The 72,089-nt window shown below is 41.9% G+C and overlaps 1 protein-coding gene across 4 annotated transcripts; it reads right to left on the reverse strand.

Moving 5' to 3' along the window:
- Positions 1 to 20,235: 20,235 nt before the first annotated feature.
- On the reverse strand, positions 20,236 to 24,404 carry LOC127308653 (serine/arginine-rich splicing factor RS41). 4 transcript variants are annotated; one of them, XM_051339533.2, is made up of 6 exons: positions 24,251 to 24,404; positions 22,601 to 22,735; positions 21,444 to 21,556; positions 21,124 to 21,359; positions 20,652 to 21,002; positions 20,236 to 20,571 (listed from the first exon to the last, which is right to left on the reverse strand). In XM_051339533.2, exons 2-6 carry the CDS (start codon positions 22,704 to 22,706, stop codon positions 20,538 to 20,540), a joined length of 840 nt encoding a protein of 279 aa, XP_051195493.1. In that variant the 5' UTR covers positions 22,707 to 22,735; positions 24,251 to 24,404; the 3' UTR covers positions 20,236 to 20,537. The 4 variants fall into 4 exon arrangements, with proteins under 4 accessions (XP_051195493.1, XP_051195494.1, XP_051195496.1 ...); XM_051339534.2 differs by lacking the exon at positions 24,251 to 24,404 and adding an exon at positions 21,736 to 22,069 and having other exon boundaries at positions 22,601 to 22,736; XM_051339536.2 differs by lacking the exons at positions 22,601 to 22,735; positions 24,251 to 24,404 and adding exons at positions 21,736 to 22,069; positions 22,247 to 22,568.
- Between the last annotated feature and the right edge of the window lie 47,685 nt (positions 24,405 to 72,089).

Genomic DNA, 72,089 nt, shown 5'->3' on the forward strand with positions numbered 1-72,089 from the left:
CGTCCTCGCATCTCCCTGCGCGGCGGGAGTCCTTCGAGCATGAGGTCCTTCCCATGCCCACGCTTGTCTTCCCGGAGGGCACCCTCACGCAGACCCTAGCGCAGCTAGTGGGGAGGTTTGCGGGGTCGAGTGGCGAGCGCATGGACACCGCTGGGTAGGCCGGTCTCCATGACGTGCTCATGTTTCTCTAATCTTTTCCGGCAAGCGCAGCACCGTCGGCCTCGTTGCTGAGGATGGTGGCTGTGGCCCGTGGGGATCAGAAAAGTGGAGGCGAAGCACACTAGCAGTTACGGGGCGGGGTGTTTTTTAATCCTTTTTCACTTCGTGATCCAGATCCACATGCAGATATTAGTGAGATGGCAATCGGGATTTTCAGGATGTTTTGATGCTAATTTTCGTGTTACCATTTCTACTCATCTTCTCTTCTTTCAAAAAAAAAAAAATCTTGGTCCGGATTTGATTCACCTTGTTTTTTTTTTCGATTTGGACTAGCTGGTCTAGTTGATTTTATTTGTACATGTGTTCCCGGTCTAGATTCAATATACTTTTCTGTTTGGCAGTGAGGATCTAATGTGTAATTGTATTCGATTTTTCTGGCAGGGAGACTTTCCGTTCAAATTCTCACTCTGAAAAAACTTAAATGGAACTTATTTTCTTAAACTGTTATTTTAGGGAAAAAACTCGAATTGGAGTCTGTTGTATTACATTTTCTTTCTGACCTTATTCTGTTAATTCGGGAGGTTTGCTGTGTACATGGATTTGAGGTTTCAGATCGATCAAACACATGCAAGTGGTGATGACCTACAGTTAGATGTGTGTTGTGTAGTGTATTGAACTTATCAGTTCCAGCTCTGTAGTTCTGGAGTGCTATTTTTCCTGCCCAGTTTCACTTTATGCTCCAGAGTGCTCAAAGGGACATGGTCAGTCGGTAATGCAAAGGGCAATGGTCTGCATTAGAATTACTAGTATTTGTTGCATGTATATATCTGAGGCTGTTCGCGTCCAGGGAGTGGAGGACGATCGCGGGAGAGATGGCGCGTTCAAGGATGGGAGGGCGACGTATGTGGCGACTCTGGCGGAGGCCGCAACAAAGCCACCCACGTGCCTACGACGCCGCCTCCAGCCTCAGAAGTCCTTCAGCAAGAAGCTGAGAAGGAGAGATTCCAAGGCCACAGGGATTGTCTCACAAAAGAAACAACAGCTAAAGCAGAGCATCACACAGGCCGCAAAACAACTACTCTGTAGGTATTTCTCTACTATCCTAACAAAGGAAGCAAGGTTCTTTGTTCAGCTATTTTTAGAGCACTGGATTCGTCTGTGAGGGAGATCAGTTGTTGTTAGATCTCTTCTAATTTTTCTCCAGGGATTTAGTTTTGATCTTGTCCAAATATACCGCTGAAACTTTTTGTTTGTTGACTGTGGATGGCCTCTATGGATCATCATGGTCTGATGTCATTGTGGACGGGGTTTATTTGTTGACTTTCATGTCAATCCCCCGAATGGTATGTACTAAGTGTGTTTGCCAATTTTGCATCCCCCTTCCTTTGTTTTTCTGTGCATTTTTACATTTTTATTTTGACCTTTCTCCATTAAACTGTGGGGTTTGCTGCATACATGGATTTGAGGTTGGATTTAATGTTTCAGGTCGATCAAACAGAATTGCAGAAAGCAAGGGGTGATGAGTTACAGTTAGATGTGGATTTTTGTAGTGTACTCAACTTATCAGTTTCAGTCATGTAGTTCTCGAGTGCTATTTTTCATGCCAGTTTCACTTTCTGCTCTAGAGTGCACATGGAAGTTGTAAAAAATTCATCTTGTCCGGGCGGATACATACGCCCTTCTCGACTTGTCAACTGAAAATTTCATCTTGAATGGCTTGGTTCAGAAGATTGCTAGAGCTCCAGTTACTGAAGAAATTGTTGCTTCAGACTTCAGTGGCCACATAAGCAGCACAATCATCCATACCATAACATGGTTGTACCAGAAAAGCTACTGTAGACACGGGCAAATTCTAAAACGACAACCATACTATGGTATGGACCATACCGAAATTTCAACTACACCGCGGAAAAAATTATACCAAAACAACAACAAGACACGGTCACGGACTGATTACGGCCACTTGCAAAAAAATATTTTTTTCACACTATGATTACGGCCACGGCCGGCCATCACCCTGCAACCCCGTACGGTCCATTGATTCCCCGAATTTTCAACTGGGGTGATGAGAATCTGTTGTTTTTATTCGGCCATGGTGACGACCAGCTAATGCCGCTCACCTTTGCTTGCATGTTCTCCATAGACAGCCAAAAAAAGGGCTGTTCATCTCACCCTTGTCTCTCCCCTAATTAAGGATAAAAGTAGTCAGACTTTTCGATTACACAAAAGGTAGCAGTGAGATAGCCGTTAAGGATGATAAACAACATAATAGTATAAGCTATTCTTCGGGAAAAAAATTGTCCTGCCGGTGAGCTGATAAGTGCAATAGTGGTATTAAGCAATGGAGATATAGTATGTAGAACAAAAAAAAATAGAATAATCACCCATCATTGTGAGCAGACATCATACAACACCTTTGATATGTTCGCAAATTTTTTAGAGTATATGGACTACATAAATATAAGCTATGTCAGATCAGTTCTTGCAAAAACGGGGCGGCGACAAGAAATGTAAATGGCTACTAAACCAACAACTTAACATAGTACAAGGCTGGCCCCGTGTGGTTGGAAAATCCTTAGTTCGGTTTATTGTTTTTTAGCTAATCACCGTACCGACGCAAAAGTGTGAAAAGAGGTAAAAATCGACAACTTGAACACGGTATGGCATGATGTACGGTATGGCATGATGTACCGTTACCGATGCAATGTGTTAAAAGAGGTAAAAAACGACAACTTGCACACGGTATGGTACCCTGTGGCCGTATGGCATGATGTACCGTTACCGATACAATGTGTCAAAAGAGGTAAAAAATGACAACTTGAACACGGTATGGTACCCTGTGGCCGTCACCGATACAAGTTTGTCAAAAGAGGTAAAAAAAGGTAAAATTAGGAGTGTTAATAGGGTTCATACGTTTGAAGTGCATTCACGGAGACACAAACGACCGTTACATGAAACTTGCTCCTGGGTGTTTGATCTGAACATCAAAAGAATAAAAGCTCTTACTATCCAACGGTTGCTACCCTATGCGCAGCTACCACCCTTGGTAGAAAATCCGCGTCGATATATATATATATATATATATATATATATATATATATATATATATATATATATATATAGGTCTGCTATTCTCGAACCGGTTCGAGAATAGCTATTCTCGAACCCTTTCTGAACTTCCGCTGCATTGTGGTGTGAACTTCCCGACGGAGCAGCAGAATTCCCTGTTTCGGCGGACAGTGTTTTGAGGTTGATTTTTGAAATATTTATCGGAATCATACATATGATATACCGTTTAAAAGATATGGAAATTTTGCAACTTTTTTGTGCTGAATGTTTTTCCAAATTCTAGATAGTTTGAAAGTAATTTCAAATATAAAAAAATACGTTTTCGCGGATTTCTGCATTTTCGGACAGTTCTTTGCGCTTAATTTTTACACCGCTTGTCGTATTAATACATATGATATACCATTGGAAAGATATAGAAATTGCGCACCATTTTTGTCTTGGTTGTTTTTCCAAATTTTGTAAGGTTTAAAATTAATTTTGAATATTCAAAAAAGTTTTCGCGGATTTCTATGTACTCATAAGGTTATTTGGATCCATTTTTTCAACCGCATGTCGGATTGATACGAATGATACCCCGTTGGAAAGCTGTTGACAAGGCACAAACTTTTGGTGTTGAACATTTTTCCAAATCATTTACGGTTTAAGAGCAGATTTCGATATACTTGATTTGGTTTCCGCTCAAAAAACAGAGTACCAAAACGTCCCCTGTATATGGAAGTGAACTTCCAGGTTTCTATTAGTGAACTTCGTGCCTTGGTATAAATGTTTTTAATGTTGGTTTTTTCATGTTGATTATTTTCCAAAATTTCTTACGATTTAGCACCAATTTCAAACAAACAAAACTTTGATATATTTTTCTTGATAGTGGACTTCCATGCTTTACATAGTAGCAACGTATGGATTTTTCACTATTTTTAAAACTAGACCGAGGATTTTATAATAAACTTCTAGAGTTCCATGAGTGAATTTCCTGGTATTTATAGTTTGGTTCTCCATACGGACAAGACAACATTCATGTACAGAAGTGAACTTCTATACAATAGAAATGTGAACTCTATGTATGGATCTTTTTCGCAACGACTACCCAATAAAGAAAAGTACAATTTTCTACACAGAACTTTTCTCAAAAAAATGAACTTATGTATTAATAAAAATGACATCCTGGTTAAAAAAAAAGGGCAAACTTTCTAGAGGCATTTAGCGAACTTCCCGCCAAAAAAAACTTCACCCATATTAGAAGCAAACTTCTCATGGTAGATGAAGTGAACTTCCAAACACACATTTTATATCTCAACATCTTTTTATGAGACATCATATATACCACAATTTCAAAGATGATCCGTAAAATAGGAGGTGGCACACAACGCATATAGAGATGCTAAACTCGGCCAGAGCCCAATGACTGAACTATGCATGGCCTTAAACCGAACTTGCACTGAAAAACTAACTAACTGAACTTCACAGCAACTCAGGGCAACAAACCGAGTCATGACAACGAAGCTTTTCCCGATGCCCTAGGAGACAAAGCCATTGATGGTCAGACCACCACCAGGGCTCATCGTAGTCCACCAGTACAGCCTTTTGTATGGAGCTAACATCCAACTGCTGCTACCTTTGTCTTGGAAGTCTAGCCCCCTGATTCATATAAATGGCAGAATTATAAGACATCAAATTTGTTAGGCCAAAATTAGACTACTTCAAACAAATAGAAAGGTGAACCGTAAAAAACTGAACTGATTATCATTTGTTTAAGACACGTCATTTTTTCATTTACACCAAAATACTAAACTTCATATTTCTTGCACTTTCTAATCCTGCTTTAGATGTCGATGCAAATATGTAGTGAATAAATTCGAAGGAGCTAACGCAAATTTAACAATTTTTGCCAAATCTGAACTCATTCACATATAGAATTATAGTTATTAACAAAGGTCATATGATTGAATCTATCTGTTATATGTCACAATCTTATGAATGAAATCAACTTGGAATGAACTTTGCAAACAATAAAACAGAAGTTCGAATAAAAATTGAATTTTAAGATGGAAATAAATAACAAGCGCACTGTCTAAACTGAAACGAATGAACTTCCTGAAACTAACAATTTTACCGAGGACATTTTTCTTCTATCTTAAGTTAAGAGGAATGTGACCTCCATATTTTTGGCCTAATCGAACTGCTCACAATTAAGAAGTGAACTGCTTAGTGATGTAAGACACACAAGCAAGTACGGCCAAGAATAAAATCACATGCATCAGGAGCATTTTGCATAGCCGCAACCAGCATAGCGACAATCGTGCGAGGAGCAGACTGACCTGGGCATGAAAGACCCTCTGTAGCCATGGACTCCCAGGACAGCACAGGGTGAACTCCCGTGTTGGTTTCATGGCTAGCTTACTCCGCCACCATGATGGACAGGTGGCCGCCCGCCATCGAGTCTAGCCTGTGTGACAACAACGAAACTGGACTTCACAGAAAAGGGTGCCGGAGTTCACTGGCACCCCACGTGGTGAACATCAACAATATGAAAAGTGAATTTCCTCTGTAAACAAATTGAGCTTCTACTTTTTTTTGCCAATATGTAGTAGTATTTAGGCAAGTAAAAAACATCCATCACATTCATTGCTATCTGAACTTCATGGCTGACACAAATTGAACTACACATTGCTATCGTCTAAATTCAGGTTGAGATAGTTCAACTACCTGGTCTCGGTGCCAACAGAAGGCTATACGATAGAGAGGTAGGTCCTCCTCCAGCCGCTGATGTATGTCGCAAAGTGCCGCCTGTGTGCTTTGAACTGTAATAGTCAGACAGACTAAACGAACTCCCCAAATATAGAAAGTGAACCGGCCCTGATAATAATGTAAATTACCATTTTTCATACTAGCCGGAAGCATCTCATAATAATTTGAAATACTATTTTTCATACTAGCCAGAAGCGGACTCCTCCCACTGACGCAGTGGATTCCCCCGAAAAGAAAAGTTAACTTCCAAGAAGTTGTAAATTCTTATGCAGGCGAATTGAACTTGCCTGATATATTGAACTTATCAGACATGATTAAATGGACTTCTATGTTTTGTATAGAGAAAAACATAATAATACCCAGCAAGCACAAAATAAGTAAAACTAATCAGACCCTGCATGCATGGTGTTGCCTAATTGATTTGTTGCTTACAGATAGCAAGCAATACGACCCCAAAGCACAGAGAGCTAAACAAATGGGAATTATGGGAATGGGATTGGGATTGGTGACTTATGGGCAGTCAATAAAATACCACTCTTCCAACTTGCAAGTGTACTCGGGGGTGGGGAAAGCAAAAAAGTTTATACTATGTTAAATCTGAATCAGGCAATTCGGCGCATGCACCGACCGAAATGCAGTGTGTCAAAGCATGGCGAAATTATATTCTATATGCTATATGTTTTTACTTACAGCAGCAACCTAATGTGCCAAAGGGCGCGGCCGCACGCTGGGCTCCCTCGAGAATACCGCTGGACGGTCGAGGATGTGCGAGTGAACTCCCAGCATAATTAGATTTCTGCACCTGGAGCTATACATTGTCAAAAGGAAATAAAATAATAGTCCATCTAGCAGGAATATTTTAACTAAAGTAGAAGAGATGTGAACTTCACGAATTCTGAGAATGAACTCCACGGAATATAAAAAGGTGAGCTCTTCATCTTTGCATCTTTTATTTTTTGTTGTGCACTTGTGATCAGCTGCTTCATCCAAAAAAATGAAGAGCATGGCTTGCAGCGACAACCGCGAGAGGACCTGCAACCGCAACAACTCCCAGCTCATGGCAATGCTTCTTGTGGGCACTTTTATGATAGTTAAGTATTATGTAAAAAAATGTAAACTTCACACGTGAAAAAAGGTGTACTACACTAATGAAGTAATGTGAACTTCAGAGAAATTCTACAGATCTTATCGGCACAAAAATCACAAAAGATACATCATCCAGAAGCAACCATGCATTTTCTAGATTAACATGTATGATTTGTTACTACCCATACAGATCACGTGGAGCAAGCCTATTAGTTGCTTCTAAATTTGTAATACTGAGCATCTCCAGAACCTGAACCACAAGGATCTGAATATTTCACAAAAATACTATTTAGATCATGAACTGCAACAAACATACAAGAAGAGCTATCACTTCATTTGTGAACAAGGAAATCAAGCCAATGAAAGAACAAGCCCGTGATTACTCCGCCCCTAATTTGGCTCCATGAATCAATATGCTTTTGGCTCTCGTGTGTAGAGAAGAAAAGGGTAGCCAATTCAGTAGCAGCGGATGAAAGAAATAAACCAACAGCATACACACTTATAGGGTACCATCAAGGATGCGAAAAAGGCAGAGCAAAAGACCAGTACTGCATGGATACTAGTTTACCTGGCTCACAAAGGCTTCGATTGAGAAGATTGGCAATGGCGAGTGAACTGTTTGTGCTGCACGACATGAACTTCTACTGCTGCATGTCTCTTCACACTTTAACGAACTACTGTAGCTTAACTAGTTAACTTTCTATTTTCACTTTCTTACAGTAAATTAAACTTATATTGCGGGTCAAATCAAAGTGGGTGTACACTGCACTGTTCTCACATTCAGTATCCATCATCGTTTCATACCATTATATACATCTGTATATGCACTTGGTTTTACTAGCAGACTTGTTTATACATACAGGGATTAAAGGGGTGTATGAAGAACCGGCATGCAAATTCTTCGGAGACAAACTAAGAAAGAAAATGGAAATGGAAAACATGAACTGTATGATCATGGGCTGCCATGAATGGTACTTATAAATTTGCAATTCTGAACTTTTTGCCCTGGCAATGATGAACTTTTAGGCACATATGGGGTGAACTTCCCGACCAAAGAAAAATTCGTGACAAAAATAAAAGGAGAATTCCCTAAGTTGGACAAGCAGACTTGCATTTTAAATAAAAGCGAACTTCACAGTCTTGTGCTTATGTGTTTTAACTGAAATCAATCTATGACGTGATTTTTTCCTAAATAAAAATGAGTAAACTTCACGTGTGAACTAGGTGAAATTGTTTTATATGTGCTGCAATCGTCCAACATTTTCTTAAATACAAAGCTAGCAACAATCTTTATGAATAAAATCACAAAAAGCAGCAGTTAAGCTAGCAACAATCTTTATGAATAAAATCACAAAAGGCGAACTTCTGTCCGACGAAGATGTGAACTTGCGAACAAAATTAAAAAGACGAAATTCCTGATAAAAAGAGGCAAACTTTAGGTATATGAAGTGAACTCCTTGATTTAAAAATACTTCAGTTCACAAATCGTGGTTAAAGTGAACTTATTGTAGTTCACTTATTGAACTTCTGTTTCCAACATTTTAAAAGTGAACTTCATGACACGGAATAGTGAACTGCTAGTTTAACTCTCAACAGAAAAGGTTAACTTCTCGCAAAATTTTGCTACCAAAAAAGTTAACATCCTCCTCAGATGATTCGAAATTCAAGATAAAAAAAGTGAACCTCTCTCGAACGAGTGAACAGCCTAAAATGAACATGTACTGCAGGTGGACATTTTCATATACTGCAAATGCATATATTTCATATACAGTGGTAAGCCATACCTTCTGTTTCGTTTCTTTTTCAATTCATCAATCCAAATACAGCTCCAAGTGTTGTCATCACTCCCTGGAATAAATCAAATGAGTAGGTTCAACAAGCAGCAGCATATGTTATGCAAGTAAGGCAAGTACCAGACTACGAAGCATTACAAAATTGACAATTGATAGAGAGAACTGTCACATGAGAGAGGAGCTAACTTCTTACCAGTAGCAGAAGAAGAATGGAACCTCGGCTGCACACGAATCCAGTACGAAAGAAGTGCCTTTTTAGTGTGATGAACAGACCGACAATGAAAATTGAACTTCTCATCTAGACAATGACGATTTCTACCCTATTTTGGTATTCGAAAATGCAAATTATCCAAGAATTTATCTGCGCACCAACCAGACCACAAAGCATTCCTGAACTTCACAGCGATAAACTGAAGAAGATATTCACGCAGATGAACTGAACCTCAGAAAATTCAGAGATTGCAATGAGGTTGTTTCTTTTCCTGGAGCCGTGATGAGGGCCAGTCCATGACAAGGGTTAGAGGCAGTGTTGTTCGTGTCGATGGGCGTCTGGTCAGAGTAGTGCGCCTGGGAAATATTTTTGAAAGTTTTTGAGAAGTTAACTCACTAACTTCAGAATACCCGATGCACTAACTTCAGAATACGTGATGCACTAACTTCAGAATACGCGATGCACTACAGTCTGCTCAAGATTTTCGGATTACACAACTGAAATAGCACAAAAGCAAGCATGAGCACTGTGATTTTTGCTAGTAATATGAATCTGACCACTACTCTAGAAGCAAAAATGGGAAAATTGCAAGAGCCCGCAAGGGGGGGAAACTGATGCGATCCAATCTTTTTGCAAAACGGAGGTGAACTCCCCGGCGGCCCATGGTGTACTTGGGTGTCCCGAATTGGACGTACGTCGCCTGAGCCGCTGGATGCAGGGGACAGGTTGGGGCGCTTCCGGAGGGGCTGGATGCAGAGACGGGAGGTGGACTGCCCAGGGGCGGCGTGGTGGACTCCGGTTGCGGGCTGCATCACCAGCCAGTCGATCCCGCGTCATGGAAGGGGGTGGGCGCGATTTACCAGGGTCGACGAGGTGAGCACCGGTGGACTCCCGACGCGGCGCATGTGGACCCTCGCGGCGGCGGATGCCATCGAACACCGATGCGAGGCAGGAAGGGGAGGGGTGGAAGAAGGCCTGAAGCTGTGCTATATTTGAGGGAGGCGGGTAGCAGGGGAGCCGCGATGGAGGTGGGGATCCTCCCGGCGGCGCGCGGCGGAGGTGAGGGGCCCTCCCGGCGGCGCGCGGTGGAGGTGGGGGCCTCGCACGGCGGCGCGGTGGAGGCGGGAGGGCCTCGCGGCGGCGCGCGGTGGAGGCGGGAGGCACTCGCGGCGGCGCGCGGTGGAGCGGGAGGCCCTCGCGGCGGCGCGCGGTAGAGGTGTAGGTGGGAGGCAGCGTGAGTTGTTTCCGATGGGGAAGGATGAAGAAGGTGGTTTCGATGGGTTCGTCCGTGGTAGGTGGGCGGTTCACTTGGATGGTTCGGTGGATCAGGTGATTCGGGATGGTTCGGTCTGTTTGTTCGGTGGGGGTTCGAGAATAGCTATTCTAGAACCCCTCTTAAGGGGGTATATATATATATATATATCCCCTTCCCCCTCTCCCTCTCGTTACCTAGGTAAAAATCCCAAATAGATTGGATGACAACGACACACGTAATATTTTTTTACGTTCGCTTTTGCGTCGGTCCATTAGAGATGCCTTAACTGCACATGCCTGCAACTTGTTTCCATCTAGGAAACAAATATTGCTGCAAGTGGTGGCCTGTTGTGATCCGTGGAGCAGTGAAAAGGTTGCTTTCAGCAGCAAAAATCCAAGGGAACCGTCGTCATGATTTAGTATTTAATTACCCCACTACTACAAGTTGATGTTGTAGCTCTTGTTTCTTCGTATAAGACTAGTCACAATGAGAAGTATCATACACTAGTATCATGCACATGATACTAGTTTATGATACCAACCCACAATGCATTGTATCATAAGATAGTATCATAGTATCATCATATTTAATGTTTTGTAGAATCTCAATGCAAATGTGTGTACATGATGTGTTTGTCATTAAGTTTTCTAGTTTTACGTGCTATGATACGGTATCATATTATGATACCACTCTCATCTCTCACCTCATTAATTGGTGTGCCACGTCAGATTTTTGCCAACATGGCATGCATGATACTACTTATGATACTCCCATTGTGGCTAGTCTAACACACGCACATACACTGGCGTAGTGACAAACACAGTAATGTAACAGTGACTGGAAAACGCTGTCCGGGGATGAGATGACAGCCGTAGCAGCTGCGTCGCCATCCATGTCATGTGATTTCCATCTCATTGGCAGTGATGGAAGGATCGGATCTGATCGCGCTTCAGCGTAGACAGAAACACGGACGGACGATCTGTTAGCATTATACTGCTCATGTGTTGTATGATTGATTGAGTGATCTCGTCACTGTCAGCGGACGATTGGATCCAATGGTTTCTTTATTTCCCCAGATCAACTAGATTAAACTTCGAAGGACTAGGCCATTTTGGATTGTGCTGATTCAGTCCCAGTAGTCAAGATCTACACTCATATAACTAATTTTAGATTTCGATATTTTTTTAACATGGGAACAAAAAAAAAAGAATGGGGGATTTTTTTCGAGAACCCGCATCACATCATTTCATTAAGCTTAAGGAGAGGGAATTGTATTGTCAAACATTGTTATCGATTGGGATGGTACTATTTAAGGAATGCAATGGCAAAAGGGTTATGCTCAGTTTAGCATCTAAGTTTTTCTAAAAGTGAAGTATTATAAAACTGCGGTATTTTCTATCTAGGCAACAAATACTTCAGTTTTTTAAAAAAAAGGTCAAGTCCTATTTTTTCTATACTGCAAAATTAGTGCAGTTTGTAAAAAAACGAAGTACAGAAAACTATGTTTTTTGCTGAAATCAAACACCTCAAAGTATTCAATACCATGGTATTTTCAGAAACCAAAGTATTCTTGGAATACTTTGAGAAAACGTTGCTGCCAAACGCAGCCTTATTCTGTTCATGTTTGTGTTTGTGTCTGGTGTGAGTGTTCCTGTTAATGTTTTCTTTTAAAGCGACACATGCCAGTGCCAAAATTACTCTCTACTTTGGATTTTAAAAATATTTTTTTAATGAAATTTTACATATCACAGTTTTTATTTCAATAATATTACTCCATCGATCGTCCCCAAGAGGAGAGAGAAGAATAGCTGTAAGATGTTATCGTTCAACACATGGACGATAAGTTGCTATTGTTCAGCCCTCGGACGATAAGATGTTATCATCCTTCGGAGTAATGCTACATGTATGCACATATTTTTACAGAAATCACTTTGAACTCATCACGTACACAGCAGGGAGGTTGTTTCTGATTTTTAAGCAAGGAAAGCAAACTGAACTAACCGGTTGCTTCCACGTCAGTCCATAATGGCTTCTGTAGACAAAGAATCCGTAGATCTAGGATTATTGCAACCTTCGGCCCAGGACAACGGAGTAATATTAATGCAAAGAATCAGGATAATATTTATGAAATTTTTAAGAAAATCTCTACTGTGTGGCAATTGGCAAGTGTTGTCAAGCGAAACTGAAATTCCGGGCTGTGAACTTATTTCCAGATTATTATTATGTTTTTTTTCGAAATGGAGGAAATATCGTCCCAGCTTCTGCATCCAAAGGATGCACACGGCTTTTTTTATTAGATTATTCACGAACCTTACAAGAAACAATACAAAAGACCAATCTCGAAGCAACCTTACTATACCTACAGTGGGATGAAGAGGGTGACAATACACCAACTCACATCAGCCAAAACTAAATGCCTTCCCAAACCGCCCAATAGCAGGTGAAAATCACATCCAGTCAAGCAGACTCTCAGCGCACGCCAACGCCCACGCCACAGGAGTTGCTCCCGCCGTCTTCCTCGACTCCATCTTCAAGAGAGATCATCGCATTAACCTTGCAAGACCTGCCGTCCATGCCACCATGACGCCAGACGGCTCCACCATCCCGCACCTATACATCATCCCGCATCTGTCGTTGATACCCTGCAGCACCATGCCGTTGAGACTCAGCGCCAACAATGTGGTAGATGAACACCACTCCACCGAGAACCACCAACATCCAGCAGCTGCTCCAAAAACGATGCCCCAAGAGGTAGAACGACGCAGGGTGCGCCGCCATCGTCCGATCCGGGAGACCCGGACCTAGGGTTTCCCCCGGAGTAACACAAGTGAGAGACCGCAGACTGCGACGACGATGCCTTCAAGAAGGTAGCGGCGTGACACATCGCCATCGTCCGCCAACCGAAGTCGGAGCACGGTTTTCACCGGCAGCCGCGCATCCCCAACTCGCCGAGTGTAGTGCCAAGATGGGCAAAGATGACGCCTTCGACAAGGTAACGACGTCGACCGACGCCACCATCATCCACCAAGACCGAGGTCGAGGCTCAGTTTTCACCGGCCGCCATGACACCCCGGACTAGATCACCATTGCCGGAAACCTGTGTGAGATCCCATGATCCCCCACACAGGGCTACCAGCCTGGCCGACCACCTCCGACGAAGAAGAAGGTTGCCTCCTCCGTCGAACCCGAGGCTGCTGCCCCGGGCGTCCTCGAGCCGCGGGAGAATCCCAAGGTCACCACCCCGCACCGGCGAGAAAGGGAGGAGATGGTGCAACCCATCCCCCCACCCGCCACCACCGGTGTGCCGTCGACGGGAGGCAGGGGAGGCCACGGCAGATCAGCCACCGTCCGACCGCCGCCCAGCCTCCTTCCTCCGACCGCCGCCGCCCAGCCATCACACGTGGGCAGGGGGTCTACCGCCGCAGCATCGAGGGGATCCCCCAGCCATCGTCCTCTCCGCGTCAAGAGGGAAGCCCGCTGCCGCCGCCACGCCCCGCGGCCTTTGCCCGGCGGCGCCACCGGCGGCGGCGGCGGGAGGCGGCTAGGGTTTTTTGGGTGAGGGAGGGAGGTGCGGGAGGTGCAGGTCCTCTCTGTACGTGCGCCCCAGATTATTATTATGTGCTCTAGTTTACCTATTTTTCTTTTGACTAAGAAGACTCCAGGTTTAGCTCAGGAGCAGCGGAAATGCTGAACATACATCTAGTTCTCCTGCCTTTCCAGATGAGCCCGACTGAAAGATCATAAAGCTTTGCACTTAGGAAGATCATGTGATCCCATTTCAACTAGCCATGTTAGAACCGAACAGAATCATGTGGAACTCCACCTACATGAACTGATTGTCAACCCTTGAAAAGTTGAGGGTTGGGTTGAAATGTTTCATTCAAAATTCGAAGGCAACATCACTTGCAAGAACAGGAACTGCAATGAGTTCTGCGGGGATTGGTTGAATAGAACCAGGATTTCTAATCATGCGAAAATGGCTGCTGAACTATTGATACATCATACATCCCCGAAAACCAAAAGGCACACTAATCCTATTTGTAGGGATTGCAATGAGTTTCCTACCTCAAAATGTTGTCAATGCATCGAAACTGCCAACATATGATTAAGGATCTCAAACCTCCTGATGCATATACAGATATGAACATCTAGCAAAGTCGGTAAGATTTGAACTACAAGTACATGATCTAATGCTCATGATTTTTTGTAAAAATTAGCTAACAATCTTCATGCCCGCCATTTTGACTATAGTTTCAAACGGGCATAAAAAATTAAAAAAACGATCAAAACAATGAAAAACCTCCGCGTGGTGTCATATTATGTGACATAGTTGAAAGAAAAAATAACAAACTTGGAATATTGTAAATATTTCAAAAAACTTTCTCAAAAATGAGCTATCAAGTTCGATGTTTCATGGCTTTCAAGCCGAACGATATATGGCTAGATTCGCGGCATAGTTTTTGATAATGTGCCCATATTGTACACATTGTGCATATTGGGACGGCGATGCTAGAGGAAGCTTTCATTTTCGTGGCACCAAAAAGCTATTTTCCATTTTTCGAATCCCAAAAAATGGGGTGTTCTGTGAAGCAACTACCAAATGAAAATTTCACAATGGTGCCACCCCATTTAAATAAAATACTAGACCACCTTAAATACATAATTTTCCAACCAGGATATCTAAAACATTTCCGTCCACCCCTCGTGAAAAAAAAACAAATTCCTGCCAAGTTAGCATGAAGTTGGTCAGATTTTAACTATAAGTATATGACCTAATGCTCATGATTTTCTGTAAAAATCATTTTTACATTCGCAATATGCTATTTTCTCAGGGATCCACTGCAAGTTTAGTGAGGCTCATCCTCGAGTTAAGAATCTTCATGTCGGCCCGCTGTTTTAACCATAGTTTGAAACGGGCATAACAAATTCAAAAACAATCAAAACAATGAAAAACCTTCGTGTGGTGTCATGTTATGTGACATAGTTGAAAGGAAAAATATCAAACTTGGAATATTGCAAATATCTCAAAAACCTTCTCAGAAATGAGCTATTATGTTCGATGTTTCATGACTTTCAGGCTGAACGGCCAATGTTATGGCTAGATTCGTAGCATAGTATGTGATACTATGCTCATATTATGCACACATGTGCCTATTGGGATGTTGAAAAATGTTGCTGGAGGAAGCTTTTATTTTCGTCACACCAAAAAACTATTTTCCATTTTCCGAGTCCCAAAAAAAGGGGGTATTTTGTAAAGCAATCATCAAATGAATGTTTCATAATGGTACCACCCTATTTTTCAAAAATACTAGACCACCTTACATACACAATTTCTCAACTGGGATATCTGAAATATTTCCGTCCATCCCTCGTGAAAAAGATAAATTCCAGCCAAGTCAGTAGGAAGTTGGTGAGATTTGAACTTAAGGTACATGATTTAATGCTCATGATTTTTTGGGAAAATCAATTTTAGGTTCAAAATATGATATAGATATATTTGGATAAATCTCATCTTTTTATCAATTTAGACATATTTGGATTTCTCTCATCTTTTTATCGATTTAGACATATTATTTGTCAAATTCCGATTTACAGATTTAAAGATATTAATTATTCCATATTAAATAGAAAATGACTAAAAATCATTTTATTATCATTTGAATTCAAGATTAATATTACTTATTCATTTTACATTAGTAATTGTTTGGAATTTAAAAAATAAAGAGGTGCGACATCAAGGAATAGGGGTTAATAGGATTGATATGGTAGTATTATCAACAAGGTGTCATTTTTTTAATGGAAGCTTGTCCAGAATGAATAGAGAATTTAAGCGTGCTAGGGCTGAACTAGTGTGAGGATGGGTAACTGACCGGGAAGTTTGACTACGAGTGAAACGTAACATGATATTAAGTGTAGTTAGAGTTAAAATTGCCAATGTAAGAGATTAAAAAATTAATTTTTTCTTTTGAAAAAATTCGAGCCAGAATTGTCAAATGGCCGTTATATCTATGCTGAGGGTAAATGGACCTGTGTCGAGGCCATATTGTGCCGACGGAAATTCTAGCTGTGCCGATGGCAAGGCGGGTGTCGGCACCTTGACTGGTTCTGTAGTGTTTGTTTTATAGGACTGGTTATGTAGTGTTTGTTTTATAGGACAAACGCCAGAAAAGGATGGAAATTTTGAATTGGAATGTTCGGTTTGGGTTAAAATTTTGCCATGTGGTAGGTTTTCTTAGGTGAAACCCATATTGCGAGCCATGAATTTGTCTTTTGGTTTTTTTATTGGGCGGCTACAAGTTAGTTGTATCAATTTTTTCAGAGGCAACCTATAGCTTAGCTTGGTAGCATCTGACATGCTTAATCTAACTAGACCATGAAAACGCAGTTGTTAGGCCTGTCCAACTTTAGAAAAGAATGAATGATTTTTTTGGGAAATAGTGTAATAATTCTCTAAAACTTGAACAATTTGAATTACAATGCGATGATACCTGTTATGTAGCATATTTCTATAAATTCAGGACAAATCCACTCACGTAACTGCTTGGTTTAGACATTTTTTCTAGAGCACATTCATGAAAACATAGTGAAGAAAAGAAACAGAGGAAGACAATAAAAATTATGTCTTGTTAAGGCTTGCGTCTTTGAGGGAGAGAGGCCTACAGTCCAGCGCGTGTGTGAGCAGTTTAGAGTAGAAGCGACGCTTTGGGCGAGAGCCGGTGCGGCTGGCCTTCGCGATATCCTACCCACAGATTGGGATGTACACTGAATTCTGAGCCGCCTAGGTGGCTACCATCTGTAACCAACTCTTCTTTGCAATGCAATGAAACGCAATGTCATTGCGTTTTCTCAAAAAAAAAAAAGGCTCGCATCTTATATCATTGCACAAAATTCAACTATGATATGGAGTTCATGTTCGAAGAATTCAGGTCATAAATTGTTCAACACTGATACACTTTACTTCAATGGCTAATGCCAATGTGAAGTAAAACGTTGGAACTAAAGATGTCCCTCACGGTAGAGCAATTATCTGAGAAATAGTAATATAGACAATATCTTGTTACTAGACTGATTTACACCATCCATGGATTCTATTATAAGTTGCTTTAGTTTGACATATCAACACAGCCAGATGAATAGGATCAACGAAAGCTTTTTAAACCACTCCGACACATCAAACCAATAAAACCTGAACTCTCCTTTCTGATCTTGGATTTATCTCTATCTTCAACATCAACGGGTTTGTTTTCCACTATCCCAGCATAGTGCGGCATTCAGAATCACATATGAAATAAAATAGCAGCTCCATTTACACCCAGATTACTCGCAAAATAATTGCACTCAGGTTATCCTGAAAAACACACGGACAAAGGTTTCCTAATCTAAGACTTATTACAAAAGCAAGTGGAGCCTCTGCATATTGCATACAAGTCAATTAAAAGTTGTAGCTGCAACTTAAGGATGGCTTACAGATGAAATGGCAGTGTCATGCTGCAACAAATGAATTACAGGCTTGGAAAATCAATTATGAGTATTAAACTTGAAAAAGGCTATCAATACTTGCTCTACAAGTGTGAAGGGGCAGCATCTGATTCAGGTGACATGCATGCCAGTCTGCTAGCTGAACTGTACTGATTCTTTTGTAGTATTACATCATCTAACATGATATGCTGGTGGAAAAAATTTAAGCCTAAACTGAAGCAAAGCTAATACAACCTCATAGAAATACACGGAAAAATGAAAATGCAATGAAGAAACATGGAACTGATGTCGCCATAAGCGTAAGCAAGATTTAATAATTCAGTGATATTCAAAGAAAAAAAACTTAACCTTTCACCGACCCATCCAAGCACTTACAAATAATGATCTAATGATAGTCGCATCTGGGACCATTGCGAAACTAGAAAAAGCTTGGATTCGATTATGGAAAATCGAACTAGAAGCAGATTAGTATAGAATGAATGGATACTCTGATATAGAACGAGAAAAGGCAAATTTCATTAATGCTACTTCTATTAGTTTGAAATAGTTATAAAATTCTAAAAATGAAACCCTTTATTTTGAAAAAACAAAGGCAAAATGTCTGCTCCAGACAATTAGCTGGAATAGAAAGATAATAAATGATTGTAAAATATGCCTACATTATCTTTGTTTGTATATGTTTTCTCATTAAACAGCGGTCAATAAACATTGCACCATGTACCCGTTCAAATGATGAACCAAACCAGCCAATGATAGTCCAATCCAAAACAACCAAATTGTTCTCTTCAGCAACCATGCATACGACAATGAGCTGGAATATAAACATACTTGTAAATATGTGTTAGAAGTGTATTGTCACCTGTATTTTATTAATTAATAAGCAGAGATTGAAGAACATTGCAAAGTGTAACTGTTTGTTGTTGTAGAAAAGTCAGATAATTGTCCTTTATTCATGTTAATTATTTCAATGCACCTACAAGAAAATGTGATAAGAGAGCTATTAAGCTGGCTGGCCATCATAAGAAAATAGAAACCAATCACACAAATAGCCCTTTTTGCGATTATAGAAAGCAATCGATTTTAAAGTTGAAGGTGTATACCGATAGTGCTCCATGATAGATAAGTGTCTCAGTCTGTTGTTATTCTCCTATCAAATAACTACTTTTACCGTTTTGAAAAACTCTGATAAAGTAAAAAAAGGAAACAGTCAGAGCACTTCATCATCCTCGTGAGTTCAGAGTGGGTGTGCAAGATGGAAGGACATGGGTGGCGCGAATGCGGCCATGGAAGCAGAGGCCGGTAAAATGGGAGGATTTAAGCTAGATGAAGTGAAATCGTTGTTGAGATATATCATATGATTTAAGTTAAAATAATACCAAATATAGCATGATCATACTAATAGTAACCAGACTAGTCATGCTATATCTGTTTGGATCTAATTCCAAACAGCAGAACAAGGAAGTCGAGCAAAATCTGAAAAGAAAGATGAGATCATCGCACGGTGTACCTTGAGCATCGGCAGTGACAGCATTCGCTCGATGTTGCCGCTCATGTTGAGGTTGCCGAAGAGGTTGTTGATGTCCAGAAAGAAGTCGCCGTTGGGAACTCGTCTTCAGACGAAGTCATGTTGCTGATAGTCGCGCGTAAGCGCTCCCAAAAAATCTAATCGCCCCAAGAGGGAGGGTTCCGAGAGCTTACTATCTCGTCCTTCGATGCACGCCGAAAGACAAGGTGGAAAAGACAATGGCAGCAACTCAGCGTTCTGGAAGGAGGTAGTCACATGTGTTGTTTGTGATAGCTTGGATTTACGGGTCAGGTAAGTCGTGGAATGCAACCCACGTCCAAATCAACACAACAGTCCACAATTAAGAGAAAGCGAAAACAGTTGAGTAACAGTCCGCTAGTGACTCGCAAAATTGATGCATTAACAATTTTGCCAAACCGCAAAAATATAAAAGAAATGCATCCCGGCTCAATCCCGCAACCCATAGGGCGTAGAACGAATCCACGAATCCCGCAACCCGTAGAACGGGCAGGGGAGGAGTGCCAGAGGGCCTCTTCTCTTCTTACATCCCAATAGAAATAGAAAGGCTCACTTTATAAACTAGTTCAACTCTCAAGCAATGTGGCCTAGCTAATTTAGTTTTAGCTTCCCAATTAGCAATGTGAGACTAAGTAAGCAATGTGGCCTAGCTAATTCAGTTTTGCTGTCCCTTAATATACTACGCTATTATTGGAATGAAGAACAGGACATATTCATGTTATCTACACGACTTGATCTCAATCATTCCAAAACTGGAAGTGGTACTGAATAGAAATATTTCCTGCTAAACTTCAAGACTTGCTTTCAACTGGCATAGTAGAACAGGGAGCTGCTAGCAAATCAATCTGTACATGCTGACCAGCAAAAACAGAAACAGCAGCAGGGAACGGAAATATATGGCAGAACCAGCGAAATTTCATTAGCAATGCGAAGGTACAAAGCCTACAACCATACTGCCAGTCAATACACGATAAGTTTCATCGCTCCCCAAGGTTTTTACTGGAAGAATCCCTTTGCATCGGAAGGGGAAAAGACTTACGCTAACATCACAGTTCAAATCAAATCGACAAGATGTTCAGGTCGAGAGCTAGCTAATAGAGATATTACAGAAGTTTCTGGCTGCCTAATGTAACCAACTTGAGCATCACTAGGACAGCTCAGCCACAGGTCCCAGCTTGGTGCAAGCATGGTGCACTTTCAGTCCCTATCTTCCCTCGCAACAGGTGAGCGGCTGCACAGAGGAAAACAAGCTCAGTGTGATGCTTCAATGCAGTTGTAGCAAGCATAAGGAAGCATTTTCAGCATGCTAACCTGCGGGCCCTTTCATAGGCAGGGCTAGCTGCGCGGCGTTCACGGTCATACTTGGGGCTACCCCTTGCGTCACCTTTGCCCACGAATGGGGGGCTTCCACCACGGACATAATCAGGACTATCTCTGGCACCACCCTTGCCATAGTCTGGGCTGCCCCTCTCCCTGCCCCTACCATAGTCTGGGCTGCCCCTTTCCCGCCCTCTGCCATAAGGACTTGCAGAACGACCACGATTGTCCCGCCTGTCTGGAGATCTATCACGCCCACCTCTCCTATCTGGACTGTATCCATTCCTTTTTTCATCATCATCACGGAGTGCATACTCAACAGAAATGACCCTGTCCATCACAGTGCTGCCAAAAGAAGGACGAGTTCAGTTATAGTCGAGTTTTAAATAAATGGGATAGAGCAAAAAGACTGTCAGAACAGTTCAAGTGCTCTCTATAAGCACGTGTCAACAAAAAGTGCTAGTACCTTCCATTAGTACCGTCCAGTGCTTTAGTAGCATCCTCCTGTGATTCATACTGGACAAAGGCAAAGTTCCTTCTGATTCTGATATTTGCAATCTTGCCATACTGATCAAAGTGCTTCTCCAGATCTCTTGTTCTTGTGTTGATTGGGTCAAAGTTGATCACAAACAAGGTTTTGGTTGGTTTCACACTGCTTGGAGATCTCTTCCCATTCCCTTTTCGACCACCACTGCGATCCTCCTTCACATATATAAGATGACAAGCATTAAGGAAACATTAAGGCCACTCAAAGTAATTGGTCATTATTTGTAGAGAACTGCACACCTTTGTCCACTCAACCCTAAGTCTCCTCCCTTTTCTGCCAAAGTCATATCTGTCAAGTTTATGGATAGCATCTTCAGCATCACGTTCATCTTCCATGTAGACAAACGCAAATCCTAAATGATTTAACATGAAAAATAGTGGTCAGTTATTTACAGGGAATGAAGGATGCTGCAAATCCTTAGGGTGGACAGAGAAATGTAAGTAGGATGAACAAAATCTGTGCAATGTAGCAAAACAGCAAGATCACCTGGCGAAGCTACAAAGTGATACGCCAGAACAAATAGGAACAGACCTTGTGTATGTTGCACTAAGTGATGTCACAGTACAATAATCCAAACGTTCATGGTTCAGAGGTGGTGGTGCTGGTGCAACCTCCACTCTTCTCCAGCCGGCCATGAGATTGGCATGGTTGGATTGACGTGGGAGATTGTAATCAGGCGGGGGAGGAAGGTGCAACGTTGATGTAAAGGTAAGACATCAGTCACGAGGTGGTCGTTTCCAAGTGAACAGATGCCATGGTGGACTGTGAACTCCTGGAAATGGACAGGGCATGAGGCGGGGGCTCAGGCAGGAAAGGAAGAGCCTAGTCCATCAACCAGGAGGAGCACAGATGCTGCATGATATTCCTGCGGCAAAGAAATAATTGAGTACTTGACCTAAACTTGTAAGAAATAACTTCTTTTTTCTTTCTAAATTTATCCTGGTTCAGACTTGTCTGATGACTTCACAATATAACATTAACATAATCCGAATCTACCGAGCCTTCTCTGCCTTCCAAGTATCAGGGAACAACTTTGGCACACCTTCTCATGGGCTGCAGCATCCTACACCAGGGATGGTTGAGGAGAAGATAGCAGTCTTTGCCGCAACAAGGACAGCTGATTCCACTTGACATCCACCCAATCTTGTTAAAATCAACTGAGCACTTACTTGGAAGATATAGAGAGAGATCATGTGTTGTGCACGTCATATACCTTTATTTAGTACATAGCAGTCTACTCTTTTGTAAAAAAAATAGCAGTGGCAAATTGTTTTCTTAGAAGAGTTTGGTGTGTTAATGAACTGAAAACTGAGACCGAGACCACCAAATACGTGCAGTGGCAAATTAAACTGCTAAACAGCCAACTTAAATGTGAAGAATGGACATTAAGTCTTACCTGTCTTCATGTCAACTCGCTCCACCCTCCCATATTTGCTGAAAAGGCGCTCAATTTCAGACTGGCGAGCATCATAGTCAAGGTTCCCACAGAAAATTGGCCTCATGTTATTGGACAAACAGCTCTTCTCCAAACCTATCCAAAGATTAAAAAAAAGTCAAAGAAAATGTTAATATTGCACAGTTTAAAATTATCATCAAGTGTTAGCACAATTACAATACAACCCATCAAGCGACAATAGCAGCTTTCCACAGTCAATGTTCCAGAAACTTTTAAAAGAAATTACAACAGAAACATCACTAGCAGATTTGAAAAACTTAGGCACATTTGAGGTACTTATGAAGAGTTGCACATTCACTAGCTAGGTTCAGATTTTGCCCAAATGGAGTGCGGACCACAGTGATGAACTGGTGGCTAGAGAGTTGAAGGACTGTAAGCGCAAAACAAATGGTGTTCATCAGAATTGCTCAGATGACCAGCCAACAGGTAGACGCAAATATGTATTATTGGTTTGTGGTCTAAGAAAATACATGGTATCCTTGCACTTAATTAGTCTCGAGTCTGGATGTCAATCAGTGCTCCCATTGAAAATCTATAGGGATATTCGATTACTTAAAATTTGAGTGCAGAAAAGTGGAGTAGCTTCAAGTTAGTATGGAGGTACAAGAATACGTATAACCAATACATGTACTTTAACAAACGCGCCAAAGATTCATAACACTCTTTACCCCTTTAAGTCAAACCGAAATTGCTTAAGCACGCCTAATAGTATTACTGGGGGAAATTAAGTAAACAGCAACCATGTGGAATTAGAGACTCACACCAACCAATCATCAAAGATTACAGTCTTCTTACAGAAGCATCAGCACAAATAAAGGGCTGCCCAGAACTAAACGAAAACCAGACACTAAGAGCAGCTACTGATGAGACAGTACACCAGCAAAAGGACGGTAAAAAATCTACCACTACCTTTCTTATTCATAATAATACAAGTAACAACAAAAGCACACTCCTCGAAATAGGCTTCGGCCCCGCTATATTAATATAGCAAACCACATGGTACAACCACAAAAGCACACTTCACTCGAGTATAATGTAAATACGCCAATGATTAAGTAGACTGAACTCCAAACACCAACAACCATTCTAACAAACTAGAGGAAACAACACCGAATCGGGTAACCGACCAAAACAACGGCAAGTGTGGTACTACCTTTACTTAGCCCCAACCAACCAACCACAACAAGCAAGCAATTTCGCAGTTCGAACACCACGCAGTTCTCGTGACGGGTGCCTGTCTAGCAGACTCGGCCCTACTTTATTCAGTTCCTAGGAAACTCGGATTTGAGGAGGCAAAATATATGGAAAAATATGGAAAATAATCGAGTTCAAATGCATAGCACAGCACGAGCTCCCGGGCAGACTCGTGCCGCACAGTATCCTCCCAGAGCTCCAGTTAGTTACTAGACGCGACGGAGTCCAAAGCTACAAAACCCAATCTCGGCTAGAACCCTAGGTCAAAAAAAATCGCCAGATCTGAGCTCTGGGAGCTTCGTCTAAACGAGCGCCAGATCCAGGGGGGAAACACAGACGAACACCGCGCGCGCCCTGGAGAGCTGTGGCAGGGGGGAGAGAGGTCGTGATTGGTACCTTGGGAGCGGAGAGGGAGGGCGAAACCCTAGTTTCGTCGGAGTGGCTGGCTCGGACCCGGCGGCGAAGGGAGCGGGAGACGGGGACTGGACGAGGGGGGCGGGTGAGGGTTTATACGGGGGGAGAAGTCACGTGGAAATAGCAGCCAGATAGGGGCCGGGCATGGCCGGTGGATTGTGAACTGGAGGCGACGGTGGCCGATATGCTGGTGATATTTTTAGTTATTTCTGGCACGGTTGATTTTTTTTTTAATAAACCACAATATATTAAGCAAATAAGCCGCCTCATTAAAACCTTTCAGTCCCCTTACGTACTCTGGTAAGAAAAAGAGTGCGTCAGAAACTTGCTGTAGCTAGTTCACAAAAAAGTTTACATCGGTTGCTAGCAAGGAAACTAAATAGTCTGGAGGGTCTTCAAGCCAAACAATCGACTTATCCCCAACAGCATTAGCAGCCAAACAATGCGCTACGAGATTACTTTCCCTAGGACTATGGCTGAAGGTAATATGGGCAAAACCCCGCGCTAAAAAAGCACACTCCTCATAGACTGCTGCAGCTGCTCCAATTGAATTGCCTGCCTCCTTCATAATCTCAATAACTTCCATACAATCACTATTCACCTCCACCTTCGTGCATCCGACTTGACCTGCTAGAAGAAGGCCATTACGGAGAGCTATTGCCTCCGCCATTGCCACATCCCCAACGTGTTGAATTTTACAGCAGCTTCCCGCAATGAATCCGCCGCTAACATCTCTAATGACCGCCCCCGATGAGCCAGAGAAAAAATCCCGAGAGAAAGCTGCATCAACATTCAGCTTCACATATCCTTCCTTAGGTTTTTCCCATCCGTGTCTGCGAATTCCGGAGTTTTTTTTCAAAGCTCTGTAATAGTTCAATGCGAGCGCAGCTATTGCTTGAGCACTTCTTGCCGGTTTCTGCACCTTCTCTTCATGCACAATTTTCCTCCTTTCCCACCATATATACCAACATGCTACAGCAACCAATTCTTTCATGTTTAGTTCAGGAATAAGCGGTACTTTCTTGTCATCTTGCCGAAGGATATATTCAGATACACCCGAACCTGCTCTATCAATTGTTCTTGATTCCTCAATTTCTACCATAATACCCAGATTCTCCCATATTTCAATTGCTCTTGGACAGGTGAAAAAAGCATGATGAGTGTCCTCATAGTGTGTTGAACACACAGGGCAAAGGCTACTGGTGATAATATACATATTAGCCAAAATAGCTCTGCAAGGAATTGTACCATGCATGTAAGAATCTCCAAGAGAAAAAATTTATTTTTGCTGGGACGCGAAGTGACCAGACATTAGCCCAAACTGGATTATGCTCAGCCGTACTCTGTTGATTGGTCCTTAACAGTTTCTGACCATGTTGATGATCCCATTCCAGAAAATATGCTGAGCGCACAGTAAAAATCCCAGTCTTTGTGAAATTCCAAGAGACAAAATCCTCCATCATTCCAACCGCAAGAGGAATTTTCAGAATTCTTTTCACGTCCACGTTATAAAAGAGAGAGTGGATAAGGTCCTCATCCCAACATCTAGTTTCTGGATCAATTAGATCAGACACCTTTGTATACACTGTATTACCCCTTGGCGTCAAATTTTTCCTCGATGGGCTACTCGAAATCTATGGATCATCCCAAATATTTATATCAGAACCATCCCCAACCCTACAGATGATTCCTTTCTTCGGAGTTTGTAGTCCTGCCCAAATACTCTGCCAAGTATAAGATGAGCCCTTCTTCAGTTCCGCATTCAAAATATCACCAGATGGAAAATACTTTGCCCTTAAAATTTGAGCACAAAGCGAGTCAGGCTCGCACAGAAGTCTCCAACTTTGCTTTGCCAACATTGCAAGATTAAAACAATGTAGATCTCGAAATCCCATGCCACCCTTCTTCTTCGGAACACACATCTTCCACCAAGCAAACCAGTGCATATGTTTTTGCTCATCATCATCTCCCCACCAGTAACGGGACATAGCATCTGTGATCCCTTTAATTACTAGCTTGGGAAGCTTGAAGACTGACATAGCATACGCGGGAATCACCTGGATCACCGCCTTCAGTAAAACCTCTTTACCTCTGATGATTGTTTTTATCAAACAAATCTAACTATGTTTTTATTAGAGTAATCTCTACCATGGGCTCCTTTGATTTAAAGGATAGGAAAAGCATAGGAATAGGAAAGGTATAGGATTTGAATGGCATGGCTACTTCAATCCTATAGGAAGATGAAGTTTGTTTGATTGTAGCAAAGGAATTTTTCCATGAGGTATGAGCTAATGCTTTTTTCCTATAGGAATTACACTACAAGATTCCTATAGGAATTTTTCCTATAGGATATGTTCCTATGAATCAAACAACATGTATAGGAAATTTTCCCATGGGAACCAAATCCTACACAATTCCTTTGCAAATCCTTTGAATCAAAGGAGCCCTAAAAAGGAGAACTTCCTCTGTTTCCTCCGGTCAGAGGTTTCGTCCTACATATTTTCTTGGACTGTTTTGCCCTCCCACCAAAACTCGACTTAGTCAAACCTCCCAATCAAATGTGGCGCCCCTACGGCCCTAATTTTTCTCGTCTCTCTCCTCGCCCAATCGTGCAGGATTCATCGAGTCCGCGGACGCCGCCGCCTCCCTCTAGCAGCCCAGCGCCACCCGCCCCCTGCCACCATGGATCCGGGCCGAGCTCCCCGCCTCCATGGATCCCATCTCTTCGCCGCCATGGATCACGTATCTTCGCCGCCATGGATCCCGGACCTGTACCCCACCGTCGAACTGGACTAGGCCGTGCACATCCTGTGCTCCACGAACAGCGGCATCCTCACGTGCCTCCGCAGTTTCCCGTTGATACGTCTCAAACGTATCTATAATTTCTTATGTTCCATGCTACTTTTATGATGATACTCACATGTTTTATGCACATTATATGTCATTATTATGCATTTTCTGGCACTAACCTATTGACGAGATGCCGAAGAGCCAGTTGTTGTTTTCTGTTGTTTTTGGTTTCAGAAATCCTACAAAGGAAATATTCTCGGAATTGGACGAAATCAACGCCCAGGGTCTTATTTTTCCACGAAGCTTCCAGAAGACCGAAAGGATCACGAAGTGGGGCGACGAGGCGCCGCCACGCCAGGGCCGCGCGGCCAAGGGTAGGGCCGCGCCGCCCTGTTGTGTGGGGCCCTCATGTCGCCCCTAAACCTACCCTTCCACCTACTTAAAGCCTTCGTTGCGAAACCCCCAGTACCGAGAGCCACGATACGGAAAACCTTCCAGAGACGCCGCCGCCGCCAATCCCATCTCGGGGGATTCAGGAGATCGCCTCCGGCACCCTGCCGGAGAGGGGAATCATCTCCCGGAGGGCTCTTCATCGCCATGATCGCCTCCGGATCGATGTATGAGTAGTTCACCCCTGGACTATGGGTCCATAGCAGTAGCTAGATGGTTGTCTTCTCCTTATTGTGCTATCATGTTAGATCTTGTGAGCTGCCTATCATGATCAAGATCATCTATTTGTAATGATACATGTTGTGTTTGTTGGGATCCGATGAATATTGAATACTATGTCAAGTTGATTATCAATCTATCATATATGTTGTTTATGTTCTTGCATGCTCTCCGTTGCTAGTAGAGGCTCTAGCCAAGTTGATACTTGTAACTCCAAGAGGGAGTATTTATGCTCGATAGTGGGTTCATGCCTCCATTGAATTTGGGACAGTGACAGAAAGTTCTAAGGTTGTGGATGTGCTGTTGCCACTAGGGATAAAACATCGATGTTTTGTCTAAGGATATTTGTGTTGATTACATTACGCACCATACTTAATGCAATTGTCTGTTGTTTGCAACTTAATACTGGAAGGGGTTCGGATGATAACCTGAAAGTGGACTTTTTAGGCATAGATGCATGCTGGATAGCGGTCTATGTACTTTGTCGTAATGCCCTGATTAAATCTCATAGTACTCATCGTGATATATGTATGTGCATTGTTATGCCTTCTTTATTTGTCAATTGCTCAACGGTAATTTGTTCACCCAACATGCTATTTATCTTATGGGAGAGACACCACTAGTGAACTGTGGATCCCGGTCCATTCTTTACATCTGAAATACAATCTACTGCAATACTTGTTCTTTACTGTTCTTCGCAAACAAACACCATCTTCCACACTATACAATTAATCCTTTGTTTACAGCAAGCCGGTGAGATTGACAACCTCACTGTTACGTTGGGGCAAAGTACTTTGATTGTGTTGTGCAGGTTCCACGTTGGCGTCGGAATCCCTGGTGTTGCGCCGCACTACACTCCGTCACCAACAACCTTCACGTGTCCCTTGACTCCTACTGGTTTGATAACCTTGGTTTCTTACTGAGGGAAAACTTGCTACTGTACGCATCACACCTTCCTTTTGGGGTTCCCAATGGACGTGTGTCTTGCACGCATTAAGCTCTTTTTCTGGCGTCGTTGCCGAGGAGATCAAGACACGCTGCAAGGGGAGTCTCCCACATCCAATCTCTTTACTTTGTTTGTGTCTTGCTTTACTTTATTTTATTTACTGCTTTGTTTGCTCTCTATATCAAAAATACAAAAAAATTAGTTGCTAGTTTTACTTTATTTACTATCTTATTTGCATTCTCTATATTAAAAAAACACAAAAAAAAATTAGTTACTTGCATTTACTTTATTTAGTTTGCTTTATTTACTACTGCTAAAATGGGTACTGTTGAGAATACTAAGTTGTGTGATTTCACTAGCACAAATAATAATGATTTCCTATGTACACCTATTGCTCCACCTGCTACTACAGCAGAATTCTTTGAAATTAAACCTGCTTTATTAAATCTTGTTATGAGAGAGCAATTTTCTGGTGTTAGTTCTGATGATGCTGCTGCCCACCTTAATAATTTTGTTGAACTTTGTGAAATGCAAAAGTATAAGGATGTAGATGGTGACATTATAAAATTAAAATTGTTTCCTTTCTCCTTAAGAGGAAGAGCTAAAGATTGGTTGCTGTCTTTGCCTAGAAATAGTATTGATTCATGGACTAAATGTAAGGATGCTTTTATTGGTAGATATTATCCTCCCGCTAAAATTATATCTTTGAGAAGTAGCATAATGAATTTTAAGCAATTAGATAATGAAAATGTTGCTCAAGCATGGGAGAGAATGAAATCTTTGGTGAAGAATTGCCCTACCCATGGACTAACTACTTGGATGATCATCCAAACCTTCTATGCAGGATTGAATTTTTCTTCGCGGAACCTATTGTATTCAGCTGCTGGAGGTACCTTTATGTCCATTACTTTGGGGGCGGCAACAAACCTTCTTGATGATATCATGATAAATTACTCTGAATGGCACACGGAAAGGGCTCCACAAGGTAAGAAGGTAAATTCTGTTGAAGAAACCTCCTCCTTGAGTGATAAGATTGATGCTATTATGTCTATGCTTGTGAATGGAAGATCTAATGTTGATCCTAATAATGTTCCTTTAGCTTCATTGGTTGCCCAAGAAGAACATGTTGATGTGAATTTCATTAAAAGTAATAATTTCAACAACAATGCTTATAGGAATAATTCTGGTAACAACTATAGGCCATATCCTTCTAATAATGGTAATGATTATGGTAATTCTTATGGGAATTCTTACAACAATAATAGGAGTGTACCCCCTGGTCTTGAAGCCATGCTTAAATAATTTATTAGTACACAAACTGCTTTTAACAAATCTGTTGAGGAAAAGCTTGATAAAATTGATATTCTTGCTTCTAAGGTTGATAGACTTGCCCCTGATGTTGATCTTTTAAAATTGAAAGTTATGCCTAATAAGGATAATGATAATAAAATTGTTACTACAGCAAACTCCATCCAAGTTCGAATTAATGAGAATATTAGATTGATGGCTGAATTGCATGCTAGGTGGGATAGAGAAGAAAACGAAAAACTTGCTAAAGAGAATAATGTAGCTAAAGTTTGGACTATTACCACCACTAGTAATGATAATGCTTCACATGTTGCTACACCTCCTACTATCAATGGTAAAATAATTGGTGTTGGCAATGTTTCTACTCCTAGTGCAAAGCGTGCAAAATTGCCTAAATCGCTAAAAGCTGAAACCGCTTTGTGATAAAACTGCTGAAATTTTTCAAAATATTGGGAACAATGATCACATTGCTGTAGATCATAATGGTTTAGATTTTTATGATTGTCACATCTCTGAAGTTATAAAGTTCTTACAAAAACTTGCTAAAAGTCCCAATGCTAGTGCTATAAATTTGGCCTTTACAAAACATATTACAAATGCTCTCATAAAAGCTAGAGAAGAGAAACTAAAACTTGAAACTTCTATTCCTAGGAAGTTAGAAGATGGTTGGGAGCCCATCATTAAGATGAGGGTCAATGATTTTGATTGTAATGCTTTATGTGATCTTGGTGCAAGTATTTCTGTTATGTCTAAGAAAATCTATGGTATGCTTGACTTGCCACCATTGAAAAATTGTTATTTGGATGTTAATCATGCTGATAATGCTATAAAGAAACCTTTGGGGAAGATTGATAATGTTCGTATTATGGTTAACAATAACATTACCCCCGTTGATTTTGTTGTCTTCGATATTGAATGCAATGCATTTTGTCCCATTATATTGGGAAGACCTTTTATTCGAACCGTTGGTGCTACTATTGATATGAAGGAAGGTAATATTAAAAATTTCCTCTCAAGAAAGGTATGGAACACTTCCCTAGAAAGAGAATGAAGTTACCTTATGATTCTATTATTAGAACAAATTATGATGCTAATGCTTCATCTCTTGATAATACTTGATTCACACTTTCTGCGCCTAGCTGAAAGGCGTTAAAGAAAAGCGCTTATGGGAGACAACCCATTATTTTACTACAGCACTTTTGTTTTATATTTAAGTCTTGGAAGTTGTTACTACTGTAGCAACCTCTCCTTATCTTTATTTTATTGCATTGTTGTGCCGAGTAAAGTCTTTGATAGTAATGTTGATACTAGATTTGGATTACTGCGCAGAAACAGTTTTCTTGCTGTCACGAAATTGAGCAGCCCCTGCTGTAGAAAATTTAGAAAAATCTGCCAATTTACGTGAGTTATCCTCAGATATGTACGCAACTTTCATTCAATTTGAGCATTTTCATCTGAGCAAGTTAAGTGCCCCAGAAAAATTCGTCTTTACGGACTGTTCTGTTTTGACAGATTCTGCATTTTATTTCGCATTGCCTGTTTTGCTATGTTTGATGGATTTCTTTGTTCCATTAACTTTCAGTAGCTTTGTGCAATGTCCAGAAGTGTTAAGAATGATTATGTCACCTCTGAATATATGAATTTTCGATTATGCACTAACCCTCTAATGAGTTTGTTTTGAGTCTGGTGTGGAGGAAGTTTTCAAGGGTCAAGAGACACTACAAGAAAAGTTCTGATAGATAACGTCTCAAAATCGTCCGCTAAGGGGTATTTTTCGTCGCCTATGGGCCTAACCCGACGATATGGGTTCTGTTGTCGAAACTGCGTCAGGCAAAGTCCTACGACGATTTTTTCGGTCCGTCGCGCTTGGGCGCCCTTCCGCCACGGAAAATCGGACCGTTGCCCAAGTGTTTCCGGGAGCCCGTTGACTGCTGACGTCATGCAACCGACACGTGGCGACGCAGTTAATCGCGATTAACGGCGTTAACCGGCCGAAACCCCGTGGTAGATGGTAGGCCCACACGTGGCTGCCACGTCTTAAGCGGGCGGCCCATTAAGTTTTGCGGGCGGGCCAGCTACTTAGTTTGACCGGTCAACTATATAGCTGGGCTGGTCCATTAGTTACGTGGGCCGGGCCTAACCTCTAAGGTTGACTGGTCAAAACTTTAATGGGCCGGCCCACTAAGCATGTGGGCCGGGCCGAATGCACTCGTTTGACCGGTCAACAGGCAAAAGGGCCGGCCCACAAGACATGTGGGACCCACTTTCCTGTTATCGGGCCGGCCCATTTAACTAGTGGGGTCCACCTTAAAGCAACTGGGCCGGCCCATGAAGTTATTGGGCCGGCCCAATTAGCATGTGGGTCCCACTTTCCTGCTATCGGGCCGGCCCATTTAGTACGTGGGGTCCACAATAGATCAAATGGGCTGGCCCAACAAGAAAGTGGGTCGGGCCAAAAACACAGGTGGGTCCCACTTTCCTGTTAAAGGGCCGGCCCATTTAGTATGTGGGGTCCACCATATAGCAAGTGGGCCGACCCAACAAGATAGTGGGCCGAGCCAAAAACACAGATGGGTCCCACTTTCCAGTTAAAGGGCCGGCCCATTTAGTATGTGGGGTCCACCATATAGCAATTGGGCTGGCCCAACAAGATAGTGGGCCGGGCCAAAAACACAGGTGGGTCCACTTTCCTGTTAAAGGGTCGGCCCATTTAGTATGTGGGGTCCACCATATAGCAAGTGGGTCGGGCCAACAAGATAGTGGGCCGGGCCAAAAACACATGTGGGTCCCACTTTCCTGTTAAAGGGCCGGCCCATTTAGTATGTGGGGTCCACCATATAGCAAGTGGGCTGGCCCAACAAGATAGTGGGTCGGCCCAATAAGCAGGTGGGGCCCACTTTCCTGTTAACGGTCCGGCCCAATAAGTAGGTGGCCGACCCAAAATGAAAGTGGGTCCCACACTACTGTAAGTGGGCTGGCCCAATCTGTTGTAGGGCCCTGGTTGTTTGACTAGTCAACTTGCATTAAATTTCATGAGCCTAAAATCTGGTAGCAATGATACACACAATTACATACACAAATAAAATAACTAGGAAAATTACAAGGCAATTAATTTGCCCAAATAAAAAAATTACATAGAATCATTGAGGACTTCTATTAGCATCATCAATAACACGTTGACATTTGGCAATCGCCTTGATTGAATCTTGTGTACTCTTGGTCAACATATCAGCTACAGATCTTAAAGCAGCAATACCATGTCTTTTATAAAGTACAGCCTTGAGATATTTACTGTTTGATGAAAGGAATGGTCTAGGTTGACGGCTATGAGAGGATGCATCAGAAGAAAGATCAGAACTTTTTGTGAGCCTCTCTTCTGATGAAGATTGCTTCATCACAACTGCATTCTGATAATAATGCAAAAAAGAGTTAAACGATGAACTATGCAAACATGTATTAAGCATTGTCGATATGAGATAGTCACAAGTACTAAGCACAGACTTACATTATATCGTTGCATAGGCTCACCCCGGAACCTTTTTTACGCTCTATCTTCTACTAAGGACTTCTTCATTACACCTGCATTCTAGTAATATGCAACATAGTTACAACAGTGAACTATTCAAACATTTATTATGCAATGTAGATATAAGATAATAACAAGTTCCATAAATAAGACAATGTATGGAACTTGTACTAAGCTAGAACTTACATCATAATGTTGCACAGGGTCGCTTTGGCGACTATCTTCTAATGACGACTGCTTCATTAAAACTGCATTCTGGTAATATTGCAAACATAGTTACAACAATTAACTGTTCAAACATGTATTACGCAATGTAGAGATCAGATAACAACATGTAGCAGAAATAAGCACAAGATAAGATAAGATGCATGTACTGAGCACATACTGGCTCGCTGCAGGTCCTTCTCTTGCGTGCACTAGTCGTGGTCGACATGCCTATCATTTTAGGTTCAGCCATCAAGTGAAATGCTAATCCTCCTGCTCCATTGTCCTTAATCTGTGTTTAGATATCACATTTAAGACCAAGTCAGTTGGTTTCAAATAACAAAAAACTTGAGCTGCCAAATGAATAAGCCAATATTTACCAGATATCAGATTAAAACCAACTAGATGTTGCTTTTCATGAGATACGAATTTCAGACATTCAGATTTAGAGTAGGGTAATGCCAAGGTTTTCCACATAAAGTAAACTGGCATTAAGAATGACCAAATGTCAGGTTCAAATCACCTTCGCAGTTGCTCCAAGACAAGCATATCAAATAGGCAGAAACATAGTAAAGCATGAATGGCATTGCTATGGCAGGGTTCCAAGTGTTAATCTCTTGCATAAGGAACAATGCATATAGGTTATAGATAATAACGGAAGTAAACTGCCAAAATTATCAACCAAGAACTCAGATTCCAACCTTCCCTAGCGTCCCCGCTGTTAATGTTGGATATTCTAATAAGTGGTTCGCATGATCAATCCCTAGGAAAAATAACATTGACAAGTTAGTCTACGATAATACAAAGACTAGACATGCACGCAGCAATAACTATACAAGCTGTGCGACAGGAGCATTCATGGAAAAAAATAGCTATAAGCTAAAGACGACGTATAAGAGCAAGCAGATTGGAAATGCACATAGCATGATTATAAAAGCAGTGTGAGAATAGCAGGCACGAGAAAACAGCTAGCGGCTAGCGGTGAGCTAATGACGTGGTATAAGAACAACCAGATTGGAAATGCCCATAGCATGACTATAAAAGGAATAGCATGCAGTACAAAAACTGTTGGCAGCAAATGAATGGGTATAAGGCTATAAGTATGTGGATGCACACAGGTGTTAGTAGAATGAACAGGATGGTAGCGACCGGATAATGCTTTTGCACTGTACAATATTTAAACGAACTTCATGCGAAGTAACACATCAAGAAAGTTAATGGCATATGAGATCTGCAAATAACAACACAAAACATGGCTAAAGAAACACCGCGATCTAACGGGCCAGCGTACTAACCAAGCTGCGGCGGGGTGGACGGGGGCGGCAACTTGCATTCCAGTGGCGGCGAACGCGGGAGACGATGAGTCGACCCTGTTTCAGTAGAAGCGGACGTTAGTGAAGCAGATCTGGTTGGCTGGCAAGGGATTCGGTGAAGTTGATACAGCCGGTGCGCCGAGCTAGTCGGTGGAATAGATCGGCTTCTGTGGAGGGGGGGGGCGGTGAAGTAGACCCGGTTCCGTTGGAGAGGATCCAGTGCGTCGACAGGAAAGGCGTTGATTGCTATGCTGTGGATGAGGTCGGCGGTGAAGCAGATCCGTCGGTGGCGAGGTCGGCGTTGAAGCAGATCCGTCGGTGGCGAGGTCGGCGGTGAAGCAGATCCGTCGGTGGCGAGGGCGGCGGGGGAGCGGATCAGGTGGGTGGACAGCCAACACGATAAGGCTACGCTGTGGAGGAGTATGCCGGCGGCGAAGCAGATCTAGTACTGTAGAGAGTCAGAGCTTTGGCGTGTGAGAGTATTTTTGAGCTAATGGGGCGAATGGTTGGTGGGTGGGTGTGGGCCTGTGGGGAGGGTTCGGGATCTAGGCAAGATATTTCATTGTTACCGAATGAGCCCTCCATGGTCGGTGGGTTGTAACTTCCGGACCAGGGTTAAAAGGGTAAAACTGGTCACGGGATTTTCGAATGGATTCGGCTGGATGATTTGGCGCGGGGCCGAAATTTTCAGTTTCAAGCTACGAGCTGAACGACAAAAATAATGTTCTTCCCCAGGGAGCTCTCCTCTTCTCTTTCTCTCTCGAGTCTCTCTCACTCTCCCGGCTCCTCTCCCCCTTCTCTCCGGCGGCCTCGCCGGCCGGAGACGAGGCCGACTTCTCTCTGTATATCGTACACCCTCCGAACTAAATTAATTGATTCAACTTTCCTTAGACGTGTATGTATCTAGAGTAAAAACATGTGTGGATACATCCATATTTAGATAAGCAAAGTTGAGTCAGCTAATTTGGATCCGAGGGAGTTAGTGTTGTTGTAAGCTTAGATCCAGTGTTTCCCATGAGCAGAATGGCGCAATGGAGTCGGGGATCTCGTCATCGGCTTCAGATCTGGCCTATGGTGAATCTGGCGGATCAGATCTGGCGGATCTTGCCGGCCAAACCCCGATCTGGTGCCATCAAGGTGATGGCGCTAACGGTGAGGCTTGCTTTGGTTAGTGCTTCAGATCTGGCCAACGGGGAAGTCAAGCTGCTAACGTTCACAAGCTCGGGGCATACGACGGCATCATCCGTCTTGCCCGTGAACATCTTGGCCTTTCAGCGGCCCTTCTCAGATCCAATATGCCATTGCTGAGGCCATTCTTCTCCTTCGTCCTGGCGACTACCGGCGACACCGTCCCAAGTGGTGCGTCCCCGGCGACGGAGTTGCTGGAAAGGATGCGGAGCAGAGATCTGATGTGCGGTCCAGAAGGACTCGATTGATGTTCTTCTATATGTTTTGGGGTCCTTTTTGTAAAGTTGCAGGTCCTATTAGTTATTGTCTAGTTCTTTTGGACCTCTATGTAATTTTTTGGACTAGTTTCCATTTGCAACGATAAACTTGAATTTTGACAAGTTCACGGGAAAAAAATTCTTTGCACATATGGCCTATCATGTATGAACATTCTTAAGATTTAAACTACTATATGTAATGGCCAGCACTTGCGCAAGGGGCTCGTCTAGTGCGCACTAGTTTCCATTAGCACCGATAAATTTGAATCTTGACAAGTTCTTGGAAGAAAAAATTGATTCACATATAGCCTATCATGTATGAACATTATTGGGATTCAAACTATACATATATGGCCAACACGTGTGCAAGGGGGTCCTCTAATGTGCACTAGTTTCCATTTGCATTGATAAATTTGAATCTTTACAAGTTCTCGGAAAAAAATTGCTTCACACATATGCCCTATCATGTATGAATATTATTGGGATTCATATTATATATAGATGGCCAACACTTGTGCAAGGGGGTCCTCTAATTCTTGGGGATTTCAATATCTCTCTCTCTCTCGATCTATCGTTGGTGGCCAGAACAACACACATATGCATGCACTTTATGCGCAAAGGCGCGGGTGCCTCTAATAATTCATGTGTGTGCGTATATTTGAACATATTCTTGGGGATTTCAATCTCTATCTCTCGATCTATATATCCTTTGTGGCCAACAAACACACTTATATATATACGCATGCACTTTATGCGCAAAGGCGCGGGTGCCTCTAATAATGTGTGTGTGCACTCGATCGATGATCCCTAAACCTTAAACCCTAAAACCCTAATCCCTAATCCCTAATTATACCCTAAACATACACCCTAAACACCCTAAACACTAAACCCTAAACCCTAGACCCTAAACCCTAAACACTACACCCTAAACCCTAAACCCTAAACCCTAAACCCTAACCCTAGACCCTAGACCCTAAACACTAAACCCCAAACCCCAAACCCTAAACCCTAGACCCTAAACCCTAATTAACCCTAACCCTAACCCTAACCCTAAACCCCTAGCTAGATAACCCTAAACCCTAAACCCTAATTAAACCCTACATATATATATATATATAGGCCAACGACACTTCATTGCGCATCAAGCAGGCGACCAACTAATTAGCGCTGATAATTTAATTAACTTGAATTTTGACAAGTTCTCTCGAATGAAAACACATTTGATTAAGTTGCCTCATAATATATATACAATTAGTGTGCATGCGCGCATGTCATACCTTGCACATATCATTCGTGCATATATTTCAATATATATATGAACATATTCTTGGGGATATATATATTTCAATCTCTCTCTCGATCTATATATCGTTGGTGGCCAAAAAACACACTTATATACGCATGCACTTTATGCGCAAAGGTGCGGGTGCCTCTAATTAATATGTGTGCACTCGATCGATATATGATCCCTATAAACCCTAACCCTAGACCCTAAACCCTAAATCCCAAACCCTAAACCCTAAACCCTAGACCCTAAACCCTAATTAACCATAACCCTAACACCTTAAAACCCTAGCTAGATAACCCTAAACCCTAAACCCTAATTAAACCCTACATATATATAGGCCAACGACACTTCATTGCGCATCAAGCAGGCGACCAACTAATTAATTAGCGCTGATAAATTAATTAACTTGAATTTTGACAAGTTATCTCGAATGAAAACACATTTGATTAATTAGTTTCCTCATAATATATATATATACAATTAGTGTGCATGCGCGCATGTCATACCTTGCACATATATATATATCATTCGTGCATATATTTCAATATATATCTGAACATATTCTTGGGGATATATATACATTTCAATCTCTCTCGATCTATATATCGTTGGTGGCCAAAAAACACACTTATATACGCATGCACTTTATGCGCAAAGGCGCAGGTGCCTCTAATAATGTGTGTGTGCACTCGATCGATGATCCCTAAACCTTAAACCCTAAAACCCTAATCCCTAATCCCTAATTATACCCTAAACATACACCCTAAACACCCTAAACACTAAACCCTAAACCCTAGACCCTAAACCCTAAACACTAAACACTAAACCCTAAACCCTAAACCCTAAACCCTAATTAAACCCTACATATATATAGGCCAACGACACTTCATTGCGCATCAAGCAGGCGACCAACTAATTAGCACTGATAAATTAATTAACTTGAATTTTGACAAGTTCTCTCGAATGAAAACACATTTGATTAAGTTGCCTCATAATATATATATATATATATACAATTAGTGTGCATGCGCGCATGTCATACCTTGCACATATCATTCGTGCATATATTTCAATATATATCTGAACATATTCTTGGGGATATATATATTTCAATCCCTCTCTCTCTCGATCTATATATCGTTGGTGGCCAAAAAACACACTTATATACGCATGCACTTTATGCGCAAAGGTGCGGGTGCCTCTAATTAATATGTGTGCACTCGATCGATATATGATCCCTATAAACCCTAACCCTAGACCCTAAACCCTAAACCCTAAATCCCAAACCCTAAACCCTAAACCCTAGACCCTAAACCCTAATTAACCATAACCCTAACACATTAAAACCCTAGCTAGATAACCCTAAACCCTAAACCCTAATTAAACCCTACATATATATAGGCCAACGACACTTCATTGCGCATCAAGCAGGCGACCAACTAATTAATTAGCGCTGATAAATTAATTAACTTGAATTTTGACAAGTTATCTCGAATGAAAACACATTTGATTAATTAGTTGTCTCATAATATATATATACAATCGGTGTGCATGCGCGCATGTCATACCTTGCACATATATATATATCATTCGTGCATATATTTCAATATATATCTGAACATATTCTTGGGGATATATATACATTTCAATCTCTCTCGATCTATATATCGTTGGTGGCCAAAAAACACACTTATATACGCATGCACTTTATGCGCAAAGGCGCGGGTGCCTCTAATAATGTGTGTGTGCACTCGATCGATGATCCCTAAACCTTAAACCCTAAAACCCTAATCCCTAATCCCTAATTATACCCTAAACATACACCCTAAACACCCTAAACACTAAACCCTAAACCCTAGACCCTAAACCCTAAACACTAAACACTAAACCCTAGACCCTAAACCCTAAACCCTAATTAAACCCTACATATATATAGGCCAACGACACTTCATTGCGCATCAAGCAGGCGACCAACTAATTAGCGCTGATAAATTAATTAACTTGAATTTTGACAAGTTCTCTCGAATGAAAACACATTTGATTAAGTTGCCTCATAATATATATATATATACAATTAGTGTGCATGCACGCATGTCATACCTTGCACATATCATTCGTGCATATATTTCAATATATATCTGAACATATTCTTGGGGATATATATACAATTCAATCTCTCTCTCGATCTATATATCGTTGGTGGCCAAAATTAAACACACACTTATATACGCATGCACTTTATGCGCAAAGGCGCGGGTGCCTCTAATAATGTGTGTGTGCACTCGATCGATGATCCCTAAACCTTAAACCCTAACACCCTAATCCCTAATCCCTAATTATACCCTAAACGTACACCCTAAACACCCTAAACACTAAGCCCTAAACCCTAGACCTAAATCCTAAACACTACACCCTAAACCCTAAACCCTAAACCCTAAAACTAAACCCCAAACCCTAAACCCTAAACCCTAAACCCTAAACCCTAATTAACCCTAACCCTAACCCTAAAACCCTAGCTAGATAACCCTAAACCCTAAACCCTAATTAAACCCTACATATATATATAGGCCAACGACACTTCATTGCGCATCAAGCAGGCGACCAACTAATTAGTGCTGATAAATTAATTAACTTGAATTTTGACAAGCAGTTCTCTCGAATATATGAAAACACATTTGATTAAGTTGCCTCATAATATATATACAATTAGTGTGTGCATGCGCGCATGTCATACCTTGCACATATCATTCGTGCATATATTTCAATATATATCTGAACATATTCTTGGGGATATATATATATTTTTTAATCTCTCTCTCGATCTATATATCGTTGGTGGCTGATACGTCTCCGACGTATCGATAATTTCTTATGTTCCATGCCACATTATTGATGATATCTACATGTTTTATACACATTATATGTCGTATTTATGCATTTTCCGGCACTAACCTATTAACAAGATGCCGAAGAGCCGATTCTTTGTTTCTGCTGTTTTTGGTTTCAGAAATCCTAGTAAAGAAATATTCTCGGAATTGGACGAAATCAACGCCCAGGGTCCTATTTTTGCACGAAGCTTCCAGAAGACCGAGGGGGAAAGGAAGTGGGGCCACGAGGCGCCGCCACAACAGGGCGGCGCGGCCCAGGTCTTAGCCGCGCGGCCCTGGTGTGTGGGGCCCTCGTGTGGCCCCCCGCGTTGCCCTTCCGCCTACTTAAAGCCTTCGTCGCGAAACCCCCAGTACCGAGAGCCACGATACGGAAAACCTTACTGAGACGCCGCCGCCGCCAATCCCATCTCGGGGATTACGGAGATCGCCTCCGGCACCCTGCCGGAGAGGGGAATCATCTCCCGGAGGACTCTTCACCGCCATGGTCGCCTCCGGAGTGATGAGTGAGTAGTTCACCCCTGGACTATGGGTCCATAGCAGTAGCTAGATGGTCGTCTTCTCCTCATGTGCTTCATTGTTGGATCTTGTGAGCTGCCTAACATGATCAAGATCATCTATCTGTAATTCTATATGTTGTGTTTGTCGGGATCCGATGGATAGAGAATACTATGTTATGTTGATTATCAATCTATTACCTATGTGTTGTTTATGATCTTGCATGCTCTCCGTTATTAGTAGAGGCTCTGGCCAAGTTTTTACTCTTAACTCCAAGAGGGAGTATTTATGCTCGATAGTGGGTTCATGCCTCCATTAAATCTGGGACAGTGACAGAAAGTTCTAAGGTTGTGGATGTGCTGTTGCCACTAGGGATAAAACATTAATGCTATGTCCGAGGATGTAGTTATTGATTACATTACGCACCATACTTAATGCAATTGTCTGTTGTTTGCAACTTAATACCGGAAGGGGTTCGGATGATAACCTGAAGGTGGACTTTTTAGGCATAGATGCATGCTGGATAGCGGTCTATGTACTTTGTCGTAATGCCCAATTAAATCTCACTATACTTATCATATCATGTATGTGCATTGTCATGCCCTCTCTATTTGTCAATTGCCCGACTGTAATTTGTTCACCCAACATGCTATTTATCTTATGGGAGAGACACCTCTAGTGAACTGTGGACCCCGGTCTATCCTTTTACACTGAATACAATCTACTGCAATACTTGTTCTACTGTTTTCTGCAAACAATCATCATCCACACAATACGGTTAATCCTTTGTTACAGCAAGTCGGTGAGATTGACAACCTCACTGTTTCGTTGGGGCAAAGTACTTTGGTTGTGTTGTGCAGGTTCCACGTTGGCGCCGGAATCCCTGGTGTTGCGCCGCACTACATCCTGCCACCAACAATCTTCAACGTGCTTCTTGGCTCCTCCTGGTTCGATAAACCTTGGTTTCTTTCTGAGGGAAAACTTGCTACTGTCTGCATCACACCTTCCTCTTGGGGTTCCCAACGGACGTGTGCTGTACACGCCATCAAGCATTTTTTCTGGCGCCGTTGCCGGGGAGATCAAGACACGCTGCAAGGGGAGTCTCCACAATCCAATCTCTTTACTTTGTTTTTGTCTTGCTTTATTTTATTTACTACTTTGTTTGCTGCACTTAAACAAAACACAAAAAAATTAGTTGCTAGCTTTACTTTATTTACTGTCTTGTTCTCCATATCAAAAACACAAAAAAAATAGTTACTTGCATTTACTCTATCTAGTTTGCTTTATTTACTACTATTAAAATGGCTACCCCTGAAAATACTAAGTTGTGTGACTTCACAACCACAAATAATAATGATTTCTTATGCACACCTATTGCTCCACCTGCTACTACAGCAGAATTCTTTGAAATTAAACCTGCTTTACTGAATCTTGTTATGCGAGAGCAATTTTCTGGTGTTAGTTCTGATGATGCTGCTGCCCATCTCAATAATTTTGTTGAATTGTGTGAAATTCAAAAGTATAAAGATGTAGATGGTGACATTATAAAATTAAAATTGTTTCCTTTCTCATTAAGAGGAAGAGCTAAAGATTGGTTGCTATCTCTGCCTAGAAATAGTATTGATTCATGGACTAAATGTAAGGATGCTTTTATTGGTAGATATTATCCCCCTGCTAAAATTATATCTTTGAGGAGTAGCATAATGAATTTTAAACAATTGGATAATGAACATGTTGCTCAAGCTTGGGAAAGAATGAAATCTTTGGTTAAAAATTGCCCAACCCATGGACTGACTACTTGGATGATCATCCAAACCTTTTATGCAGGACTGAACTTTTCTTCGCGGAACCTATTGGATTCAGCTGCTGGAGGTACCTTTATGTCCATCACTCTTGGTGAAGCAACAAAGCTCCTTGATAATATGATGATTAATTACTCTGAATGGCACACGGAAAGAGCTCCACAAGGTAAGAAGGTAAATTCTGTCGAAGAAACCTCTTCCTTGAGTGATAAGATTGATGCTATTATGTCTATGCTTGTGAATGATAGGACTAATGTTGATCCTAATAATGTTCCGTTAGCTTCATTGGTTGCCCAAGAAGAACATGTTGATGTAAACTTCATTAAAAATAATAATCTCAACAACAATGCTTATCGGAACAATTCTAGTAATAACTATAGGCCATATCCTTATAATAATGGTAACGGTTATGGTAATTCTTATGGGAATTCTTACAACACTAATAGGAACACACCCCCTAGACTTGAAGCTATGCTTAAAGAATTTATTAGTACACAAACTGCTTTTAACAAATCTGTTGAGGAAAAGCTCAATAAAATTGATATTCTTGCTTCTAAGGTTGATAGTCTTGCCTCTGATGTTGATCTTTTAAAATTGAAAGTTATGCCTAATAAGGATATTGAAAATAAAATTGTTACTACAGCAAATGCCATCCAAATTAGAATTAATGAGAATATAAGATTAATGGTTGAATTGCATGCTAGGTGGGAAAGAGAAGAAAATGAAAAACTAGCTAAAGAGAATAATGTAGCTAAAGTTTGGACTATTACCACCACTAGCAATGCTAATGTTCCACATGTTGCTGCACCTCCTACTAATAATGGTGAAAGAATTGGTGTTGGCAATGTTTCCACTTCTAATGCAAAGCCTGCAAAACTGCTAAAGCTGCTAAAATCATTGAAAGCTTGTGATAAAACTGCTGAAATTTTTTCCAACATTGGGGATGATGATCCCATTGCTGTAGATCATAAAGGTTTGGATTTTGATGATTGCCACATCTCTGAAGTTATAAAGTTCTTACAAAAACTTGCTAAGAGTCCCAATGCTAGTGCTATAAATTTAGCATTTACAAAACATATTACGAATGCTCTCATAAAAGCTAGAGAGGAGAAACTAAAACTTGAAACCTCTATTCCTAGAAAGTTAGAAGATGGTTGGGAGCCCATCATTAAGATGAAGGTCAATTACTTTGATTGTAACGCTTTATGTGATCTTGGTGCAAGTATTTCTGTTATGCCTAAGAAAATTTATGATATGCTTGACTTGCCACCATTGAAAAACTATTATTTGGATGTTAATCTTGCTGATCATTCTAAAAAGAAACCTTTGGGGAGAGTTGATAATGTTCACATTACCGTTAACAATAACCTTGTCCCCGTTGACTTTGTTGTCTTGGATATTGAATGCAATGCATCTTGTCCCATTATATTGGGAAGACCTTTTCTTCGAACTGTTGGTGCCACCATTGATATGAAGGAAGGTAATATTAAATATCAATTTCCTCTCAAGAAAGGTATGAAACACTTCCCTAGAAAGAGAATGAAGTTACCTTATGATTCTATTATTAGAACAAGTTATGCTGTTGATGCTTCATCTCTTGATAATACTTGATACACACTTTCTGCGCCTAGCTGAAAGGCGTTAAAGAAAAGCGCTTATGGGAGACAACCCATGTTTTTACTACAGTACTTTGTTTTATATTTGAGTCTTGGAAGTTGTTTACTACTGTAGCAACCTCTCCTTATCATGTTTTTGTGCCAAGTAAAGTCTCTATGGTAAAGTTGATGCTAGATTTGGATTGCTACACAGAAACAGCATTGCTGTCTGTCACGAATTCGCGCAGAAGTCTCTGTAAAAAAATCAAAAAAATCTGCAAATTTACGTGCGTGATCCTCAGATATGTACGCAACTTTCATTAGTTTTGAGTTTTTCCGTTTGAGCAAGTTAAGTGCCCCTTCCAGGTTCGTCTTTACGGACTGTTCTGTTTTTGACAGATTCTGCCTTTTATTTCGCATTGCCTCTTTTGCTATGTTGGATGAATTTCTTTGATCCATTAATATCCAGTAGCTTTATGCAATGTACAGAAGTGTTAAGAATGATTGTGTCACCTCTGAACATGTGAATTTTTGATTGTGCACTAACCCTCTAATGAGTTTGCTTGAAGTTTGGTGTGAAGGAAGTTTTCAAGGGTCAAGAGAGGAGTATGATATATTATGATCAAGAGGAGTGAAAGCTCTAAGCTTGGGGATGCCCCGGTGGTTCACCCCTGCATATTTTAAGAAGACTCAAGCGTCTAAGCTTGGGGATTCCCAAGGCATCCCCTTCTTCATCGACAACATCATCAGGTTCCTCCCCTGAAACTATATTTTTATTCAGTCACATCTTATGTGCTTTGCTTGGAGCGTCGGTTTGTTTTTGTTTTTGTTTTTGTTTGAATAAAATGGATCCTAGCATTCATTGTGTGGGAGAGAGACACACTCCGCTGTTGCATATGGACAAATATGTCCTTAGGCTTTACTCATAGTATTCATGGCGAAGGTTGAATCTTCTTCGTTAAATTGTTATATGGTTGGAATCGGGAAATGCTACAAGTAGTAATTCTAAAATGTCTTGAATAATGTGATACTTGGCAATTGTTGTGCTCATGTTTAAGCTCTTGCATCATATACTTTGCACCCATTAATGAAGAAATACATAGAGCTTGCTAAAATTTGGTTTGCATATTTAGTCTCTCTAAAGTCTAGATAATTTCTAGTATTGAGTTTTGAACAACAAGGAAGATGGTGTAGAGTCTTATAATGTTTACAATATGTCTTTTATGTGAGTTTTGCTGCACCGGTTCATCCTTGTGTTTGTTTCAAATAAACCTTGCTAGCCTAAACCTTGTATCGAGAGGGAATACTTCTCATGCATCCAAAATCCTTGAGCCAACCACAATGCCATTTGTGTCCACCATACCTACCTACTACATGGTATTTCTCCGCCATTCCAAAGTAAATTGCTTGAGTGCTACCTTTAAATTTCCATCATTCGCCTTTGCAATATATAGCTCATGGGACAAAATAGCCTTAAAAACTATTGTGGTATTGAATATGTACTTATGCACTTTATCTCTTATTAAGTTGCTTGTTGTGCGATAACCATGTTTTCTGGGGACGCCATCAACTCTTTGTTGAATATCATGTGAGTTGCTATGCATGTTCGTCTTGTCTGAAGTAAGGGCGGTTTTCACAATCAAATGGTTTGAGTATGCATACTGTTAGAGAAGAACATTGGGCCGCTAACTAAAGCCATGAATCATGGTGGAAGTTTCAGTTTGGACATAAAACCTCAATCTCTTATGAGAATATTAACTGTTGAATGCTTAAGCATTAAAAGAGGAGTTCATTATCTGTTGTCTATGTTGTCCCGGTATGGGTGTCTAAGTTGAAGAATGATCAAAAGCGAGAAATCCAATGCGAACTTTCTCCTTGGACCCTTGTACAGGCGGCATAGAGGTACCCTTTTGTGACACTTGGTTGAAACATATGTTATGCAATGATAATCAGTGTTAACCCAAGCTAATTAGGACAAGGTGCGGGCACTATTAGTACACTATGCATGAGGCTTGCAACTTGTAAGATATAATTTACATGATACATATGCTTTATTACTACCGTTGACAAAATTGTTTCATGTTTTCAAAATAAAAGCTCTAGCACAAATATAGCAATCGATGCTTTCCTCTTTGAAGGACCTTTCTTTTACTTTTATGTTGAGTCAGTTCACCCATCTCTCTCCACCTCAAGAAGCAAACACTTGTGTGAACTGTGCATTGATTCCTACATACTTGCATATTGCACTTGTTATATTACTTTACATTGACAATATCCATGAGATATACATGTTATAAGTTGAAAGCAACCGCTGAAACTTAATCTTCCTTTGTGTTGCTTCAATACCTTTACTTTGATTTATTGCTTTATGAGTTAACTCTTATGCAAGACTTATTGATGCTTGTCTTGAAAGTACTATTCATGAAAAGTCTTTGCTTTATGATTCATTTGTTTACTCATGTCATTACCATTGTTTTGATCGCTGCATTCATTACATATGCTTACAATAGTATGATCAAGGTTATGATGGCATGTCACTCCAGAAATTATCTTTGTTATCGTTTACACTGCCGGACGAGCAGGAACTAAGCTTGGGGATGCTGATACGTCTCCGACGTATCGATAATTTTTTATGTTCCATGCCACATTATTGATGATATTTACATGTTTTATACACATTATATGTCGTATTTATGCATTTTCCGGCACTAACCTATTAACAAGATGCCGAAGAGCCAGTTGTTGTTTTCTGCTGTTTTTGGTTTCAGAAATCCTAGTAAAGAAATATTCTCGGAATTGGACGAAATCAACGCCCAGGGTCCTATTTTTGCACGAAGCTTCCAGAAGACCGAGGGGGAAAGGAAGTGGGGCCACGAGGCGCCGCCACAACAGTGGCGGCGCGGCCCAGTCTTGGCCGCGCGGCCCTGGTGTGTGGGGCCCTCGTGTGGCCCCCGCGTTGCCCTTCCGCCTACTTAAAGCCTTCGTCGCGAAACCCCCGGTGCCGAGAGCCACGATACGGAAAACCTTGCGAGACGCCGCCGCCGCCAATCCCATCTCGGGATTACGGAGATCGCCTCCGGCACCCTGCCGGAGAGGGGAATCATCTCCCGGAGGACTCTTCACCGCCATGGTCGCCTCCGGAGTGATGAGTGAGTAGTTCACCCCTGGACTATGGGTCCATAGCAGTAGCTAGATGGTCGTCTTCTCCTCATGTGCTTCATTGTTGGATCTTGTGAGCTGCCTAACATGATCAAGATCATCTATCTGTAATTCTATATGTTGTGTTTGTCGGGATCCGATGGATAGAGAATACTATGTTATGTTGATTATCAATCTATTACCTATGTGTTGTTTATGATCTTGCATGCTCTCCGTTAGTAGAGGCTCTGGCCAAGTTTTTACTCTTAACTCCAAGAGGGAGTATTTATGCTCGATAGTGGGTTCATGCCTCCATTAAATCTGGGACAGTGACAGAAAGTTCTAAGGTTGTGGATGTGCTGTTGCCACTAGGGATAAAACATTGATGCTATGTCCGAGGATGTAGTTATTGATTACATTACGCACCATACTTAATGCAATTGTCTGTTGTTTGCAACTTAATACCGGAAGGGGTTCGGATGATAACCTGAAGGTGGACTTTTTAGGTATAGATGCATGCTGGATAGCGGTCTATGTACTTTGTCGTAATGCCCAATTAAATCTCACTATACTTATCATATCATGTATGTGCATTGTCATGCCCTCTCTATTTGTCAATTGCCCGACTATAATTTGTTCACCCAACATGCTATTTATCTTATGGGAGAGACACCTCTAGTGAACTGTGGACCCCGGTCTATCCTTTTACATTGAATACAATCTACTGCAATACTTGTTCTACTGTTTTCTGCAAACAATCATCATCCACACAATACGGTTAATCCTTTGTTACAGCAAGCCGGTGAGATTGACAACCTCACTGTTTCGTTGGGGCAAAGTACTTTGGTTGTGTTGTGCAGGTTCCACGTTGGCGCCGGAATCCCTGGTGTTGCGCCGCACTACATCCCGCCACCAACAACCTTCAACGTGCTTCTTGGCTCCTCCTGGTTCGATAAACCTTGGTTTCTTTCTGAGGGAAAACTTGCTACTGTCTGCATCACACCTTCCTCTTGGGGTTCCCAACGGACGTGTGCTGTACACGCCATCAGTGGCCAAAACACACACTTTTATATACGCATGCACTTTATGCGCAAAGGCGCGGGTGCCTCTAATAATGTGTGTGTGCACTCGATCGATGATCCCTAAACCTTAAACCCTAAAACCCTAATCCCTAATCCCTAATTATACCCTAAACGTACACCCTAAACACTAAACCCTAAACCCTAGACCCTAAACCGACCCTAAACACTACACCCTAAACCCTAAACCCTAAACACTAAACCCTAAACCCTAACCTGGACTTTGTGCGCAAATGCATGTGCCTCTAATAATGTGTGTGCAGTCGATCGATCTAGTTTTGATTAATCATAGCACACAAATAAAGAAGTTGTATTTGAATCCACACAACCCTAATCTAAAACACATAGCCCCTAACATGGCCTAATTAATTGACCCCTTCTCTCTAGCTAATTAGTGGAAATTGCACAAAATCAAAAGGGGTCCCTCACTAATTATACATATATATCTAGATTGTGATAAACTTTTGCCCCATATTTGGTGGATGGGTGCATCTTGGCATGTAAAACAATTAATGTTTGCAAATGGCGTTGTCAAAATTTATGTACAAATGATTTCTTTCCATCCAAAGTGCATAAAATGGGAGTTTTAATGAAGAAAGTACAAATAAAACAGCTCAACATGCCTCCACACCCCAATTTTCACACGAACTAGAGCATATTTAAAGGATAATTCCAGAGTTTTACTATTTTTCAAGCAACTTTGCTAATTTCCACCCACTCACATGACTTTATGTCGATTTAACGAAAATAGGGCGAATTTAAACTACATGGGCGGGATAGTTTGAATTGTGCGCGCGACAAAGGGAACGGCCTATTCCTCAACCTTGTGCACGGCAAATTACACACGCAACTCCATTAAACACCACCTACCGGGCGGCCCGGCCGCATGACCCCCCACCCACCCCTACACAACTTATCCCCGTCCGTGCGAAGAGCTTCGCCTCCCCGTCCCGTCCGTGCGAAGAAGAAGCTTCCCCTCCCCGTCGTTCTTCTCGAGACGCACCGGTGGTCAAGTTGATCCACGGTAGGGCTGCTATCTCTAGCTCAATCATGCATCGGGCAAGACGGCCTAACGATTTATATTTTCTTGATGCTGCTAAAAAAACATCAATATGCTCAAACTAATTGGCACTTTATAGTTTTCCGCTCGATTTGTCCTCGATCAATTTGTTCATTTGCGTGGGCATATAGAGTCAGTTCTGCACTCGATCCGTTAATTTGCTGAAATGCCATGGCAGAGTTTTGTACACGATCTGTTTGCTAAAATGTCGATGGGCATTTTTTGTTTTGTACTCGACATGATTGCTGAAATGCATAATCATGTAGTATAGTTTTGTACTCGATGGATATACATTTTCTACTTCGCCTTAAAAATTAATCACCAACCATTGTATCTCATAATTAAACAGATGGACAGAATTTGGATACTGCATGGACACTTATGTTCCCCTTCATATATAAATGGTGTTCAACCCTTTATGGGGTTTATTAGAGCTCATGAAGGTCACAACCTGGACGTGTATTGCCCGCGCTGCACATGTATGAATGGTGAGAAGAGGCCTCACCATGTAGTGGAAGATCATTTACACATTTTTGGGATGGACCGCACATATGTTAGGTGGGTTTATCATGGTGAACCATATAATGATCCTTCAGCGGGAGAAGCAGATCTTGCTCACACTGTATGTGTGCTGGCATATGTAGTTAATTATTTATATTGATGCTGCCGCTGTTTCGATCAATAGTTTGCATTGCTGTGCAAGGTTCTGTACTCAAATTTAACTTATTGCAGATGGATGGACGGGAAGGAGAGAAAAAGCGCTTGCTTCAGGAAACGGGTTTCAGCTCTGGGACATGTGCTGTGCCAGATGAGAAGGTAAATATGTAAAATGACATTTGTTCAAGTTGCATCCCTTAGATGTTTGTCTAATCTGTTGATGTACTAATTGCAGAAGCATAGAGTTGAAGAGGTCTCTCAGTTTGATGGGAGATTTGAAGATGAATCTCAGTTTGATGCACCTGTGGATGGTACTGATGACGAGCCTTTCATAGACGAAGGTCCTGCACCTGAGATTATCCAGCCTACAGAAGGAGGCTGTGGACCGAGTACACAGCTTTGCGTTGAAGTGGATGCACGACAGAGATCATCAGGGGCGTCCGGGTAGTCTCAAGACCACCCAGCCCTGATGCACCTGTGGATGGTACTGATGACGAGCCTTTCATAGACGAAGGTCCTGCACCTGAGATTATCCAGCCTACAGAAGGAGGCCGTGGACCGAGTACACAGTTTTGCGTTGAAGTGGATGCACGCCCGGAGATCATCAGGGACGTCCCGGTAGTCTCAGGACCACCCAGCCCTGATGCAAAATGTTGAGCTACTTTATGATTCGTACTCTTATGTTCTGGTGCTGTAGTATGTACTATCTTTGTTATGATTTGTACGCCTTTGGCACTAGAACTATAATTAAGCATTCAGTGGATGATCGCGTTGCAAAATTTGACACCCACACAATCAGTTCATCGTATGAGTAGTAGCACAATTACTTCTACAGCCAGTCCTGCCAGCGCATTAATTGGTAGCATGAAACACTTTCAGGCACTCCCCTCTGATTCATATTAATTGACTCAATTTTGTCTAGATATGGATGTATCTAGATGCATTTGTTAACTAGACTAACAAACTTGAGTCAGTTAATATGAATCAGTGTAAACCGCCCAAGTCCTCGAGCAGCTAGTTTATTGACTCTGGACTCCAAGCCTCTCGCGGCAAGCCATCGACGAAGCTTTGATCAGATCTTGGCCTGCTTTTTTTTTTGCGAATAGCAAAGCTTTGACCAGTTCCTCTCGGGATACAGCACGCCGGTGAGTGATACGTCTCCGACGTATCGATAATTTCTTATGTTCCATGCCACATTATTGATGATATCTACATGTTTTATGCATACTTTATGTCATTATTATGCGTTTTCCGGAACTAACCTATTGACGAGATGCCGAAGGGCCAGTTGCTGTTTTCTGCTGTTTTTGGTTTCAGAAATCCTAGTAAGGAAATATTCTCGGAATCGGACGAAATCAACGCCCAGGGTCCTATTTTTCCACGAAGCTTCCAGAAGTCCGAAGGGGAAACGAAGTGGGGCCACGAGGTGGGGACACAGTAGGGCGGCGCGGCCCAAGCCCTGGCCGCGCCGGCCTAGTGTGTGGCCCCACCAGGACTCCACCGACCTTGCCCTTCCGCCTACTTAAAGTCTCCGTCGCGAAAACCCTACGACATTCGACGAAACCAGAGAAAACATTCCAGAGCCGCCGCCATCGCGAAGCCAAGATCTGGGGACAGAGTCTCGTTCTGCACGCCGCCGGACGGGGAAGTGCCCCCGGAAGGCTTCTCCATCGACACCACCGCCATCTTCACCAACGCTGTTGTCTCCCATGAGGAGGGAGTAGTTCTCCATCGAGGCTCGGGGCTGTACCGGTAGCTATGTGGTTCATCTCTCTCCTATGTACTTCAATACAATAATCTCATGAGCTGGCTTACATGATTGAGATTCATATGATGATGCTTGTAATCTAGATGTCATTATGCTAGTCAAGTGGGTTTTACTTATGTGATCTCCGGAGACTCCTTGTCCCACGTGTGTAAAGGTGACAGTGTGTGCACCGTGTGGGTCTCTTAGGCTATATTTCACAGAATACTTATTCACTGTTATGAATGGCATAGTGAAGTGCTTATTTATATCTCTTTATGATTGCAATGTGTTTTGTATCACAATATATATGTGTGCTACTCTAGTGATGTTATTAAAGTAGTTTATTCCTCCTGCACGGTGTAATGGTGACAGTGTGTGCATCGTGTAGTACTTGGCGTAGGCTATGATTGTGATCTCTTGTAGATTATGAAGTTAACTATTGCTATGATAGTATTGATGTGATCTATTCCTCCTTTCGTAGTGTGAAGGTGACAGTGTGCATGCTATGTTAGTACTTGGTTTGGTTATGTTGATCTGTTATGCACTCTAAGGTTATTTAAATATGAACATTGAATATTGTGGAGCTTGTTAACTCCTAAGATTGAGGGTTCGTGTAATCCTACACGCTTAGTGGTGTTCATAATCCAACAAGAGGGTGTAGAGTCTAGCATCTATCTATTTATTCTGTTATGTGATCAATGTTGAGAGTGTCCACTAGTGAAAGTATGATCCCTAGGCCTTGTTCCTAAATATCGCTATCGCTGCTTGTTTATCGTTTTACCGCATTTATACTGCCTGCAATATTACTACCATCAATCGCACGCTGACAAGCACTTTTAAGGCGCCGTTACTACTGCTCATATTCATTCATACCACTTGTATTTCACTATCTCTTCGCCGAACTAGTGCACCTATTAGGTGTGTTGGGGACACAAGAGACTTCTTGCTTTGTGGTTGCAGGGTTGCATGAGAGGGATATCTTTGACCTCTTCCTCCCTGAGTTCGATAAACCTTGGGTGATCCACTTAAGGGAAACTTGCTGCTGTTCTACAAACCTCTGCTCTTGGAGGCCCAACACTGTCTACAAGAATAGAAGCACCCGTAGACATCAAGCACTTTTCTGGCGCCGTTGCCGGGGAGGAAAGGTAAACGGCACTCACACACCGGATCCCGGCAACGAGGCACTTTTCTGGCGCCGTTGCCGGGGAGGAAAGGTAAAAGGCACTCATACTCCGGTCCCAGGTAACTAAGTACTTTTCTGTTGCCGTTGTGTGTGTGCTCTAAGCTATTTCCTTTAGATCCTGCAATTGCATCTTTTGGTTTCTTGTTTTACACTAGTAAGGCTTAATGGAAGACAACAACAAAATGAGAGATCTTTATGAACTTTATCTTGAATTAGGACATGATGTGTTTGAAGAGAAAATTAAAAAACCCATGGAACTTATGCATGCTAATGGGAATGTTATTAGTATGAATGCTTTGAACACCATTGTTGCTAATGCTATGGAAGAATTTAAGCTTGGGGAGGTCGGTTTTGATGAAAATGATCTCTTTAGCCCTCCGGGTATTGAGGAGAAAGTTTATGTTGATTATGATATGCCTCCCATATATGATGATTATAATGATAGTGGTCTTTTGGTGCCGCCTACTATGGAGGATAAAGTTTATTATGATGATACTATACCTCCTATATTTGATGATGAGAATAATAATGATAGCTACTTTGTTGAATTTGCTCCCACTACAACTAATAAAATTGATTATGCTTATGTGGAGAGTAATGATACTTTTATGCATGTGAATAAGAATGCTTTATGTGATACTTATATTGTTGAGTTTGTTCATGATGCCTCTGAAAGTTATTATGAGAGAGAAAAATATGGTTGTAGAAATTTTCATGTTACTAAAACACCTCTCTATATGCTGAAATTTTTGAAGTTACACTGGTTTTATCTTCCTATGCTTGTTACTTTGCTCTTCATGAACTTGTTTATTTACAAGATTCCTATGCATAGGAAGCATGTTAGACTTAAATGTGTTTTGAATTTGCTTCTTGATGCTCTCTTTTGCTTCAAATCTTATTTCTTGCGAGTGCATCATTGAAATTGCTGAGCCCATCTTAATGGCTATAAAGAAAGAACTTCTTGGGAGATAACCCATGTGTTTATTTTGCTACAGTACTTTTGTTTTATATTTGAGTCTTGGAAGTTGTTACTATTGTAGCAACCTCTCCTTATCTTATTTTATTGCATTGTTGTGCCAAGTAAAGTCTTTGATAGTAGGGTTGATACTAGATTTGGATTACTGCACAGAAACAGATTTCTGTCTGTCATGAATCTGGGCAGAATTCTCTGTAGGTAACTCAGAAAAATCTGCCAATTTACTTGAGTGATCCTCAGATATGTACGCAACTTTCATTCAATTTGAGCATTTTCATCTGAGCAAGTCTGGTGCCACTTTAAAATTCGTCTTTACAGACTGTTCTGTTTTGACAGATTCTACCTTTTATTTCGCATTGCCTCTTTTGCTATGTTGGATGGATTTCTTTGTCCCATTAACTTCCAGTAGCTTTGGGCAATGTCCAGAAGTGTTAAGAATGATTGTGTCACCTCTGAACATGTGAAATTTTGATTATGCACTAACCCTCTAATGAGTTTGTTTCGAGTTTGGTGTGGAGGAAGTTTTCAAGGGTCAAGAAAGGAGGATGATATACTATGATCAAGAAGAGTGAAGAGTCTAAGCTTGGGGATGCCCCGGTGGTTCACCCCTGCATATTTTAAGAAGACTCAAGCGTCTAAGCTTGGGGATGCCCAAGGCATCCCCTTCTTCATCGACAACATTATCAGGTTCCTCCCCTGAAACTATATTTTTATTCCATCACATCTTATGTGCTTTGCTTGGAGCGTCGGTTTGTTTTTGTTTTTGTTTTTGTTTGAATAAAATGGATCCTAGCATTCATTGTGTGGGAGAGAGACACGCTCCGCTGTTGCATATGGACAAATATGTCCTTAGGCTTTACTCATAGTATTCATGGCGAAGGTTGAATCTTCTTCGTTAAATTGTTATATGGTTGGAATCGGGAAATGCTACATGTAGTAATTCTAAAATGTCTTGAATAATTTGATACTTGGCAATTGTTGTGCTCATGTTTAAGCTCTTGCATCATATACTTTGCACCTATTAATGAAGAAATACATAGAGCTTGCTAAAATTTGGTTTGCATAATTGGTCTCTCTAAGGTATAGATAATTTCTAGTAAAGAGTTTGAACAACAAGGAAGACGATGTAAAGTCTTATAATGCTTACAATATGTTTATATGTGAGTCTTGCTGCACCATTTTATACTTGAGTTTGCTTCAAACAACCTTGCTAGCCTAAACCTTGTATCGAGAGGGAATACTTCTCATGCATCCACAATCCTTGAGCCAACCACTATGCCATTTGTGTCCACCATACCTACCTACTACATGGTATTTCTCCGCCATTACAAAGTAAATTGCTTGAGTGCTACCTTTAAAATTTCTATTTTTTACCTTTACAATATATAGCTCATGGGACAAAATAGCTTAAAAACTATCGTGGTGAAGAATATGTACTTATGTGTCTTATTTATTAGTAAGTTGCTTGTTGAGCGGTAACCATGTTTCTGGGGACGCCATCAACTCTTTGTTGAATATTATGTGAGTTGCTATGCATGTTCGTCTTGTCTGAAGTAAGGGCGGTTTTCACAATCAAATGGTTTGAGTATGCATACTGTTAGAGAAGAACATTGGGCCGCTAACTAAAGCCATGAATCATGGTGGAAGTTTCAGTTTGGACATAAAACCTCAATCTCTTATGAGAATATTAACTGTTGAATGCTTAAGCATTAAAAGAGGAGTCCATTATCTGTTGTCTATGTTGTCCCGGTATGGGTGTCTAAGTTGAAGAATGATCAAAAGCGAGAAATCCAATGCGAACTTTCTCCTTAGACCCTTGTACAGGCGGCATAGAGGTACCCCTTTGTGACACTTGGTTGAAACATATGTCATGCAATGATAATCCGTGTTAATCCAAGCTAATTAGGACAAGGTGCGGGCACTACTAGTATACTATGCATGAGGCTTGCAACTTGTAAGATATAATTTACATAACACATATGCTTTATTACTACCGTTGACAAAATTGTTTCATGTTTTCAAAATAAAAGCTCTAGCACAAATATAGCAATCGATGCTTTCCTCTTTGAAGGACCTTTCTTTTACTTTTATGTTGAGTCAGTTCACCTATTTCTCTCCACCTCAAGAAGCAAACACTTGTGTGAACTGTGCATTGATTCCTACATACTTGCATATTGCACTTGTTATATTACTTTACATTGACACTATCCATGAGATATACATGTTATAAGTTGAAAGCAACCGCTGAAACTCAATCTTCCTTTGTGTTGCTTCAATACCTTTACTTTGATTTATTGCTTTATGAGTTAACTCTTATGCAAGACTTATTGATGCTTGTCTTGAAAGTACTATTCATGAAAAGTCTTTGCTTTATGATTCATTTGTTTACTCATGTCATTACCATTGTTTTGATCGCTGCATTCATTACATATGCTTACAATAGTATGATCAAGGTTATGATGGCATGTCACTCCAGAAATTATCTTTGTTATCGTTTACCTGCTCGGGACGAGCAGGAACTAAGCTTGGGGATGCTGATACGTCTCCGACGTATCGATAATTTCTTATGTTCCATGCCACATTATTGATGATATCTACATGTTTTATGCATACTTTATGTCATTATTATGCATTTTCCGGAACTAACCTATTGACGAGATGCCGAAGGGCCGCTTGTCAAGTTTTCTGCTGTTTTTGGTTTCAGAAATCCTAGTAAGGAAATATTCTCGGAATCGGACGAAATCAACGCCCAGGGTCCTATTTTTCCACGAAGCTTCCAGAAGTCCGAAGGGGAAACGAAGTGGGGCCACGAGGTGGGGACACAGTAGGGTGGCGCGGCCCAAGCCCTGGCCTCGCCGGCCTAGTGTGTGGCCCCACCAGGACTCCACCGACCTTGCCCTTCCGCCTACTTAAAGTCTCCGTCGCGAAAACCCTACGACGTTCGACGAAACCAGAGAAAACCTTCCAGAGCCGCCGCCATCGCGAAGCCAAGATCTGGGGGACAAAAGTCTCTGTTCCGACACGCCGCCGGGACGGGGAAGTGCCCCCGGAAGGCTTCTCCATCGACACCACCGCCATCTTCACCAACGCTGCTGTCTCCCATGAGGAGGGAGTAGTTCTCCATCGAGGCTCGGGGCTGTACCGGTAGCTATGTGGTTCATCTCTCTCCTATGTACTTCAATACAATAATCTCATGAGCTGCCTTACATGATTGAGATTCATATGATGATGCTTGTAATCTAGATGTCATTATGCTAGTCAAGTGGGTTTTACTTATGTGATCTCCGGAGACTCCTTGTCCCACGTGTGTAAAGGTGACAGTGTGTGCACCGTGTGGGTCTCTTAGGCTATATTTCACAGAATACTTATTCACTGTTATGAATGGCATAGTGAAGTGCTTATTTATATCTCTTTATGATTGCAATGTGTTTTGTATCACAATTTATCTGTGTGCTACTCTAGTGATGTTATTAAAGTAGTTTATTCCTCCTGCACGGTGTAATGGTGACAGTGTGTGCATCGTGTAGTACTTTGCGTAGGCTATGATTGTGATCTCTTGTAGATTATGAAGTTAACTATTGCTATGATGGTATTGATGTGATCTATGCCTCCTTTCGTAGTGTGAAGGTGACAGTGTGCATGCTATGTTAGTACTTGGTTTGGTTATGTTGATCTGTTATGCACTCTAAGGTTATTTAAATATGAACATTGAATATTGTGGAGCTTGTTAACTCCGGCATTGAGGGTTCGTGTAATCCTACACAGTTAGTGGTGTTCATCATCCAACAAGAGGGTGTAGAGTCTAGCATCTATTTATTTATTCTGTTATGTGATCAATGTTGAGAGTGTCCACTAGTGAAAGTATGATCCCTAGGCCTTGTTCCTAAATACTGCTATCGCTGCTTGTTTACTGTTTTACTGCATCTTTACTTCCTGCAATATTACTACCATCAACTGCACGCCAGTAAGCACTTTTCTGGTGCCGTTACTACTGCTCATATTCATTCATACCACTTGTATTTCACTATCTCTTCGCCGAACTAGTGCACCTATTAGGTGTGTTGGGGACACAAGAGACTTCTTGCTTTGTGGTTGCAGGGTTGCATGAGAGGGATATCTTTGACCTCTTCCTCCCTGAGTTCGATAAACCTTTGGTGATCCACTTAAGGGAAACTTGCTGCTGTTCTACAAACCTCTGCTCTTGGAGGCCCAACACTGTCTACAAGAATAGAAGCACCCGTAGACATCAGTGAGCTTGCACGGTTGCCATGAGCACTTTCCGGCGGAACTTCCTCTGCAGCTCCCTCAAGCCGCCGCTGCGAGATAGCACGCAGTGCCTCGAGGTGGACGGAACGGACGAACTCGGGATCTCAGGGCGGGGGGTCCGCCTCGTCCCGGAACGATCTCCAGCGGGTTAACGAGGACATGCATGGCGGCCAGGGGATTTGGGGTTTTTTGTTGTTGTTTGAGCTTGGGATTTGGGGTTTTTTCGGATAGGGGAGGAGGAACCGAGGAAGAGGAAGGAACAGCCCGCGTGCTTGGCGCGTGGCAGTGTGCTTGAATTTCGAATTTTTGTGAAATGTTTCATTTCCCCGCTACAATTCGGGGGTTTTCTTGACGCGCCAATGCGTCCCGCCGGGCAGGTTCAAGTGAATTTGGGGTGCCACACTATGGGGCCCAGTTTCATTGAGACATGTAATGACTAGTCACATCAGTAAGTTCACTGTGTAATAAAATATGTTACCCGTCCCCTTTATGTAGCCCCCCTTGTCTCTCCCGATCGAGTGCCGACAGCCGACGGATGCAAGCCGCTAGCTCGATCCCCTCCTTTCACCTCCACCGTCCAGACATCCAGCTTGGAGGGGCAAGCTGCATCTAGACCAAGCGGATTAGGTAGTACTCTACTAGTAATGTTCTATCCTTTTTCGATATCGGTTCCTTTTTCCTCACCTCGATATCTTGCGCATCTATTTCCTATTCTGGGCGATGGGGTGTCTTTCTGGTCACCCTCGGGGTGGGTGTGTTTGTTGGGGTTGGGGGTGGGGGCGGGGGCTACCTTTGCTTGGATTGGGGTGTTCTTCCTTTATTTGTCGACATTTGCAACCCTTGTAGTCTCTGCTGATCCTCAATGTATCTTTTGTCAGCGGGGGGCAATGGAGCGTAAGGCCACCACGCATGTGGGCAGTTGGCTGAGCCTGAGCTGCGTCCCCAGCCCCGCAAAGCAGGTACTCCGTTTGCTTATCCACTCTGTCTGTCTGCATCCTCAATCTGTTCCTCGTTCGGAAAATGCTTAAAGTAGCACATGTCTTCACTGTTTGTGCGTAAAGCCTCCGTGACACCATGCTCTATATTCTCTGTATCAGGTTGGTACCTCCAGGTTCCGTGGCCGAGGCTATGGGGAACGATAGCGCCCACCCGCTGCAGGAGCATGGCCAGATCTCGCAGCACAAGAAGCGAAATGCCATCGCCGAGCCGGGCAGTGGACCGCCTGTGGGTAATTTTTTTAACCAACTTACCATGATGTAGTCTGAATCTGATACTCCCTCAGATCCAAATTAATTGACTCAACTATCTGTAGATACGGATGTATCTAGATGTGTTTTAGCTCTAGATACTACTACCTCCATCCCAAAGCTTAGGGCTTATATTATTTTTAGAAAGTCAAACTATACCATGTTTGACTAAGCTTTTACCAAAAATCATTAACATGCAAAATACAAAATTAATATCATTAAATAGGTTGTGAAATATATTTTCCTACGGTATCTACACAATATTATATTTGTTGATAGAATGTTCTAAAATTTTGGTCAAACTTTACTTGTTTTGATTTCTCAAAAATAAATAAGCCTTAAGCTTTGGGATGGAGGTATCTAGACAAAGCTGAGTCAACTAGTTTTTTTTGTCTGTCCATATAGCTAGTGTTCATGATGCAAAAGGCTAAGAGCATCCACTATATGCATCAGTCTATCTCATACAGTAATTCAATATCACTGCTGAGGTCTGCCTTTTGTTTAGCTATTCATATGCAGACTGAAACTTTAGGGCCTTTACTCAAAAGGAAGATCAAAACCGCGGCTGATCAGGCTGCCAGTATGTTGATGCCGCCCCCATCTTCTAAATGCCTCTACAAGCACAAGGCCACGCGCCGTACCTGGGTGGTGATCTTTTAATGAATATGGTATATTTTCTTAATCCACAAAACATGCCTTGATTTTTGTCTGCTTATTGTCGGTTTTTCTAATGCTTGCCAAAAGTTTACAACAACAACAACAACCAAGCCTTTCAGTCCCAAACAAGTTGGGGTAGGCTAGAGTTGAACCCCATAAGATCTCGAAGCCAAAAGTTTAGAAACACCAAATTCATTTGCTTACAATCATCATACAAAGAATGTTCATCTACTCTCCAGTTCCCCTAACCCAACAAAAAACGATGTTAATTACGATTTTTAGATTAAAAGAGCACCATTAGGCGCTGTTAATTACGACTTTGAGATTAAAATGTCATTTACAATTGCTAATTACAATTTTGAGACAAATGATTAGTTTAACCTCGACTGCTCGCTCTCCATTTTTCCCAACCGAACAAAAATGTAACCATTCCATTCCTCTCGAAATGGAACCATTCCATTCCATTCCATCTTTGTTTCACAACCGAACACACCCTTGCATTGTTGTGAACGGTTGTCCATACACAGCCATACCCTTCCACTTACATCCAGACTATATGCATCATCTGTCTCGTAGTCATTCAATATCACCGCCGAGATCTGTTCCCATTCTTATGCAGGCTGAAATCGCTGCGCCTTTACTCAAGTGGATGCAAAATGAGGCTGATGAGGCTGCTGTGAGGACGATGGTGCCGGCACCATCATCCGAAAACCTCTACAAGCACGAGGCCATGGGCCACCGGGTGGTGACCTTTTAATGAATCTGGTATATTTTCTTAATCCACATACATGATTTTATTATTATCTGTTTAATTATCGTTGGCTTTGCCTAATGCTTACCAAAAGTTCGAAACACCGCGTTTGCTTACAATCATCATGCACTAATTTTTCACTTTTCACTGTCTCATCCAAGATATAAACCGTTGAGTTCCGTTGGCTTCTTTTGTAATCATTTGCATTGTTGTCAATCGTTGTCTATGCACAACCCTATTCTTCCACTTACATCCCGCACTATTTGCATCAGTCTATCTCATAGATTTATTAAATATCAATGATGAGTTCTCGTTGCTATTCATATGCAGTGATGAAGCTTCGTGCCTCTACTCAAATGGAAAAAAATGATCCCGATGAGGCTGCTTGTGAAGACGATGGTGCCGCTACCATCTTCGAAAACCTCCTCCGCACAAGGCCACGGCCAGTGGGTGGTATCCTTTTCAAGAAGGTGTATATTTTCTTAATCCTCATACATGATTTGATTTGTCTGTTTATTGCCGGCTTTGTCTAATGCTTACCAATAGTTTAGAAACACACACAACCCTATTCTTCCACTTACATCCAGCACTATATGCATCGTTGTCTCATAGATTCATTTTATATATCATCACTGATGTCTCGTTGCTCTTCAATTTTCATATGCAGATCGAAACCGCTAAGCCTTCATTGGTCAAAAGGATTGCAACCGCTGCCGATGAGGCATCTGCAGAGGCTGCCACCAAGTTATCACGTCACCCCCACCTTCTGGATGCTTATATAAGCTCAAGTCCAAGGACCAGCCGGGCCGTAACCATCCAAGGGTTCGGGTATATTTTCTTAAGCCACATATACATGCCATGATTTATGTCTGATATTATCACCGGCTCTGTCTAATGCTTTTTGGAATTCGGAAACGCCAAATTAGCATGCTTATATTCATCATACACTAAATTTTGACTGTTCAGTTTGTAACATAGTGTTATGCACTCGCTTGTCAACATTTGCATTGCTCTGAACTATGCACTTTACACAACCTAATTCTTCCACTTACATTCAGCGCTACGCACCAGTAGTACCTCCCATGTTTCCTTCACCATCCCGATGCCGAGCTTGCGGGAATATGGCGGGCCCATGTACATACCCCGCATATAACACCTCCTATGGCTCCATCTACCTTTCTAATAACTCCTTCACAGAGTTACAGGTATGAATTCTCAGTGGTTTAGCATGAATTGGCATATAGTAAAGTCTTATTTTTAGTCTTCCTGCTTCTTACATTAGTATCAATTTTCACCTGCAGACTGTACCTTGTGAACTTCGTCCAATGATTAACCAGATGTGTCCGCATGAAGGGTCTTTCACTATGCATGGCAATGGCAAATTGATGAACACCTACACGGTCTATGAGGTGTATGTCTACAAGACGCATGCCATCACATATTTGTATGGACATGATTGGAGAAAGTTTGCTTTTGACTACGGTCTGAAGAAGGGCGACGAGCTGAGGATCAAAAACTCAAACGGGCAGATATACGTAACTGCTTACAGAGTTGGAGACACTTCGAAATATATATTATGTAACTTTTTTGTACTCATATCCTTTGATTACTGCATTCTGAGCAGTTGTTCTAAACCATTCCGTCTGTTCTAGCTTGCTGGGTTTAACATGATCAAAGTTACAGATCCCCTGATGGAACAGGAGCGGATGTCACAAAGGGCACCCACACCAAAGACTGCACCGGCTTCCCACTCTCCCCGCATCGCACCGGTTCTGTACCAGCTCCGTTTATCGCATCTACCCAAAGAGGCTCCTGCATCAAGATCGGTTCCTCTAGCTGCACCGTTTACTGCACCTGCCCAATAGTCTCCTGCATCAGCACTGGTTCCTCTAGAGGCACCGTTTATTGCACCTACCCAGCAGTCTCCTGCATCAGCACCAGCTCGTGTACCAGCCCAGGCTCCTGCACCTGCCCCAGCCAGATCACCGAGGTCTCAACTCATTGCTGTGGCCACCCGTGTGGTGACCAGGACGCATCTGAAGGCTATGTTCGTGAGTATATGACAGCATAACTGCTCTTATCTTGATGTCTTCTCTACTCAAAGTCTCACATGGTTCAGTCTTCAGTGCATTGGTGCCATTGACTAATTTTTGGTGGTATCTCTTGCTTTGAATCAGAAATTGCCTAAAAGTATCTCCAAGGATCTCAATGCTGGCCGAAGGGGCAAGATTTCCCTCGTCATGGAGAGTGAAGGTCTCACCGTGGAGGGACGTGATAACCCACAAGTATAGGGGATTGCAGCAGTCTTCGCGGGTAGTAAAACCCAATTTATTGATTCGACACAAGGGGAGACAAAGAATATTTGAAAGCCTTAACAACGGAGTTGTAAATTCAGCTACACCTGGAAACAGACTTGCTCGCAAGAGTTTATCAGTAGTAACAGTTTTATAGCAGTAGCAGTAGTGAAATAACAGCAGCAGAGTAACAGAGACAGCAGTAGTGATTATAGTAAACAACAGGATTAGAATATTGTAGGCACGGGGACGGATAACGGGCGTTGCATGGATGAGAGAAACTCATGTAACAATCAAGCAGGGCATTTGCAGATAATAATAAAACGGTGTCTAAGTACAAAGCAATCAATAGGCATGTGTTCCAATTATAGTCGTACGTGCTCGCAATGAGAAACTTGCACAACATCTTTTGTCCTACCAGCCGGTGGCAGCCGTGCCTCAAGGGAATCTACTGGATATTAAGGTACTCCTTTTAATAGAGTACCGGAGCAAAGCATTAACACTCCGTGAACACATGTGATCCTCACATCACTACCATCCCCTCCGGTTGTCCCGATTTTTGTCACTTCGGGGCCATTGGTTCTGGACAGCGACATGTGTATACAACTTGCAGGTAAGACCATAAACAATGAATATCATGATGAAATAATAACATGTTCTGATCTGAGATCATGGCACTCGGGCCCTAGTGACAAGCATTAAGCATAACAAGTTGCAACAATATCATCAAAGTACCAATTACGGACACTAGGCACTATGCCCTAACAATCTTATACTATTACATGACCAATCTCATCCAATCCCTACCATCCCCTTCAGCCTACAGCGGGGGAATTACTCACACATGGATGGGGGAAACATGGCTGGTCGATGGAGAGGCGTCGGTGGTGATGATGGCGATGATCTCCTCCAATTCCCCGTCCCGGTGGAGTGCCAGAACGGAGACTTCTGGCTCCCGAGACGGAGTTTCGCGATGTGGCAGCGTTCTGGAGGGTTTCTGGCGACTTCGACTTCTCACCGTGCGTTTTTAGGTCGAAGGCAATAAGTAGTCCGAAAGAGGGCGTCGGGGGCCAGCCGAGGCCGCCACACACTAGGGCCGCGCGGGCCCCTCCTGGGCCGCGCCGGCCTAGTGTGTGGGGCCCTCGTGCCCCCACCTGGCTTGCCCTTCTCCGCTCACGTCGCATTCTGGGAAAATAGGACCTTTCGCATAAATTCCGAGGATTTCCCTGAAAGTTGGATTTCTGCACAAAAACGAGACACCAGAACAGTTCTGCTGAAAACAACGTTAGTTCGTGTTAGTTGCATCCAAAATACACAAATTAGAGGCAAAACAATAACAAAAGTGTTCAGGAAAGTAGATACGTTTTGGACGTATCAGGACGGTACTCCGTCAGTCCCACAGATGGCCGCTTGGATGTTACTTCCAGGTGGAAAAAGTTCATTGACGGTGCCAAACTTCGCATTGGATCAAAGTTGAAGGTCAAGATCTTTCGATGCCGCTGTGACATGCTGGTCATAAAGTTTGCGGTTGTCTAGTTCTGTTGTCCCATGAGCCCTTAGCAAATGCATTTGTAGTTATACTTATATAAGGTTATCTTATCTGAACTGCTAATTAATTGTATGGGTGGTAAAATTCTGGCAAGCTTTTGCTCTTAGCAAGTATGTATGTATGATCAGCTATTATGATAACTAATGTTTGTGTTCATCTTAATTTGCATTTCTATTTTGGCTGACCTGTTAGAGAACTATCAGATTGAATCCACAACATGATTCAAATAGATTCATTACACCGAGCCACATGTCTTGACCTTGCTATACAATAGTTCCATTAATTAGTGCAAGAAGGCTTACCTGAGCTGCCTGAACCACGACAGATTCGAATCCACCTTAGCTATCTAGCTAGAAATACAACCTTTGCAGAAAGAGGATTTGCAGTATGGGGAGGCTGACATTGGGGACCCATGAGGCAGCAGCGTTGTCAACGTTTTAAAGGCGGCAGGAGATCGAAACAAAAAAAAAATAAGCCAAAAATCAGTTGGTAAACAAAATCCAAGAAATGAAACATTTACCTTTCTGAGAGGATGACATGCGGGACCCATGAGGCAGCAGCATCCTCAACTATTCCAAAGCGGCAGGGAATCAAAATAAAAAAGGAAATAGCCAGAAATTAATTAGGGTAAAAAATAAATCTATCAAAGGAAACCTTTATTGTTCATAGAGGATGACATGTGGGACCGACCTGCCAGCTGCGTCGTCATCGTTTCAAAGGGGGCAGGGGATCAAAAGAAAAAGGCAAATAGCCAGAAATTAGGGGTAAAAAATAAAATCAACAAAGGAAAACTTTATTGTTTCACAGAGGATGACATGCGGGACCCATGAGCCAGCAGCTTCCTCAACGTTTCAAAGTCGGCATGAGATTGAAAGAAAAAGGAAAGTGACCAAATATCAGGAGCCAAAAATAATCCAAGAAAAGAAATTTTATTGTACATAGAGGATGACATGCGGGTCCCATTTTGCAGCAGCGATCTCAACGTTTTCAAGGTGGCACAGGACCAAAAGAAAAATGAAGTAGCCAGAAATCAGGGGGTGAAAAAAATCCAAGAAAAGAAAGATTTCAATTGGGTTGCATCTGGACATCTGGGCCTTCGAACTATCCTGCTGGGCCTTTTGACTCGTACAATTTTAGCCCACTCCAAAACAGGAAAGTTTGGATTTTTCTAAAAAAAATAGGAAAGTCCTATGCTTCGCAAAAACACAAAACAAGGAGATTCAACATATAAGTTTGTTTATGTAAAAATAAAGATTCAATTTATCCGTTTGCAATAGCTCAGAGTGAAATACACTGTTTATTGTCTGCAAAATAATCAAGATATCACATGTTTCTTGTACGAGGAGGCCAACATTGGGGACCCATGAGCCAGCAGCGTCGTCAACGTTTTAAAGGCGGCAGGGGATGGAAAGAAAAAATAAACCAAAAATCCGTTGGTAAAAAATCCAAGAAAGGAAACATTTTCGTTCTGAGAGGATGACATGCGGGACCCATGAGGCAGCAGCATCCTCAGCTTTTATTGTTCATAGAGGTTGACATGTGGGACCCGTGAGCCAGCAGCGTCCTCAACGTTTTAAAGGCTGCAGGGTGATCGAAAGAAAAAATAAGCCAAAAATCGTTTGGTCAACAAAATCCAAGAAAAGAAACATTTACCGTTCCGAGAGGATGACATGCGGGACCCATGAGGCAGCAGCATCCTCAACGATTCCAAGGCGGCAGGGGAAATATCCAGAAATTAATTAGGGGCTTGATACGTCCCAAACGTATCTATAATTTCTTATGTTCCATGCTACTTTTATGATGATACTCACATGTTTTATACACACTTTATGTCATTATTATGCATTTTCCGGCACGAACCTATTGACGAGATGCCGAAGAGCCAGTTGATGTTTTCTGCTGTTTTTGGTTTCAGAAATCCTAGTAAGGAAATATTCTCGGAATTGGACGAAATCAACGCCCAGGGGCCTATTTTTCCACGAAGCTTCCAGAAGTCCGAAGAGGAAACGAAGTGGGGCCACGAGGTGGTGCCACACTAGGGCGGCACGGCCCAAGCCTTGGCCGCGCGGCCCTGTTGTGTGGGCCCCTCGTGATGCCCCCTGACCTGCCCTTCCGCCTACTTAAAGTCTTCGTCGCGAAACCCCCAGTACCGAGAGCCACGATACGGAAAACCTTCCAGAGACGCAGCCGCCGTCAATCCCATCTCGGGGGATTCAGGAGATCGCCTCCGGCACCCTGCCGGAGAGGGGAATCATCTCCCGGAGGTCTCTTCATCGCCATGATCGCCTCCGGATCGATGTGTGAGTAGTTCACCCCTGGACCATGGGTCCATAGCAGTAGCTAGATGGTTGTCTTCTCCTCATTGTGCTATCATGTTAGATCTTGTGAGCTGCCTATCATGATCAAGATCATCTATTTGTAATCCTACATGTGTTGTGTTTGTTGGGATCCGATGAATATTGAATACTATGTCAAGTTGATTATCAATCTATCATATATGTTGTTTATGTTCTTGCATGCTCTCCGTTGCTAGTAGAGGCTCTGGCCAAGTTGATACTTGTAACTCCAAGAGGGAGTATTTATGCTCGATAGTGGGTTCATGCCTCCATTAAATCTGGGACAGTGACAGAAAGTTCTAAGGTTGTGGATGTGTTGTTGCCACTAGGGATAAAACATCGATGCTTTGTTTAAGGATATTTGTGTTGATTACATTACGCACCATACTTAATGCAATTGTCTGTTGCTTGCAACTTAATACCGGAAGGGGTTCAGATGATAACCTGAAAGTGGACTTTTTAGGCATAGATGCATGCTGGATAGCGGTCTATGTACTTTGTCGTAATGCCCTGATTAAATCTCATAGTACTCATCATGATATATGTATGTGCATTGTTATGCCTTCTTTATTTGTCAATTGCCCAAATGTAATTTGTTCACCCAACATCTGCTATCTTATGGGAGAGACACCACTAGTGAACTGTGGACCCCGGTCCTATTCTTTACATCTGAAATACAATCTACTGCAATTGTTCTTTACTGTTCTTTGCAAACAACCATCATCATCCACACTATACATCTAATCCTTTGTTTACAGCAAGCCGGTGAGATTGACAACCTCGCTGTTACGTTGGGGCAAAGTACTTTGGTTGTGTTGTGCAGGTTCCACGTTGGCGCCGGAATCCCTGGTGTTGCGCCGAACTACATTCCGCCACCATCAACATTCAACGTGCTTCTTGACTCCTACTGGTTCGATTAAACCTTGGTTTCTTACTGAGGGAAACTTGCTACTGTGCGCATCACACCTTCCTCTTGGGGTTCCCAACGGACGTGTCAACTACACGCATCAAGCAAATTTCTGGCGCCGTTGCCGGGGATGTGAAGGAAAATTACACCACAGAGATTTCTAACTCCCACGTCAACTGCGCGCCAGTAAATAAATTTCTGGCGCCGTTGCCGGGGAGATCAAGACACGCTGCAAGGGGAGTCTCCACTTCCAATCTCTTTACTTTGTTTTTGTCTTGCTTTACTTTACTTTATTTACTGCTTTGTTTGCTGCATTATATCAAAATACAAAAAAAATTAGTTGCTAGTTTTACTTTATTTACTGTCTTGTTCTCTATATCAAAAACACAAAAAAATTAGTTACTTGCATTTACTTTATTTACCTTTAGTTTATTTCATCATGTTTCCTCCTAAGTTCACTCTGAAAGACATACCGGTAGGACGAGGGTCTATAATTGGGAGAGATAATATAGAAGATTTTTTCACTCATGTTAGTACCACTGAAGATTTTGAAGATAGACACTTGGTAGAACTTGCTCCTACTTATGAAATTGCTGTTGCTTCTTTAGTACACATGCTGGAAACTAAATTTGTTAATCTTAATCCTATAATCCAACACATGTTTCTCACACTCGGTGATATGAAGGAAGGAGAAAAGAAAGATTTTGTTTTAGAAGCCCTTCTTAAAGAATTTGGTGGAGTAGCAAGAGAGGCTAGAAAGGTCTTTATTAAATATAAGATGCTTGGCTCTTATACTAATTTTGTTAGTATCCTTGAAAAGATGGACATGGAGAGAGTAAGGTACACTAATAATATTAATGATGGTGGGGAGATTAAGACAACAATACCTGTAAGCTCCTGGGAATGAATGACGCTCTAGAGAATAACTATGGTTGGCTTGTCCCTGAAAATTTGTTTGACAAGGATAGCAAACCTAAGAACAATGAAAAGGGAGCCTCTGAAACTCACATAGATAAGATAAAATGCATAGTTGAGAAAACTCCCAACACCTATGTTGATGCTTCATCTCTCGATAATACTTGATACACACTTTTTGCGCCTAGCTGAAAGACGCTAAAAAAAAGCGCTTATGGGAGACAACCCATTATTTTACTACAGTACTTTTGTTTTATATTTGAGTCTTGGAAGTTGTTACTACTGTAGCAACCTCTCCTTATCTTTATTTTATTGCATTGTTGTGCCAAGTAAAGTCTTTGATAGTAAAGCCAATACTAGATTTGGATTACTGCGCAGGAACAGATTTCTTGCTGTCACGAATTTGAGCAGTAGTCCCTGTAGAAAAATCAAAAAAATCTGCCAATTTACGTGCGTGATCCTCAGATATGTACGCAACTTTCATTCAATTTGGGAATTTTCATCTGAGCAAGTCTGGTGCCACTTTAAAATTCGTCTTTACGAACTGTTCTGTTTTGACAGATTCTGCCTTTTATTTCGCATTGCATGTTTTGCTATGTTTGATGGATTTCTTTGTTCCATTAACTTTCAGTAGCTTTGTGCAATGTCCAGAAGTTTTAAGAATGATTATGTCACCTCTGAATATATGAATTATGCACTGACCCTCTAATGAGTTTGTTTCGAGTTTGGTGTGGAGGAAGTTTTCAAGGGTCAAGAGAGGAGGATGATACAATCTCTACTACTTAAAAAGAAGGAACGTGTTCCACCTTCTCCCCTACTTTCGTCGTCCGTTTTGGTCGTACTTCCGTGTTCTGTCCCGCACGCGCTACCTGGGCCGCGCCAACATGGGCCGCCCTCAACCAAACAAGCGATCACCGCCCGCATGCCAAGATCCTCGTCCTCGCCTCCACCCTCACGATGCTCCTCGCCCTCGCCTCCTGCGCCGCCTGATGTTCCCCATCTTCGGGAGCCATCTCCCAAGTCCACTCACGAGTCACGATTGGTCCCGGTCGTTGCCAGGTGTGCCCTGCGCCGCTCCTCCCGCTAGGTTTTGACGTCGCCCGCCGGCAGGGCAACAGCTTCACGCGTCATGGCTCCGCGCCGCTGGTGCAGCAGCTCAACGCCGCCCTTTCGCCTTGGGCTCCATGAATTACCCAATCTGGTGCAGCAGCTCAACATCTCGTCGTGAACGATGCCGCTGGTGCAGCAGCTCAACGCCACACCATCCTCCACCGACCGACGATGCCGCGTCACCTACACCAAATTAGGTATTTATATTTTTTGATGCCCAATTTGAGTTGTTCTGATCCTCCTTTCCCATGTATGAGCGACCTGTTTCTTAATTGGTTCAGAGACAATATTTCCTCAGCCCGTATAGATTCAGACACAATTTGTGCAGTCAGTACTACCTACTAATTAACTTTTGCATTACTCTTGTTAATGGAGACTAACACTCCTAAGAAGACATTGAAGCGGCAGATTAAGTGTGGCATTCAATCCACTCTCCCCTTCTCTATTTTTTTGCACTTTATTCTGTATTAGAGAACATACATATTTCATGTCTATTGTGTTTTTAGCTTCTCAAAAAATGTCTACAGCGGTGCGAACGTTCAGTATGAAGTTTTTGGGTTCAGAGTAGTTATGTGTTTTCTATACAGTTACAATGATTATACACAATTGCATTACTCGCATGACTATGAGACTTTTACTGCATATTTGATTGAGCTCAATGTTATAATTTGCACAGTGATATAAGTTATATATATATTTTTATAGTCTTCTTAAAAGAACCGTGGAAAAACAACCTCTAGAATAACCGAGCGGCACGATCGGTGAGCTATTGTAAACAAAAAAAAAACCTCTAGAATAGACACAAATGTTTATGCCTAGGGGCCTGGATTTTGTATTTAGTACAGATCTTACCATGCTCACCCTCATGTACAAAATCTTGCTTTCCTTTGTTCTCTTGAGAAGCGTCCAATGTTATAGTCTGGGGTGACCCACTGCTTACTGTTATTATTGTTACCACATACAGTTATTATCATATCAACAGGTGCAGCTCAACCAAATACTTTCAGAACAAGCAGACATTGGCAAAAACTATCATTGGCATACCTGCCATGTTGATGTGGTGTTTGTGCTCAGAAAGTCAAACTCAGACAACAATTTTTTTCCCACTTTAACTAGGTTTATAAATGGAGGATTTGAATGGAAGCATATATTAATTTATACAAGGGAGAATTGAAGAATAATTTCCATAATGGAATCGAGCTATGCCCAATTGTCCGTGGTAACCCACTGCTTATATTCATGATGACTATGTACTAACGGTCTTATAATTATGCTATGCACCAGCTATGTATGTTTTTTTGTTATAATTTTTTACTCTGAGGTATATGTTTTTCTAGACGGTATTCTCGATTTTTGAACACTAATATGCACAAAACTTTCTACAATCGTATGCAAAATAAACATAGAGGTTTCCCAGAATTTGCTGTGATAAGTGCTTTGAATTATATATAATGTAACTATGACTTAAGTCACTACCAACCTATCCGGAAATTGTGGATTGTTGATGTATTCAAATGAGAACAAGATATGCTACATTTATGTGTATCGATGGATGCTGCGGTGTATCCTCCTGCCGATTCATCCTCTGTGGGTTATCGTCCCGCTTGACTTCGTCATTGATGCCGGCGTGCTTATCGTGGAACACCCAGCAAACTCTTGTTCAGGTATGACTGTCCCGTT

The sequence above is a fragment of the Lolium perenne genome, chromosome 6 (genome assembly GCF_019359855.2).
Source record: "Lolium perenne isolate Kyuss_39 chromosome 6, Kyuss_2.0, whole genome shotgun sequence".
NCBI classification, from domain to species: Eukaryota; Viridiplantae; Streptophyta; class Magnoliopsida; order Poales; family Poaceae; genus Lolium; species Lolium perenne.

Excerpts from the sequence above, each read along its gene's own strand:
- LOC127308653 (XM_051339533.2), bottom strand. The coding sequence starts at position 22,706 with ATGAGGCCAATTTTCTGTGGGAACCTTGACTATGATGCTCGCCAGTCT. Across the intron at positions 21,557-22,600 it reads GCGAGTTGACATGAAGACAG|GATTTGCGTTTGTCTACATG; the intron begins GTAAGACTTAAT and ends TAAATCATTTAG. Across the intron at positions 21,360-21,443 it reads TTAGGGTTGAGTGGACAAAG|GAGGATCGCAGTGGTGGTCG; the intron begins GTGTGCAGTTCT and ends ATATATGTGAAG.